Source organism: Sminthopsis crassicaudata, chromosome 6, assembly GCF_048593235.1.
Source record: "Sminthopsis crassicaudata isolate SCR6 chromosome 6, ASM4859323v1, whole genome shotgun sequence".
NCBI classification, from domain to species: domain Eukaryota; kingdom Metazoa; phylum Chordata; class Mammalia; order Dasyuromorphia; family Dasyuridae; genus Sminthopsis; species Sminthopsis crassicaudata.
In genome coordinates this window covers 237013778-237085866 of record NC_133622.1, presented here as the reverse complement: position 1 = coordinate 237085866, position 72089 = coordinate 237013778, and the positions used below count along the sequence as shown (strand labels likewise).

General features: G+C 35.7%; 6 protein-coding genes across 6 annotated transcripts; all 6 read left to right on the top strand.

Annotated features, from left to right (window-relative positions):
* Positions 1–12262: 12262 nt before the first annotated feature.
* Positions 12263–13236, top strand: LOC141547366 (vomeronasal type-1 receptor 4-like). The gene is given in 2 exon segments (XM_074275810.1): positions 12263–13133; positions 13136–13236. Coding segments are annotated over 2 exon segments (972 nt in total).
* A 10638-nt stretch (positions 13237–23874) lies between these two features.
* LOC141547365 (vomeronasal type-1 receptor 4-like) lies at positions 23875–24851 on the top strand. The gene is given in 2 exon segments (XM_074275809.1): positions 23875–24748; positions 24751–24851. Coding segments are annotated over 2 exon segments (975 nt in total).
* Positions 24852–35512: 10661 nt separating this feature from the next.
* On the top strand, positions 35513–36487 carry LOC141547364 (vomeronasal type-1 receptor 1-like). The gene has a single exon (XM_074275808.1). The coding sequence runs from the start codon at positions 35513–35515 to the stop codon at positions 36485–36487; it is 975 nt and encodes a 324-aa protein (XP_074131909.1).
* A 10528-nt stretch (positions 36488–47015) lies between these two features.
* Positions 47016–47992, top strand: LOC141547363 (vomeronasal type-1 receptor 1-like). Its single transcript, XM_074275807.1, is given in 2 exon segments — positions 47016–47889; positions 47892–47992. Coding segments are annotated over 2 exon segments (975 nt in total).
* Positions 47993–58793: 10801 nt separating this feature from the next.
* On the top strand, positions 58794–59764 carry LOC141547362 (vomeronasal type-1 receptor 3-like). Its single transcript, XM_074275806.1, is given in 2 exon segments — positions 58794–59667; positions 59670–59764. Coding segments are annotated over 2 exon segments (969 nt in total).
* Positions 59765–69142: 9378 nt separating this feature from the next.
* LOC141547360 (vomeronasal type-1 receptor 3-like) lies at positions 69143–70151 on the top strand. The gene is given in 2 exon segments (XM_074275805.1): positions 69143–70057; positions 70060–70151. Coding segments are annotated over 2 exon segments (966 nt in total). The 5' UTR covers positions 69143–69183.
* Positions 70152–72089: the final 1938 nt, after the last annotated feature.

Sequence of the window (72089 nt, the reverse complement as noted above, 5' to 3'; positions counted from 1 at the left end):
GTATACCTATTTTGTGACAATATACCTAGATTGACAAAAATTTCTCAGACTAAAAGTGGTCACAACTGGAAAAAATTTAAGAAACTCTGTCGTACAGAATTGATCAACCATTTGCCAAAGTTATATTCTTAGAACTACACACAAACCATCACTTGTTCACTGTTGCATGCTGGGTAAAAGAAAAATTCTTCTAAATTTGAAATCTATATTACTTCTGAAGCTGATTTTAACCTCACTTCCTAGTCAAATTCTACAATATTTGTCTTCAAATACTCTATGGCATATCCTTTCCAAACTGACTTGAATGCTTCTTACCTTGTAAGAAATTCATTTTCCTCCTCCTGGTAATATACCTCATGACTAAAAAGTATATTTCCCTCAACTATTGATTAGAACCTTCATAGCTTCCAAAAAAGCAATACTCAAGTATAAAAAAAAAGTTTTTTCTTTGGGCACAAGTTTTAACTTGGTCTTTCATAAAATTTATATTTTCACACATATATGCATGTATACATAGATAATCATTTTACATTGTCTCTATACATAATTTGTATATATTAATTTTTATAAATTTTGTTTTTCTCTACGGTATAATGTAGAATCTTTGAGAACAAGTTGAAGGTCTTTTTTTGTCTTTGTACGGCTCGTGACTAGAATAGGATCTGGCATAAAGACAGTACTCAAAAATTAATTTTGAGAGCATTTTCAGGGCTACTGCCAAGAGGGTGGAATTAAGCAATGAATTTTCCAACATTGCCCTCCAAACAATTTTAAAATAATATCTCTAATCAAATTGTAAAAAATTAAAGTTAAGTTATTTATATTTTATATGGAAAGATAATATATGTAACTCCTAAGAACTCCAACATTATTAGAGCATTTAGAAAGAATCTACAAAGAAAGAGTGTACAGGAGTAAGTTGATTACATTGGACTATTGTAAAAAATTTAATGGACAAGAAAGAGGGCTACCCTGAAAGGAGTAAGGAAGACATAGAATGGGGGAAATTATCTTCTACAAAAGAAGCATGTAAAGAAAATATTTTATAGTGATATATTTGAGGAGCAGACAGCACTTGAACTCCAATCTCATCTAAATTGGTTCAAAAAGAGAAAATTATATGAACACACTAAATTGAATATAGAAATCAGTTGAGAAAAAGGTATTCCTTTTTCTATTTCCATTCAGTTTTCTCCAGGCTTTTATCATGTCCAGCATTTCTAGAATTCTATTTATGGCCTGACTTAATTCTTAAAATTGATCATGTATTAGGGCATCACCACACAAACAAATGCAAAAAAGCAGAAATATTAAATGTATATTTTTCAAATCACAATGCAATAGCAATTAAATTAAATAAGAGTCAATCAAAATATATGTTAAAAATTAATTGGGAACTAAATAATCCTAAAGAATGAATATGTAAAAGAATGAGTCATAGAAACAATGAATAATTTTATTAAAGAGAATGACATCAATGAGGAAAGCATACCAAAATTTGTGGGATTTTAGGTGAAATTTTATATTTCTAAATGCAAACATCATAAAAAAGAGAAAGCTCAGATCAATCCATTGTGCATGCAATTTAAGAAAACTAAAAAAGAACAAATTAAAAATTATAATTAACCATTAAAGTCAAAAACTTAAAGATCAAAGAAGAGATTAATATAAATTGAAAGAAAAATCAAATTAATAATTAAAATTAAAAACTGATTTGTGAAAAATAATAAAATAGTTCTATTGATTAATTTGATTTTTTTTAAAACGAAGAAGAAAACCAAATTACCAAGTATCCAAAATGAGCAGGGTCAATGCATAACCAATGAAACTGAACTTAATTATTAGGAGTTACTTTACCAAATTATATGCCCATAAAACTAAGAAAAATGGTTAATATTTATAAAAATACAAGCGCCCAGAATAATAGAAGAGGAACTAGAATATTAAATAGCATTATCTTAGGAAAAGATATTGAACAAGCTACCAATGATCTCCCTAAGAAAATAATTTCTAATTTTATATTACTACAAAAATGTTGTTTTATATAATATATGTATTTTACTACTAACATATATTTTATTGTTTTTTTCACATTGACATTAATTAAGGAACTGATCTATAATTTCTTTTTCTCCTTAGTTTATATATTAGCAATATATTTGTGTTATAAAACTCTGGTAAAGTCATTCTTTATCTAGTTTTTAAAAATAGTTTATATAGTACTATGATTCCTTGTATCTTAAATATTTAATAGAATTCACTTTTAAATCCATCTGGTCTCTGAAGTGTGTCTGTATGTGTATATGTTGTGTGTGTGTGTGTGCACATGTGAGCATGTGTGAGGAAAAGGGGGAGGGAGAAAGGGAGAGAAGAACAGAGGAAAAAAGGGAAGGAAAAAAGAGGGAAAGAGAGAGAGAGAAAGGGAAGGAGAGAGGGAGAAAGAGCAACGTCAGCAGAACTAAGAAACTAATTGAGATATTGTCCACAATAATCTGAAAGAAAACAACTTTGAAATTTTTCAGACTTGCCTCAACATAGTACCCAACTGCTGATTCATGAAACATAAAAATTATAATCTTAAAATCTATGTATTATATTGTATTTCAATGTATCCTTATCTTTTCAAGTGGCTACATGATATTTATCTTCTCCACATGGGCAAAAAATGTTTGTGGTAGTTCTTTTTGTAGTGGCAAGAAACTGGAAACTGGATGGATGCCCATCAGTTGGAGAATAGCTGAACAAGTTATGGTATATGAATGTTATGGAACATTATTGTTCTCTAAAGAAATGATCAGCAGGATGATTTCAGAAAGGCTTGGAGAGACTTACATGAACTGATGCTAAGTGAAATGGACACAACCAGGAGATCATTATACATGGCGACAACAAGATTTTGCAATGACCAATTCTGATGGACCTGGCTCTCATTAGCAATGAGATGATTCAAACCAATTTCAATTGTTCATTGATGAAGAAAAAGCCATCTACCCAAAGACAGGACCATGTATTCTCACTCTCTGTTGTTTGCTTGCATTTTGTTTTCTTTTCCAGTTTTTTTTCCTTCTTGATCCAATTTTCTTGTGGAGCAAGATAACTGTATAAATATATATGCATATATTGGATTTAACATATATTTTAACATATTTAAGATATATTGGACTACCTGCTATCTAGAGGAGGGTATGGGAGAAAGGAGGAGATAATTTGGAAAAGAAGGTTTTGCAAATTACCCATGCATATGTTTTGTAAATAAAAAGTTTTAATTAAAAAAAAAAAAGAAAGAAAAGATGTTTATCTTCTCCATACAGAATCAACACATCTAGCATATTCACAGCACAAGGCTTTCCTCAGGAGCATCGCCTGAGATGAGAGTCACCAAAACCAACCTCTTGATGGCGATTACCTTAGTCCTATTAGGCACCTTTCAAAATCATGTATTTATGCGAGTGTAAGGTGGTTGCTGGAGACCCTTAATTAAACAAGAAATAGCATAAATTATTTTAATTATGTAAAATGTAAAAGTTTTCCTGAAAATAAAATCAAAAAAGAAAAGAGGAACCAATGGGTAGGAAGCAAATTATATGTATGAAATACCAATATTACAAGTGTGATATTCAAAGTATAAGCAAATGATCCAAATATATAAAACCAAGAGCCCTTTACTAATAAATAAGTAAAAGATTTAATGGTTTTCAGAAATAAAAGTGAAAAATCACCCTTAAAAACATGCTCTGGTACTCTAATGTAAGAGAAAAGTAAATTAAAATGGCTCTGATGTTTTAACAAATCTTGGGCAAGTTCTTAATGTTTATGAAAATAACAACTATTCATATTGTATGGTCTATAGGATTGAAGTCACATGAAAGAAACTATTGGTGGAATGGTATATTTGGCTAATCATTCTAGATATCAATTTAGAATTACCTCCAGAGGAAGGAGTTTGTGTCCAAGGGAGAACTAGAGACATTATTGATCACAAAATAGAAAATTTTGATTACACCAAATTAAAAAGTTTCTGCACAAACAAAACTAATGCAAACAAGATTAGAAGAGAAGTAACAAATTGGGAAAACATTTTTACAGTTAAAGGTTCTGATAAAGGCCTCATCTCCAAAATATACAGAGAATTGACTTTAATCTATAAGAAATCAAGCCATTCTCCAATTGATAAATGGTCAAAGGATATGAACAATTTTCAGATGATGAAATTAAAACTATTTCCACTCATATGAAAGAGTGTTCCAATCACTATTGATCAGAGAAATGCAAATTAAGACAACTCTGAGATATCATTATACATCTGTCAGATTGGCTAAGATGACAGGAACAAATAATGATGAATGTTGAAGGGGATGTGGGAAAACTGGGACACTGATGCATTGTTGGTGGAGTTGTGAAAGAATCCAACCATTCTGGAGAGCAATCTGGAATTAAGCCCAAAAAGTTATCAAAATGTGCATACCCTTTGACCCAGCAGTGCTACTCCTGGGCTTATATACCAAGGAAATACTAAAGAAGGGAAAGGGACCTGTATGTGCCAAAATGTTTGTGGCAGCCCTTTTCATAGTGTCTAGAAAATGGAAAATGAAAGGATGCCCATCAATTGGAGAATGGTTGGGTAAATTATGGTATAGGAATGTTATGGAATATTATTGTTCCATAAGAAATGACCAACAGGAGGAATACAGAGAGGCTTGGAGAGACTTACATCAACTGATGCTGAGTGAAATGAGCAGAACCAGGAGATCATTATACACTTCAACAATGATACTGTATGAGGATGTATTCTGATGGAAGTGGATATCTTCAACATAGAGAAGAGCTAATCCAATTCCAATTGATCAATGATGTACAGAATCAGCTACATCTAGAAAAGGAACACTGGGAAATGAGTGTAAACTGTGAGCAGTGTTTTCTTTTGTTTTGTTTTTCTTCCCAGATTATTTTTACCTTCTGAATACAATCCTTCCTTTGCAACAACAATAACAACAAAATTCAGTTCTGCACATATATATATTGTACCTAGGATATACTATAAGATATTTAATATGTATGGGAATGCCTGCCATCTAAGGGAGGGGGTGGAGGGAAGGAGGGGAAAAATTTGAAACAGAAGGGAGTACAAGGGATAATGTTGTAAAAAATTACCTATGCATATGTACTGTCAAAGAAAATGTTATAATTATAAAAATTAATTAAAAATAGAAAAAATACTTCTCAGGAATATTTTAGATCTGAATCAAAAACTACTCATTGAACATTTCAAACTCTGTGTCCTAGAGATATCTCTAACTCAATTTATCTATATCTAAAACTAAAATCATTATCTTTCTCTACAAATCCTTTTCAAATTTTCCTCTTTATAACAAAGCATGGGTTTATAAACAAAATGGGACACACAAAATGGGAACCAAAAGAACCTAATTGGCCTTTGCATGAACAATATTCAGTGATTCTTTAAGTACCCTTTATTCATCATATCACAACACCCAGTCTCACTCTTTCCTAGAAAGATTTATTGGACCTAGCTCAAACCTGCTCAGCACAACTGAATTGTAATCTTTCATGGTTACATTCAGCCCACAGAAATTGGCAAATTCTACAAAACATTCTCCTTTCATTATCCATTTTCTTACTCTCATATTTCCAAACAGTAGTCAAATATTAACATTTGACCTCCATAACATCTCTTACATCTAACTCAGTTAGAAACTGACTGGTACTCATCACTGGTACCTCATAACTGGACCTTTGCAATAGCCTCCTAAATTATCCTTCATTTCTCAGCTCTCCAGTCGTTACTATATAGAGTTGCTAAAGTAATTTTCCTAAAGTGACCTTGTGAATCTCCTACAGCATTGAAGCCAGTTACTTCCCATTGCCTCTAGAAAACAATATGAAGTCCTCTGTTTAGCCTTTAAAGTCCTGCACAACCTGGTCTCAATCAAACTTCTCACCCTAATTAGATATTATGCTCCCTCAGATCTCTACTATTTTCTTCCTTCTGTAAGGCGTTGGGGGAGCTGAGGCTCTCAGCTACACCTATCTAGTCTCCATCCTCCTTTCTTCAATTTGTTTATTTTTATAATATAAATTATTAAATAGCTCTCAGATCCATGTGGTCCCTTACACTCTTATTTTATGCATTTACATCTGATCAAATGTTATTAATATAATCATAACAATGTAGTGCAACTATTTAAGAAATTCCTAGTTTTCAAAAAACCATTTGGCTATCTGCCCTAATTTATATATTCTGTATTTCCATTTAACCCTTGACTTTTTTACATTACAGGAAAAAAAACAGAATACAGAAAAAAGTTAAAAAGCAAATAGAGTAGAGTTTAGTGGCTGCTACAAGGTGTCTTCAAGGCAGGGAAGTTGGAAAAGGAATCAACATTTTGATATATCCAAGAATCCATGAAAAGATTCAGTTGAATTCCTATTCCTTATATCCCTGAAATGTCCACCTTGCCTTCTCTCTTCTCTATAACTCAACTCAATCAGTACCAAGTCTTTCTCAACTATTCCCCCATTTTGCAATCTATATATTTCTGTTTCTAAATAGTAAAGAGTGATTCAATTTTACATTCTGGTTCAAATATTATGGTAGCACAAATCACTCATATGTAAGAGATGAGAAGTAATGGTAGGCCTCATGAATGCAAATCCTACGGTAACAGTTTTACAACATATTATAAAATGTATAACTGTCATTTTAGAATGATAAATGCAAAAAAAATCACTGGGATCAGAGTACAATCATTCCTGTTCTGTCAATGAACTGAAACAGGAGAGATGTTCCTCCAACAAAAAATCCATAAGAACTAGAAAGAGATAAAGACAGTTTTGATTGTAAATGGGTAAATCATGGCATCTCAAAGAACCATACCCTGGTTGACCCCAATACAAGGCCCAGGGAATGCCGTCTGGGCATACATGATAGGAGGAAATATTGGCCTCCATTACACCATGTATGGAAGTTACAAAACTCATATTCAGGTCATGACCAATCTCTATCATAGATACAGCCCCAACAAAGCATCAATGAGAGAATTTTAAGTTATCGTCCCCAATCACACAAAATGGGACACATAAAATGGCACATCAAAGGAATCTAATTGACCTTTGCATGAACAATATTCAGTGATTCTTATGGAAGAGCTCACCAGGAGCTCTTTAAGTACCCTTTATTCATCATATCACAAGCAACCAGTCTCACTCTTTCCTAGAAAGATTTATTGGACCTAGCTCAAACCTGCTCAGCACAACTGAATTTTAATCTTCCATGGTTATATATTCAGCCCACAGAAATTGGCAAATTCTACAAAATAAGGTTTGATTTTTTTTATTTTGTTGTTTTGTCTACACTTTGATGAAACATATTCTTTAGTAGATAGAGCTCTGGGTCAGGAAGTCAGAAAGACAAATATGGCCTATGACAGTGATTGTGTGAGTCACTTAACCTCTGCTTGCTTTAATTCACTAGAGAAAGAAATGACAATCCTCCATCTCTTTGCCAAGAAAATCATATGGACAGTATGATTCACAAGATCACAAAGAATTGGGTATGATAGAATGACAACAAGAAGACATAGGAAAGTGATGGAGAAAATGGTAAGAATTCAGATTACATGTAAAAGTGGGCCACGAGTACATTTTCCCCAGGTAACCTCTTGTTAGCATTTATCAGCACCTCCTTGCAATGACCTTACAAATTAGAACTTTTAATATTCCTCTCCACAGGCAGGGGACATATGTTTTTTTTTGGGGGGGGGTACTCGCTAATCTACCTCTGCAGAGTCTCATTACTCAACAGAACATGTTGACAAGAATTTTCATCTGAGGAAAAAATTTGTTCCCAATTCAGAAATACCTCAAATTCCCTGTTCTGTCAAGTGTTCTTCTTGCAGCACATGATATAATAATAATAGCTCTTGGGGGAAATTAGCTCAGACTCTGCTTTTCCTTATAACTCCAGTCCCAGAAATGCTCCATATACACACTCATGTGTGTACACACTTCAGCTGTTCTATCCTGGGCCCTTGCAGCAGAGAACAATCTGGTGAGTGGGAGGTCTTAGCCTCAGCCACAGGGAAGGGCAAAAATCCCCTCCAAGAGCCAGAGACCAGACTTCCGAGTCTCTCAGTTCTAGAATGAAGAAGAAAAGATGATTAGGAAGAGAGGCTCGGGGGACACAGGAAAGACACTTTGATTATTCTACGCTATTCTGGCTTGGGTTTTGGAAACAGGACTGCCAGCTTTTATTCTCATTCCTTTAGTTAATCTTCAGCCCACTTTTCATCACTATCTTTACACAATAGGATACAGAATATACTTTATATTTTGGGAAGGGAGAGAAAAGAGATAGAAAGTTAATGTCTGGCAGTGAGGTACCCTATTTCTTTCACAGCATCCTCTCAGTATCAGTGTAACAGTCATATCTCAAGAGTTTGCTGAGGATTGCCTAGAAATTTTATTGATATTTCCTCCATATGTTTGCTTTTTCTCTCTGCCCTTCTATTTCTCTCCCTGGCTTCCAGATGTTTGATAGTATTCAGAAAACAAACATCTTTCTTCTTATATTCTACAAGTTTCTCTTGATAAAGAGAAAAAATCATGGTCTCTCTCTGCCTCCTTGTCTGTCCAGGCAGTGGCAGTAAAAGCTTGCTGATCTGATGGGAAGGCACTCCATTTGACCATTTGAGGTAGGAGTACCTACAATCAAAAGTTTTTCATTCACTTTCATATTCTGAACCTTAATTTCCTCATTGTAAAAAAAACCTGATTTTAGATGCCCAGGACAGATCTGTCCCCTGATGGAGTAAAGGCTAGGGTTTGGGGGTTGTGCTATGTTTTATTTCACTTCTTCTTCCATTTCCTTGGGCACCACAAAGATTGATCCTATACAACTCAGCACACCTCCAAAATTCCACCTGTTCACAGGAGGGAGCTTCTAGGAGCAGAAAACTATGTATCAAAATAATCTTTATATTTCCCTAAGGTCTGATCAGTCCCTCATAGAGAGAGGTTATAAGCATATGCACTGAATAAGAGGAAGGAAGGAAGGAAGGAAGGAAGGAAGGAAGGAAGGAAGGAAGGAAGGAAGGAAGGAAGGAAGGAAGGAAGGAAGGAAGGAAGGAAGGAAGGAAGGAAGGAAGGAAGGAAGGAAGGAAGGAAGGAAGGAAGGAAGGAAGGAAGGAAAGAGAGGGGAGGGAATAGAAGGAAGGAAAGGGGAAAGAATGGGAAGGAAGGGAGAGGGGACATAGGGAATGCCAACTATATGCTAAGCACCATGGGAAAGACTTTATTACTATGTTTTCACTATCATCTCATTTGATATTCAGCATATTTTGTGTCATATTCCCATTTGACGGATGAGAAAACTGAAAAAAGATCTTTTTTAAGTTATTTTTGCAGGGTTAAAAAGGTATTCTTTGTCTGAGAATAGATTTGAATTTGTCTTCCTGGCTCCAGAACCTCCCCTAACCACTGTACCCCTTAATTGCCCCAATATGCAGTGGCACCTAATCTTCCCTTAATAATGGGAGTTCATTTTTCTTTTGTGTCATTGCCTTTTTCAGCAATCTCAGTATGCCAAGAGCTAAAGTTGAGAGCAAGAAACAAGGTCAGATGTCCTAGGATACATAAATAATCAGAGATATGATCATAAACAACATTTATAGAGCACTTTAAGGTTTACAAAGCATATGCTATGTCACTTAATCCTCACAGCAACCCTAGAGGTAGATAATGCAGGACAGGATATATTTTTCCAATTCTCAACCCACTTGAGTAACACAACTTTTCAAGGAAGAAAGCAAAGAAAAAAGTATTTATTCAATGTCAAGTTTGTGCCAGACACTGTGCTAAGTACTTTATAGATGTTTTCATTTGGTCTTCAAAGCATAGTGCTATTATTGTATTCATTTTATAAATGGTGAAAGCAAGAAAGGCAGAAGTTAGCTGATGTTCTGCGGGTCACACCACTAAGTCTCAGGAGCTACACATGAACTCAGAGCTTCCTGAAACCAAGTCCAACATTCTAACCATTGCATTTCCTCTAGGGAAGTCATCTGGAAAAAAATGGAACATATAGAAGTATATCCCCCAAAAAAATTCATACTTTGATAACAGGAGTGTAACAAAGGCAAGGCAGCTGGAGTAATTCCTACATGCTGAAATTCAGAGCATAGAGACCACACTTCTAGTCATTGGACTGACAGAAATAAGGCATGTTTAATTCCTAGTTTTATTCATCTAAGCCTATGATTTCATGGGATCAGGAAGCTCTAAGAGTAGAAAGACTCTCTCCTGATTCAAATCAGTCATTCACCAACATCTTAGGATTTCCTAGAAAAAAACAACTGTTGTATCCAGAGTCTCATAGCCGGGGCTTGGACTTAGAGTGATCTGATACCCAGAGCATCCTCTGTCTAACAGATGGCATCCCCTTTCCAAACCTAGAAAGCAAAAACATCTACTTACACATATTTGTAACATATATATATATATATATATATATATACATATATACTGATTGTGGGTCCATATAAAATGTTTATGCAGGTAAGAATATATATAGAATGCATATCATATATATTTAATATGACATATTTTAAAAGATTTTTCATTGTCACAATTGAGCCTGTTTTTCCATGCTTATTTCCTTCTATTATGTTGATTTTTTACCAATGATTTCTCTAAAAATATGCTTTTTAAAGTTTATTTAAGGCATCATTGATTTTACCTCCACACGAATCTTTATGCAACAAAAGTAATTTTTTCAAGTAACTTTTTGTGGAAATCAGCTTTGCAGTATGGTCTACTGTGCTCTACCATTCGGAGGGTGGTATGTTCCATCTATTTTCCTACTAATAATTGTAAATTTTGTATTTCCCTTCATTCTGCTGTGTTGTACCTATTAGTTTGCTTTTTTTTTTTTGCTCTTACTTTCCTTTTCACTTAGACGAACAACAACGAATTATGAATGATAGAATTTTTTTCTGCTTCACTGCCCTATCAATACTGATCACATTGTTTCATTCTTTCTTTTTTTTTCTTTCAATCTATCTGTAAGAGTCCCCTGCTTCCTAAAACAAACTATTTCATTTACAAAACTCTCTCAAACATCTGCCCTCCTGTTTGTGCCTCCATCTCCTTTCCCCAAAAACTACCGATTTTGTAGCTTTAAACTGTTGATTTTAAAGTATTCCTAACAATGCTCTGTATGTATGTGTGTGTGAAAAAGTTTATATGAAAATGTTAAATTCTTTAATCCCAGTTCAGAAAAAAATGAGGATTATCAAATGTCTCAGTGATAACTCCTTTCATTATCTCTACATATTTTAAATATCTTGCATTACTCATAGATAATGTATACATTAAGTATAGAAAATAGGTATTTTCACATGACTTGTGGAAAGTATTGTGGAATCCCCATGTTTAGAGGGAAGATAACGATAAACATTTAAGTAATCTTGCCCAACTCTCTCTCCAAGGGAAACTTTAATTCCTACCTGAGGGCATCCATCTAGAAAACACACACACACACACACACACACACACACACACACACACACACACACCTTTAAGGGCCTGAATTTGAACAATTCACCAGCATTTCTGGTCACTAACCCTTTAAGAGTGAGAGCTGACACCTGCAGAGTTTACTCATTCTCATCAAATTCTAGTTACACAAAACACCATCAAAATAGCTTTACCATATATATTCCAGGAAGTGTGCTAAGTAATAATAATAAGGATAAAAGTATCCAAGAAAGTCTCTGCCCTCTTGGAGCTTGCATTCTAATGAAAGAATAAAAAAAAAAGATTTCACAAAGTGGAAGCACATGAAGCAAAGGAAAAGAAGTAGCTTGGAAACATGGACCCTGAAAATATAAGAGAAATTCTTAGCTGTGACAGCTAAAGATCCCGGGTCTGTCCAAAATCCTGGTTGTACAAAGGTGATAATCATGTACTAAGAAGAGAAGTATGGTTTGCAAACAAATGGGAAGTGTTTTATTTCTAAGATATATAATTATGGATTAATAAATATTTGTGAATTGATACATTAAATACGTGTCTCATGAACACTAGAATGGCACTATTATCTGGGAAGGTTTACCACTCTTCAAAGAGAAGCTGAGTAGGTTGTATATTTGGGAATTCCTCACATTGGAAAAGTCACATGCATCTATGTTTCTCCCCAGGTCACTTTGGAGCTGACAGCAAAGTGCTCCAAGGAATCCCTCAAGGAATGAGCTCTCAAAAAGATAGTCTGGCCATTGTCTACTTGACCATGCTTTTCTTTGGAGTTCTGGGCAACATGTCTCTTCTTTATCTACACATTCACAAGTTCATCACTGCTCACAGGAAAAGACTCATCAGCCTGATCATCATAAATATGGCCTTTGCCCATGTCTTAATGATTCTTTGTAGGGGCTTCTCTACAATAATAACCAATTGGAAATGGTTATCTTTCCTAGATGAAACAATGGGTAAAATCTTAATTTATCTCATAAGAGTGACCCGAGGCCTTTCTCTTTGCAGCACCTGCCTCCTGAGTGTCATCCAGGCCATCACTATCAGCCCCAGCAGCCTTAAGTGGGCACAACTTAAAACTAGAACCCAAAAGTGTATTCCTTCCTGCTGTATGCTCAGCTGGATTTTCAATCTTTTTGATATTGCTGCACCTATGAATTATAGTAGTCCAAGAAACAGAAGTAATGAAAGGTGGAGGATTGGGCATATTTCTTTTGACTTACAAGCCATGAATATTATAAAAACCTTAATTTGTCAGTCAGTTGTTGATACTCTGTTTGTGGGTCTCATGGTTGGTTCAAGTGGCTATATGGTATTTATCTTGCACACACACAACCAGAGAGTCCAACACATTCACAGCATCAACTCCTCCCTCAGAGCATCCCCTGAGACTAGAGCCACCAAAGCTATCTTGATGCTGGTGGTCACATTTCTTTGCTTTAATTCAGTCAGTTCTCCTTTTGTTATTTACATAGCTTCTGCAGCAGAAACCAGCCACTGGGTATTACGTTTCACAGTTGCACTTTCCATGTTTTATCCAATAATCAGCCCTATTGTGCTGATCACCACTGACACTCAGAAGCCCAGGTCTTTTGCTTCTCTCTTATGTTTAAAGAATTCTTCTCAAGAAGGACTCTCCAGTTAAAAAATGTTAGGGAAAAGGAGAAAAATCAGCATAAATTAGGGTAAGATTAATAACTCAAACCATATCATAAAATTTACTCAAAATGGATAAGTAACCTGAATGTAAAGACCCAAATCATCATAATACAGCAGGATAAGAGGAGAATTGATGATTCACAACAAAAAATCAAATTTGTCATGAAATATATAAAAATAATAATAATATAATAATAATCCCATAACTCTTATTCTCCTTGCATAAAGTGAAAGATTATAAAGAAAGGGACAAATGAAAAATAATACTTCCCCTTCCCATATAAAATTGGATTCCCTACTCTTAGGCATATACCCCAATGAGACCAATGTTCAAAAAAGCCTGACATACTTCAGATTATTTATAACAATATTTCTGATTGAAGCAAAGAATGGAAACAAAGTCAGTTCCCAGCTACTTGAAAAGATCTTTTAAAAAGTGTGGCATGTAAATGTAATGAAATAAATACGGAATACATATTAAAACAATAAATGGATATTTAAATATTATGCAGATTACTATAATGGAAAAAAGTCAAGAATATAATAAATGCACAGAAAAATGGAAATACATAGGTGGAATTATGGAAAGTGAAGTAAGTAGAATCAGGAGTCAAAGTGACCATAAATATGTAAATAAAAAATAGTATCTAAACACTTGAAAAAAGTTATATGAAATGATAATCACCAAGGCTATTCATAAGGCAGAAACTCAAGGTATTTCCCTCTGCTCCTTTTTTTAATATTTATTTAAAGGTAAATATAAAATAATAAAAAATATAGACATCCAGAAAAAGAAAAAAAAAACACATTTTCATGTGCCTACCAGACTATCAGAGGATTGAAAATATGTAAAAATAAATTTTCATTTCAAGAAATCATATATAATAGAAGACATTATATTTATGACACACCACCAATTCTTTGCTTCTTTGTAGGATGTTTTCATTTTGTTATGCAATTTTTTTCTTTATCTTTACTCATCTTTCACCCTCTCCCACTCCCACACCAAGCGGGCTACTGTTAAGCATAGATATAATGATATTATACATATATATATATATACATATATATATATATAAATATATATATACGTATATGTATATATGTTCACCCCCACACCCAGGTACATATATCTATACACACATGTCATATCTATATGCATATACATATATACATGCACATTTATGTACATGTAAACATGCATCTAAAACAATATTACCATGGTTGACATATAATGTTGATTTCTGACTTGATTGAATTTTTAAGTCTGACTTTGATAGAGGTCAATGATTACAAGTGCTCCTTTGTTCCTTTAACAAATTCAACTTCTAATTTTTGTTATCGTATATCTCTTATTTCGTATCCCTGCTAACCTTTATACTTTACTTCTACTCCTTAACTCGACTTGCTTTTAACTTCCCCTTATCCATAGAGCTTTCATCTTCTCCACTACTTTTTCTACCCTCTTCACTCTACTCCCTCTAATCAAAATACTCTTCTGAATCTCACCTTGACCTAGCCTACCCTTTCCTTCCCTCTTAATCCCTTTCTCCTCAATCTACACACCTTGTCTCACTGCCATAAGTCTACACACCCTCCTATTTCTATTCCCCGCCCCCATATTTTTTATAGATTTTGAGAATAGTATATACTTAATTGTGGGGGGAGATATACATATATAGATACACATACATATATTGAAATATATATATATATATATATATATATATATATATACAGGTATAGATGGATGTAAGTATATACTGCTCCCTTTTGAATCCATTTGTGATATGAGTAGGTTTTCACAACCACCAGCCATCTTCCCCCATCTAATGTTTTCATATCATTTCTTCTTCTGGCCCTCATGTGGATAGCACAATTAGTATTTGTAACCTTTTCCTAAACACTTTTGTTTTTTTTGAGAAAAATCCTACTCAGCTCTCAAGCTTTCTTTTGAACTACCCAATTTCTGAAGACAATTTTAGACATATGTCTTACATTTTTACATGTTGCCTCCCTTGATACCGTGTTTCCCCGATAATAAGACCTATCCTGAAAATAAGACACCCACATACTCTTTAATATTCCGCTAAAATAAGCCCTCCCCCGAAAATAAGCCCTATCGAACTTACTATGAAAACGGTCATCATGGTGATCCCCTGCGCTATATGCTGCGTAGCGGTACCTTCAGTAAGCAGCGCCGCCCTCCCCTCCCGGGTGAAACGCACGTCGCGCTCCGAGCTGCATCCAATCAGAGCTGCAGCAGTGAGCGCGTCATCCTCTTCTTCCCTGGTGATTTGCTTGCTGGCGCTACTGAGAGCAGCGCCACGGAGTAGAGCTGAGACAGGACCATCTAAAAACTCGGTAAGTTCAGTAAGCGATGGAGAATAAAATAAGCACTCAGGGGGCATGATGGAGGCTAAAAGGGGCATGATGGAGGCTAAAATGGGCATGATGGAGGATAAAAGGGGCATGATGGAGGATAAAATAAGCCCTCCCCTGAAAATAAGCCCTCTGGTGTTTTTTAGTCCCAAAAAAATAATAAGACAGTGTCTTATTATCGGGGAAACACGGTATTAGTTTTTGATACTGACTCTTCTGTGTCAAATTTTGTATTGAGCTCAGGTTTAGTTGAGACAAAATCTTTATAACCTAAAAAATTCACTGAATGTCCATTTTTCTGTTCAATATTATGGTTCATTTTTTTAGATATGGTATTTTTGGTCACGGGCCTAGTTCTTTTGATTAACAACATGCGATATTCTAGGACTTTCATTCTTTTATTATAGTTACTGATAAATCCTAAATAATTTTAATTGTAACTAAAGCATATTGGAATTTGGATTTTTAAAATTATTTCTTATACAACTTTCTTTTTGTTCTGCTGGTTTTGAAATTTAGGAATAATATTCCTATGTCATTGCTTGTAAAATTTCTTTGAGGTAATAATCAGTGGGTTTTTTTCTATTTGCATTGTCCCCTATTGTTGTATCACTACAGGAAAAGTTCCTTTATTTCTTCCATTATTGTGTCAAGGGTACTTTGAAAGAGTTTTGGCATTGATATCACATTTCAGGTAGTCCAATTATGCTTATGGTTTGTCTTTTTGATCTGTTTTCCTGATTTGTTTTTCTTAATACATATTTGACATTCTCTTCTATATTTTCATTCTCTATATTTTGTTTTGCTATTTGTTGGTCTCCTATTGCTTCACTGGCTTTCTGTTGCTCCATTCAAACATTCAAAGATAAATTTTCTTCTTTGAGTTTCTGCATCTCCTCTTCTAGACTTGGTTAACATTTTTTCAAATTTTTCTTGTTTTTCCTAGATGGTAAGAGTAAGACTGGGGTGCTTGTGATATGATGAATGCAGAGCCTTTACTTGTATTCCTGGGCCCCTGGTGAGCTCTTTTGTAGAAATCACTGAATGTTGTTCATACAAGCACCAATTGAGTTCCTTTGGAGTCCCATTTTGTGTATCTAAGTTGAATTCCCTTCTAATGATCCCTCTGCCTCATGTCTGAGACCTCCAGTCCTTTCTATGTGGAGCTGCTCAAGTAATTTTCCTAACGTGTTGATATGACCATGTGACTCCTACTGATTCAAGGCTAATTGCTTCCTCGTGCCTTCAGAATTTAATATCAAGTCTTCTGTTTAGTCCCTAAAGTCATAAAGCTGGTACCAATCGATCTTCTCAGATCAGTTAGCTGTTATGACCCCCCCCAACCATCTCTGATACTTTCTCCTTTGCACAAAGTAACTCTACTATTTTATAGCATTTATATCACATCATGTATTATTAATATAACCATAAAATCTTAGAGCCCCCAGTTAAGAAATTCCTAATAATCAGGCTCTCTGCCCTAATTTATATGCTGTATATCTCACTTCTGTTAGAGGAAAAATCAGAATACAGAAAAATTCTTACAAGACATACAGGGAAGGAAAGTTGGGAAAGGAATTGACATTTTGATTTATCTGAGAATCCATGAAAAGGCAATTACAACCCATCGATTCAGTTGAATTCCTTATTCATTAGCCCCTAAAGGGTTCATTTGGAACTCTTTATTCTATGCTATAGGTCAGCACATTCAGTCCCAACTTTTTCTAAACTGTTCCCCCAATTTGCAACCTACATATCTGTTTTTATAAATACCAAAAAGTGATTTAGTTTTGCATTCTGGTTCAAATACGGTAGTAGAATAAATCAGTCTCAGGAATGAGAAGTAATGCAATTCCTTAATACAAAACCCAGTCACACACAGTCAGATTTCAAAGACAAATTATTAAGTGCTTTACTGTAATTTAAGAAGGAAGTTAAAAACAAAAAATCTTGATCATTCATGGGCTCATGGTACATCCATCATCCATGATGGGTAAATGAACTGAGATAGGAGAATACTTCAAACTGATGGGATTCTGATTGTTTCCCCAACCAATCGAAGCCCATACCTGTCCCCAATCCTAAAGCCTACAAAAATTATTAAGTGTGGGTCTCACAACAATAATGAGCAAACCAGCATATTCTGTACCCACATTACTTGGTGTTCCCCTTCTTTATTGTCTCTGGGTGAGCCTACACTACTAATAATATCACTGCCATATATTAATATCACCCAAGTAAGTTTTTCTGCATGCATTCTGGATAATCACAGGTACAGTTCCAGCAAGGCTTAAGGACCTCCCCAAGTTGGCAAACTCCTGCTAAAACCTCAAAATGTGCATATCTTGTGATCTAATAACCATCATTTACTCTCTAAAAACCTTGGCCTTGAGTTTCAGGACTGATTCCCTCAGGGAGCTTGGACCTCCCACTGAGTGTCTATAGCACAATACAGTGCCTTTCCTTGGGTTGGCAACTAGCTGAACCTGAATTCTTTCAGAGATGACATCAGGATATGCATCTGATATCTCAACAAAACAAAATGGCCAGAGGAGGCAGAAGGAGATAAAGATAGCTTGATCCATGTTGTGAATGGAGGAATCATGTTATCTCAAAGAGTCATTACATGGTTGATGCCTCACAGTATATGGCATTCAAGGTCTGGGGAGTCGTCCCTGGGCATACATGATAGGAAGGAAACCTGCCATGATATGGAAGTTACACACTCATATTCAGGTCATAATCCATCCCCATCATTGTTTCAATCCAACACACTATCAAAGAGAGAATTTTAAGTTATCATTCCCAATCTTTTAGCCACAAGAAGGGAATTCATCTTAGATACACAAAATGGGACTCCAAAGGAACTCAATGGGCCCTTTCAGTGATTTCTACAAAAGAGCTCACCAGGGGCCCAGGAATACAAGTAAAGGCCTCTGCATTCATCATATCACAAGCACCCCAGTCTCCCTCTTTCTTAGGAGAAGTTTGTTGCAGCTAGCTCAAACTTGCTCAGAACAGCTAATTCTTAACCTTTCAAGGCCATTGTTCACATCTCAGAAATTGGCAAATTCTGGAAAACAAAGTTTGAGTTTTCACTTTGTTGTTTTGTCTACTTTTAGACAAGACATGTGTTTCAGTGCATAGAATTCTGGGCCAGGAAGCCAAAAAGATAAATCTGGGGTATGACACTTATTGTGTGAGTCCCATAACCTGTGTTTGCCTTAATTCCTAGAGAAGAAAAAGGCGATCCTCCCTCTCTTTTGCCAAGAAAATCACATGAACAATATGATCCACAGGGTCACAAAGAGTTGGGTATGATGGAAGGACAAGAAGACTTAGGAAAATGATAAAGGATGAAGATGTAGATCAAATGTAAAAGTGAGCCCAGAGTACATTTTTCTGAGCTCACTGTTTGATAGACATTTAGCAGCAAATCTTTGCAATGACCATGAGAAAAAATGAAACTTTTACTTCTCCTCTCAACAGACAGAGGAAATCTCTTTTTGGTTACTCACAAATATTCCTTTAGAGAGTCTCATTAATTGTTATTGTTAACAATAATTTTCACATGAAAAAAAAATTCTGTTCCTAATTCAGACACCCCTCAAGTTCCCTCTTCTGTCAAGTGTTTCTCTTGCAGCACATGGCATCATAATTATAGATCTTAGGGGAAATGAGCTCAGACTCTGCTCTCCCTATAACTCCAGCCCCAGATAGGCCCCACACATACATATACACAGACACACACACACATGCACAGACTTCTGCAATACTAGCCCAGGCCCTGGCAGCAGAGAACAGTCTGGTGAGTGATTTTGAAGGCCTTAGCTTCAGAAACAGGGATAAGTAAGAATCCCTTCCAGGAGCCAGGGAACAGGCTCTCAGTTCTGCAATAAGGAAGAAAAGATGACTAGGAATAATGATTTTTGGGGGGAAGTGGGGGTGTACAGGAAGGACATTTTGACTATTCTAGGCTATTCTGGCTTGGGTTTTGGAAACAAGACTGCCAGCTTTTGTTCTCCATTCCTTTAGTTAATCTTCAGCTCATTCTTCATCACTATCTTCACACAATAGGATACAGCACATACTTTATATTTTGAGAGGGGAGAGAAAAGAGATGGAGAGCTCATGTCTGGCAATGGGGTACCCTGTTTCTTTCACAGCATCCTCTCAGTGTCAATGTAACAGGCATATCTCAAGAGTTTCCAGTGGAATGCCTAGAAACTTTATTGATATCTCCTCCATATATTTTCTTTTTCTCTCTGCCCTTCCATTTCTCTCCCTGGCTTCCAGATATTTGATAGTATTCAGAAAACAAGCATCTTTCTTCTTATATTCTACAAGTTTCTCTTGATAAAGAGAAAAAATCATGGTCTCTATCTGCCTCCTTGTCTGTCCAGGCAGTGGCAGTAAAAGCTTGCTGATTTAATGGGAAGGGCATTCCATTTGGAGTAGCAGTATCTTGGATCAAGAGTTTTTCATTCACTTTTATATCCTGAGCCTTAATTTCCTCATTGTTAAAAAAAAAAAACTGACTTAGGTGCCAAGTACAAATCTGTCCCCTGATAGAGCAAAGGTTAGGGTTTGGGGGTTGTGCTATGTTTTATTTCACTTCTTCTTCCATTTCCTTGGGCACCACAAAGATTGATCCTATGCAACTCAGCACATCTCCAAAACTCTCCCTGTTCAGAGGAGGGAGCTTCTAGGGGCAGAAAACTATGGATCAAAATGATCTTTTTATTTCCCTAAGGTCTGATCAATTTTTCATAGACACAAGCTATAAAAGTATACACGGAAGTAGACTAAGTTGGCTAAGTTCATATAAAAATTTAAAAAGCTTCTAGATAAAAAAATTGTGGAAAAATAATGGAAGAACCACATATTTCTTGAAGAACAAAACAAAGATTTGGTCTCTTTTGTTTCAATGTGTTTGAAGATTAAGTAGTTACATAGGGCACCGTTATTTTCCTAATATTAAAGACATTTGAATAATACAATCTTTCAAAGGAGAAAGGAAAGAAAGGAGTGGAAGAGGGAAGGAGGGAAGGAAAGAAAGGAAAGAAATAAGGAGGAAAGGAAGAAAGAAAAGAAGGAAGGAGGGAAGGAAAGAAGGAAGGAAGGAAAGAAAGAAGGAAGGAAGGAAGGAAGGAAGGAAGGAAGGAAGGAAGGAAGGAAGGAAGGAAGGAAGGAAGGAAGGAAGGAAGGAAGGAAGGAAGGAAGGAAGGAAGGAAGGAAGGAAGAAGAAAAACGAAGGCAGGGAGGACTAAGGGAATATCAACTATATACCAAGCACCATGGGAAAGACTTTATTACTATGTGTTCACTCTCATCTCATTTGATATTCAGCATATTTTGGGTCATATTCCCATTTTACGGATGAGAAAACTGAAAAAGATCTTATTTAAGTTACTTTCGCAGGGCTTCTCTGTCCTGTCAACACTGATCACATTATTTCATTCTTTCTTTTTTTCTTTCAATTCATCTGTAAGGTTTAAGGTTTAAGTTACTTTTTGCAGGTTTGTGTGAGGATAGATTTGACTTTGTCTTCCTCCCTCCAGAACTAGTCGTTTAACCAGTGTACCACTTAATTGCCCCAATATGCAGGGACATCTAATCTTCCCTTAATGATGGGAGTACATTTTTCTTATTGCCTTTTTCAGCAATCTCAGTATGCAAAGAGCTAAAGTTGAGAGCAAGAAACAAGGTCAGATGGCCTAGGATACATCAATAATCAGAGGAATGATCATAAACAACATTTACAGAGCACTTTAAGGGTTACAAAGCATAGGATATCTCACTTGATCCAAACAGCATCCCTAGAGGTAGATAATGCAGGACAGGATATTTTTTCCAATTCTTAACCCACTTGAGTAGCACAAGTTTTCAAGGAAGAAAGTAATGAAGGAAGTATTTAATCAATGTCAAGTTTGTGCCAGACACTGTGCTAATTACTTTATAGATGTCTTCATTTGGTCTTCAAAGCATAGTGCTATTATTGTATTCATTTTATAAATGGTGAAAGCTGGAAAGACAGAGGTTAGCTGATGTTCTGAGGGTCACAACTAAGTGTCAGGAGCTACACATGAATTCGGGGCTTCCTGAAACCAAGTCCAACATTCTAACCATTGCATTTCCTCTAGGGAAGTCATCTGGAAAAATGGAACATATAGAAGTCTGCCCAAAAAAATTCATACTTTGATAACAGGAGTGTAACAAAGGCAAGGCAGCTGGAGTAATTCCCACATGCTGAAATTCAGAGCATAGAGACCACACTTCTAGTCATTGGATTGACAGAAATAAGGCATGTTTAATTCCAATTTTGTTTATCTAATCCTGTGATTTCATGGGATCAGGAAGCTCTGAGTATAGAAAGACCCTCTCCTGATTCAAATCAGTCACTGACCAACACTATGGGGTTTCGCAGAAAAAAACAACTGCCGTACCCAGAGTCTCATAGCTGGGGCTTGGACTTAGAGTGACCTAATACCCAGAGCATCCTCTGTCTAACAGATGGCATCCCCTTTCCAAACTTAGAAAGCAAAAACATCTACTTATACATATTTGTAATATATTACATATATATAATGCATTTCATGTATTTTTAATATGACATATTTTAAAAGATTTTTCATTGTAACCCATTGAGCATTTTTCCCATGCTTATCTCCTTCTATCATGTTTATTTGTTGCCATTGCTTTCTCTAAAAGCATGCTTTTTAAAGTTTATTTGAAGTATGATGGATTTTAATTCCACATGATTCTTTATATAACAAAAGGCATTTTTTCAAGTAACTTATTGTGGAAATCAACTTTGCAGTATGTTCTACTGTGCTCTACCATTCAGTGCGTGGCATGTTTCATCTATTTTCCTATGAATGATTGTAAATTTTGTATTTCCCTTCATCCTGCTGTGTTGTACTTCTTAGGGGTTTTTTTTGCTCTTATTTTCCTCTTTCTTAGATGAACAAAAACAAATTATGAATAATACAATTTTTTCTGCTTCACTGCCTTATCAACACTGATCACATTATTTCATTCTTCCTTTTTTTCTTTCAATCCATCTCTGAGTCCCCTGCTTCCTAAAATAAACTATTTCATTTACAAAACTCGCTCATACATCTGCCCTCCTGTTTGTGCCTCCCTCTCCTTTCCCCCAAAACTACTGATTTTGTAGGTTTACACTGTTAAAGTATTCCTAGCCGTGCTTTGTGTGTATGTGTGTATGAAAAAAGTTGTATGAAAATGTTATATTCTTTTATCCAGTTCAGATAAAAATAAGGCTTATCCAATGCCTCAGTGCTAATTCCTTTCAATATTTCTACATATTTTTAATATATTGCATTACTTATATATATTGTATCCATTAACTATAGAAAATGGGTATTTTCAAATAACTTCTGGTAAGCATTGTAGAATCCCCATGTTTAGGGGGGAGATACAGATAAACATTTAAGTGATCTTGCCCAACTCTCTCTCCAAAGGAATCTTTAAGTTCAACCTGAGGACATCCATCTAGAACACACACATAGACACACACACACACACACACAAACACACAAACACACACACACACACACACACACACACACACACACACACACACACCCTTTAAGGGCCTGAATTTGCACAATTCACCAGCATTTCTGGTCACTAACCCTTTAAGAGTCAGAGCTGACACCTGCAGAGTTTACTCATTCTCATCAAATTCTAGTTACACAACACACCATTAAAATAACTTTAACACATATGTTCCAGGAAGTGTGCTAAGTAATAGTAATAAGGGTAAAAGTATCCAAGAAAGTCTCTGCCCTCTTGGAGCTTACATTCTAATGAAAGAATAAAAAAAAAAGATTTCACAAAGGGGAAGCACATGAAGCAAAGGAAAAGAAGTAGCTTGGAAACATGGACCCTGAAAATATAAGAGAAATTCTTAGCTGTGACAGCTAAAGATCCCGGGTCTGTCCAAAATCCTGGTTGTACAAAGGTGATAATCATGTACTAAGAAGAGAAGTATGGTTTGCAAACAAATGGGAAGTGTTTTATTTCTAAGATATATAATTATAATTATGGATTAATAAATATTTGTGAATTGATACATTAAATACGTGTCTCATGAACACTAGAATGGCACTATTATCTGGGAAGGTTTACCACTCTTTAAAGAGAAGCTGAATAGGTTGTAGAATTGGGAATTCCTCACATTGGAAAAGTCACATGCTCCTGCATTTCTCCCCAGGTCACTTTGGAGCTGACAGCAAAGTTCTCCAAGGAATCTCTCAAGGAATGAGCTCTCAAAAAGATAGTCTGGCCATTGTCTACTTGACCATGCTTTTCTTTGGAGTTCTGGGCAACATGTCCCTTCTTTATCTACACATTCACAAGTTCATCACTGCTCACAGGAAAAGACTCATCAGCCTGATCATCATAAATATGGCCTTTGCCCATGTCTTAATGATTCTTTGCAGGGCCTTCTCTACAATTATAACCAATTGGAAATGGTTATCTTTCCTAGATGAAACAATGGGTAAAATCTTAATTTATCTCATAAGAGTGACCCGAGGCCTTTCTCTTTGCAGCACCTGCCTCCTGAGTATCTTCCAGGCCATCACTATCAGCCCCAGCAGCCTTAAGTGGGCACAACTTAAAACTAGAACCCAAAAGTGTATTCCTTCCTGCTGTATGCTCAGCTGGATTTTCAATCTCCTTCTTGATATTGCTGCACCTATGAATTATAGTAGTCCAAGAAACAGAAGTAATGAAAGGTGGAGGATTGGACATATTTCTTTTGACTTACAAGCCATGAATATTATAAAAACCTTAATTTGTCAGTCAGTTGTTGATACTCTGTTTGTGGGTCTCATGGTTGGCTCAAGTGGCTATATGGTATTTATCTTGCACAGACACATCAAGAGGGTCCAACACATTCACAGCATCAACTCCTCCCTCAGAGCATCCCCTGAGACTAGAGCCACCAAAGCGGTCCTGATGCTGGTGGCCACATTTGTTTGCTTTAATTCAGTCAGTTCTCCTTTTGTTATTTACATAGCTTCTGCAGCAGAAATCAAACACTGGGCATTACGTTTCACAGTTGCACTTTCCATGTTTTATCCAATAATCAGCCCTATTGTGCTGATCACCACTGACACTCAGAAGCCCAGGTCTTTTGCTTCTCTCTTATGTTTAAAGAACTCTTCTCAAGAAGGACTCTCCAGTTAAAAAATGTTAGGGAAAAGGAGAAAAATCAGCATAAATTAGGGTAAGATTAATAACTCAAACCATATCACAAAATTTGCTCAAAATGGATAAGTAACCTGAATGTAAAGACTCAAATCATCATAATACAGCAGGATAAGAGGAGAATTGATGATTCACAACAATGGAAAGAGGTAAATTTCTTACCAAAACAAAAAATCAAGTTTGTCATGAAATATATAAAAATAACAATAATATAATAATAATCCCATAACTCCGATTCTCCTTGCATAAAGTGAAACATTATAAAGAAAGGGACAAATGAAAAATAATACTTCCCCTTCCCATATAAAATTGGATTCCCTACTCTTAGGCATATACCCCAATGAGACCAATGTTCAAAAAAGCCTGACATACTTCAGATTATTTATAACAATATTTCTGATTGAAGCAAAGAATGGAAACAAAGTCAGTTCCCGGCTACTTGAAAAGATCTTTTAAAAAGTGTGGCATGTAAATGTAATGAAATAAATACGGAATACATATTAAAACAATAAATGGATATTTAAATATTATGCAGATTACTATAATGGAAAAAAGTCAAGAATATAATAAATGCACAGAAAAATGGAAAGACATAGGTGGAATTATGGAAAGTGAAGTAAGTAGAATCAGGAGTCAAAGTGACCATAAATATGTAAATAAAAAATAGTATCTAAACACTTGAAAAAAGTTATATGAAATGATAATCACCAAGGCTATTCATAAGGCAGAAACTCAAGGTATTTCCCTCTGCTCCTTTTTTTAATATTTATTTAAAGGTAAATATAAAATAATAAAAAATATAGACATCCAGAAAAAGAAAAAAAAACACATTTTCATGTGCCTACCAGACTATCAGAGGATTGAAAATATGTAAAAATAAATTTTCATTTCAAGAAATCATATATAATAGAAGACATTATATTTATGACACACCACCAATTCTTTGCTTCTTTGTAGGATGTTTTCTTTTTTGTTATGCAATTTTTTTCTTTATTCTTTACTCATCTTTCACCCTCTCCCACTCCCACACCAAGCGGGCTACTGTTAAGCATACATATAATGATATTATACATACATATATATATGTTCACCCCCACACCCAGGTACATATATCTATACACACATGTCATATCTATATGCATATACATATATACATGCACATTTATGTACATGTAAACATGCATCTAAAACAATATTACCATGGTTGACATATAATGTTGATTTCTCACTTGATTGAATTTTTAAGTCTGACTTTGATAGAGGTCAATGATTACAAGTGCTTCTTTGTTCCCTTAACAAATTCAACTTCTAATTTTTGTTATCGTATATCTCTTATTTTGTATCCCTGTTAACCTTTATACTTTACTTCTACTCCTTAACTCGACTTGCTTTTAACTTCCCCTTATCCATAGAGCTTTCATCTTCTCCACTACTTTTTCTACCCTTTTCACTCTACTCCCTCTAATCAAAATACTCTTCTGAATCTCACCTTGACCTAGCCTACCCTTTCCTTCCCTCTTAATCCCTTTCTCCTCAATCTACACACCTTGTCTCACTGCCATAAGTCTACACACCCTCCTATTTCTATTCCCCGCCCCCATATTTTTTATAGATTTTGAGAATAGTATATACTTAATTGTGGGGGGAGATATACATATATAGATACACATACATATATTGAAATATATATACAGGTATAGATGGATGTAAGTATATACTGCTCCCTTTTGAATCCATTTGTGATATGAGTAGGTTTTCACAACCACCAGCCATCCTCCCCCATCTAATGTTTTCATATCATTTCTTCTTCCGGCCCTCATGTAGATAGCACAATTAGTATTTGTAACCTTTTCCTAAACACTTTTGTTTTTTTTGAGAAAAATCCTACTCAGCTCTCAAGCTTTCTTTTGAACTACCCAATTTCTGAAGACAATTTTAGACATATGTCTTACATTTTTACATGTTGCCTCCCTTGATATTAGTTTTTGATACTGACTCTTCTGTGTCAAATTTTGTATTGAGCTCAGGTTTAGTTGAGACAAAATCTTTATAACCTAAAAAATTCACTGAATGTCCATTTTTCTGTTCAATATTATGGTTCATTTTTTTAGATATGGTAGTTTTGGTCACGGGCCTAGTTCTTTTGATTAACAACATGCGATATTCTAGGACTTTCATTCTTTTATTATAGTTACTGATAAATCCTAAACAATTTTAATTGTAACTAAAGCATATTGGAATTTGGATTTTTAAAATTATTTCTTATACAACTTTCTTTTTGTTCTGCTGGTTTTGAAATTTAGGAATAATATTCCTATGTCATTGCTTGTAAAATTTCTTTGAGGTAATAATCAGTGGGTTTTTTTCTATTTGCATTGTCCCCTATTGTTGTATCACTACAGGAAAAGTTCCTTTATTTCTTCCATTATTGTGTCAAGGGTACTTTGAAAGAGTTTTGGCATTGATATCACATTTCAGGTAGTCCAATTATGCTTATGGTTTGTCTTTTTGATCTGTTTTCCTGATTTGTTTTTCTTAATACATATTTGACATTCTCTTCTATATTTTCATTCTCTATATTTTGTTTTGCTATTTGTTGGTCTCCTATTGCTTCACTGGCTTTCTGTTGCTCCATTCAAACATTCAAAGATAAATTTTCTTCTTTGAGTTTCTGCATCTCCTCTTCTAGACTTGGTTGATATTTTTTCAAATTTTTCTTGTTTTTCCTAGATGATTTTTTGTTTTATTTTTTGTAAGTTTTTCCTCAATTACTCTCTTTTGATTTTTAAAGTCATTTTTTAATTCTTTTATAAAGTCTTTCTGGATGGGAAGTCATTTAATGTTACACTTTAGAATACAAGAGGCCTTTTTTACTTCACAATAGTTCTCTGACAATGAATCCCAGTCTCGCATTTCTAGAGTAAGATTCTGTGGTTGGGTGAAATTGATAAAAAAAAAAATTAGGAAAGAAAAGTAAATAGAACCTATAATTATTAAATGATTTGGCACTAAATAAACAAAAAATACTTGTTAGGAGTAGTTTAGACCTGAATCAAAAACTATCCATTGTACATTTCAAACTGTGTGTCCTGGAGACATCTGAAACTCATTTTTTCTAAAACTTAAATCATCAGCTTTCCTTACAAACCCTTTTCAGCTTTTCCTCTTTATAACCAAAGCATGGTTCAGCACCCTCCTTTCAGTTTTCAGGATTTATAACCTCAGCCACATCCTGAGTTTCCTTCCCCTCATTTCTAATCAGTTGTCATTTGATAGGAATGAAAAGTACCATTTCACCTCCATAACACTTCTTACATCAAACTCTTTGGCTCAAAACTAACTGGTACTCATAACTACATTAATTTAGGCACTTATCACTTATTTCCTAGACCTTTACAATAGCTTCCTAATGATCCCTCTGCCTCATGTCTGAGACCTCCAGTCCTTCCTATATAGAGCTGCTCAAGTAATTTTCCTAAAGTGTTGATATGACCATGTGACTCCTACTGATTCAAGGCCAATTGCTTCCACTTGCCTTCAGAATTTAATATCAAGTCCTCTATTTAGTCTCTAAAATCATAAAGCAGGTATTAATGGATCTTCTCATATCAATTACATATTATGACCCCCCCAACCATCTCTGATACTTTCTCCTTTGCACAAAGTAACTCTACTATTTTATAGCATTTATATCACATCATGTATTATTAATATAACTATAAAATCTTAGAGCCCCCGGTTAAGAAATTCCTAATAATCAGGCTCTCTGCCCTAATTTATATGCTATATATCTCACTTATGTTAGAGGAAAAATCAGAATACAGAAAAATTCTTACAAGACATACAGGGAAGGAAAGTTGGGAAAGGAATTGACATTTTGATTTATCTGAGAATCCATGAAAAGGCAATTACAACCCATCAATTCAGTTGAATATCTTATTCATTAGCTCCTAAAGGGTTCATTTGGAACTCTTTATTCTGTAGGTCAGCACATTCAGTCCCAACTTTTTCTAAACTGTTCCCCCAATTTGCAACCTACAAATCTGTTTTTATAAATACCAAAAAGTGATTTAGTTTTACATTCTGGTTCAAAAACGGTAGTAGAATAAATCAGTCTCAGGAATGAGAAGTAATGCAATTCCTTAATACAAAACCCAGAAACACAGTCAGATTTCAAAGACAAATTATAAAGTGGATTACTACAATTTAAGAAGGAAGTTAAACACAAAAAATCTTGATCATTCATGGGCTCATGGTACATCCATCATCCATGTTGTGTAAATGAACTGAGATAGGAGAATACTTCAAACTGATGGGATTCTGATTGTTTCCCCAACCAATCGAAGCCCATACCTGTCCCCAATCCTAAAGCCTACAAAAATTATTAAGTGTGGGTCTCACGACAATAATGAGCAAACCAGCATATTCTGTACCCACATTACTTGGTGTTCCCCTTCTTTATTGTCTCTGGGTGAGCCTACACTACTTATAATATCACTGCCATATATTAATATCCCCCAAGTAAGTTTTTCTGCATGCATTCTGGATAATCACAGGTACAGTTCCAGCAAGGCTTAAGGACCTCCCCAAGTTGGCAAACTCCTGCTAAAACCTCAAAATATGCATATCTTGTGATCTAATAACCATCATTTACTCTCTAAAAACCCTGACCTTGAGTTTCAGGAGTGATTCCCTCAGGGAGCTTGGACCTCCCACTGAGTGTCTATAGCACAATACAGTGCCTTTCCTTGGGTTGGCAACTGGCTGAACCTGAATTCTTTCAGAGATGACATCAGGATATGCATCTGATATCTCAACAAAACAAATGGGCCAGAGGAGGCAGAAGGAGATAAAGATAGCTTTTTCCATGTTGTGAATGGAGGAATCATGTCATCTCAAAGAGTCATTACATGGTTGATGCCTCACAGTATATGGCATTCAAGGCTGGGGAGTCGTCCCTGGGCATACATGATAGGAAGGAAACCTGCCATGATATGGAAGTTACACACTCATGTTCAGGTCATAATCCATCCCCATCATTATTTCAATCCAACACACTATCAAAGAGACAATTTTAAGTTATCATCCCCAATCTTTTAGCCATAAGAAGGGAATTCATCTTAGATACACAAAATGGGACTCCAAAGGAACTCAATTGGTGCTTGTATGAACAACATTCAGTGATTTCTACAAAAGAGCTCACCAGGGGCCCAGGAATACAAGTAAAGGCCTCTGCATTCATCATATCACAAGCACCCCAGTCTTACTCTTTCTTACGCGAAGCTTGTTGCAGCTGGCTCAAACTTGCTCAGAACAACTAATTCTTAACCTTTCAATGCCATTGTTCACATCTCAGAAATTGGCAAATTCTGCAAACCAAGGTTTGAGTTTTCATTTTGTTGTTTTCTCTACATTTAGACAAGACATATGTTTCAGTTGATAGAGTTCTGGTCCAGGAAATCAAAAAGATAAATCTGGGGTATGACACTTATTGTGTGAGTCCCATAACCTGAGTTTGCCTTAATTCACTAGAGAAGAAAAAGGCGATCCTCCCTCTCTTTTGCCAAGAAAATCACATGAACAATATGATCCACAGGGTCACAAGGAGTTGGGCATGATGGAAGGACAAGAAGACTTAGGAAAATGATAAAGTGTGAAGATGTAGATCAAATGTAAAAGTGAGCCCAGAGTACATTTTTCTGTGATCACTGTTTGATAGACATTTAGCAGCAAATCCTTGCAATGACCATGAGAAAAAGTTAAACTTTTACTTCTCTCAACAGGCAGAGGAAATCTCTTTTTGGTTACTCACAAATATTCCTTTGGAGAGTCTCATTAATCAATAAAAATTGTTGACAATAATTTTCACATGAGGAAAAATTCTGTTCCTAATTCAGACATCCCTCAAGTTCCCTCTTCTGTCAAGTGTTTCTCTTGCAGCACATGGCATCATAATTATAGCTCTTAGGGGAAATGAGCTCAGACTCTGCTCTCACTATAACTCCAGCCCCAGATAGGCCCCACACATACATATACACAGACACACACACATGCACAGACTTCTGCAATACTAGCCCAGGCCCCAGCAGCAGAGAACAGTCTGGTGAGTGATTTGGAAGGCCATAGCCAAAGACACAGGGATAGGCAAGAATCCCTTCCAGGAGCCAGGGAACAGGCTCTCTCAGTTCTGCAATGAGGAAAAAAAGATGACTAGGAATAATGATTATTTTTTTGGAAGTGGGGGTATACAGGAAGGACATTTGGACTATTCTAGGCTATTCTGGCTTGGGTTTTGGAAACAAGACTGCCAGCTTTTGTTCTCCATTCCTTTAGTTAATCTTCAGCTCACTCTTCATCACTATCTTCACACAATAGGATACAGCACATACTTTATATTTTGGGAGGGGAGACAAAAGAGATGGAGAACTCATGTCTGGCAATGGGGTACCCTGTTTCTTTCACAACATCCTCTCAGTGTCAGCGTAACAGGCATATCTCAAGAGTTTGCTGTGGATTGTTTAGAAATTTTATTAATACCTCCTCCATATGTTTGCTTTTTCTCTCTGCCCTTCCATTTCTCTCCCTGGCTTCCAGATATTTGATAGTATTCAGAAAAAAAAAACATGTTTCTTCTTATATTCTACAAGTTTCTCTTGATAAAGAGGAAAAATCATGGTCTCTATCTGCCTCCTTGTCTGTCCAAGCAGTGGCAGTAAAAGCTTGCTGATTTAATGGGAAGAGCGTTCCATTTGGAGTAGCAGTATCTTGGATCAAGAGTTTTTCATTCACTTTTATATCCTGAGCCTTAATTTCCTCATTGTTAAAAAAAACTAACTTAGGTGCCAAATACAGATCTGTCCCTGATGGAGCAAAGGTTAGGGTTTGGGGGTTGTGCTATGTTTTATTTCACTTCTTCCTCCATTTCCATGGCCACAAAAAGATTGATCCTATGCAACTCAGCACACCTCCAAAATTCTCCCTGTTCAGAGGAGGGAGCTTCTAGGGGCAGAAAACTATGTATCAAAATGATCTTTTTATTTCCCTAAGGTCTGATCAATTGTTCATAGAAAAAAGCTATAAAAGTATGCACTGAATTAGACTAAGTTGGCTAAGTTCATATAAAAATTTAAAAAGCTTCTAGATAAAAAAAAATTGTGGAAAAATTAATGGAATAACCACATCTTTGTTGAAGAACAAAACAAAGATTTTTTCTCTTTTGTTTCAATGTGTTTGAAGATTAAGTAGTTACATAGCGCACCGTTATTTTTCTAATATTAAAGACATTTGAATAATACAATCTTTCAAAGGAGAAAGGAAAGAAAGGAGAAAAAGAGAGAAGGAAGGAAGGAAAGAAAGGAAAGAAGGAAGGAGGGAAGGAAAGGAGGAAGGAGGGAAGGAAAGGAGAAAGGAGGGAAGGAAGGAAGGAAGGAAGGAAGGAAGGAAGGAAGGAAGGAAGGAAGGAAGGAAGGAAGGAAGGAAGGAAGGAAGGAAGGAAGGAAGGAAGGAAGGAAAGAAAATGGGAGGGAATGGGAAGGGAGGAAGGAAGGAGAAAAACAAAGGCAGGTAGGACTAAGGCAATGTCAACTATATGCCAAGTACTATGGGAAAGACTTTATTACTATGTGTTCACTCTCATCTCATTTTATATTCAGCATATTCCCATTTTACGGATGAGAAAACTGAAAAAGATCTTATTTAAGTTAATTTTGCAGCGCTTCTCTGTCCTGTCAACACTGATCACATTATTTCATTCTTTCTTTTTATCTTTCAATCCATCTGTAAGATTTAAGGTTTAAGTTACTTTTTGCAGGTTTGTGTGAGGATAGATTTGAATTTGTCTTCCTGCCTCCAGAACTAATCCCCTAACCACTGTACCCCTTAGTTTCCCCAATATACACTGGCACATAATCTTCCCTTAATAATGGGAGTTCATTTTTCTTTTGTGTCATTGCCTTTTTCAGCAATCTCAGTATGCAAAGAGCTAAAGTTGAGAGCAAGAAACAATGTCGAATGTCCTAGGATACATAAATAATCAGAGATATGATCATAAATAACATTTATAGAGCACTTTAAGGTTTACAAAGCATAGGCTATGTTACTTAATCCTCACAGCAACCCTAGAGGTAGATAATGCAGGACAGGATATTTTTTCCAATTCTTAACCCACTTGAGTAGCACAACTTTTCAAGGAAGAAAGTAATGAAGGAAGTATTTATTCAATGTCAACTTTGTGCCACGCACTGTGATAAGTACTTTATAGATGTCTTCATTTGGTCTTCAAAACATAATGCTATTATTTTATTCATTTTATAAATCATGAAAGCTGGAAAGGCAGAAGTTAGCTGATGTTCTGCGGGTCCCACAACTTAAGTTTCAGGGGCTACAGGTGAGCTCAGAGCTTCCTGAAACCAAGTCCAACATTCTAACCATTGCATTTCCTCTAGGGAAGTCATCTGGAAAAATGGAACATATAGAAGTATTTCCCCAAAAAAATCATATTTTGATAATAGGAGTGTAACAAACACACGGCAGCTGGAGTAATTCTCACATGCTGAAATTCAGAGCATAGAGACCACACTTCTAGTCATTTGGTTGACAGAAATAAGGCATGTTTAATTCCTAGTTTTGTTCATCTAAACCTGTGATTTCATGGGATCAGAAAGCTCTGAGTATAGAAAGACCCTCTCCTGATTCCAATCATTCACCAACACCATGGGGTTTCCTAGGAAAAAAAACAACTGCCGTACCCAGAGACTCATAGCTGGGGCTTGGACTTAGAGTGACCCAATACCCAGAGCATCCTCTGTCTAAGAGATGATATCCCCTTTCCAAACCTAGAAAAAACATCTACTTATACATATTTGTAATATATTACATGTATATATATATACTGATTGTGGGGTTCAGGTAAGAATATATAATGCATATCCTATATATTTAATATGACATGTTTTTAAGAGATTTTTCATTGTCACCATTGAATATGTTTTCCCATGCTTATCTTCTTCTATCATGTTTATTTTTTGCCATTGCTTTCTCTAAAAGCATGCTTTTTAAAGTTTATTTGAAGTATGATGGATTTTAATTCCACATGAATCTTTATGAAACAAAAGGCATTTTTTCAAGTAACTTATTGTGGAAATCAACTTTGCAGTATGTTCTACTGCGCTCTACCATTCGGTGCGTGGCATGTTTCATCTATTTTCCTATGAATGATTGTAAATTTTGTATTTTCCTTCATCCCGCTGTGTTTTACCGCCTAGGGTTTTTTTTTTGCTCTTATTTTCCTCTTTACTTAGATGAACAACAACAAATCATGAATAATACAATTTTTTCTGCTTCACTGCCTTATCAACACTGATCACATTATTTCATTCTTCCTTTTTTTCTTTCAATCCATCTGTAAGAGTCCCCTGCTTCCTAAAATAAACTATTTCATTTACAAAACTCGCTCATACATCTGCCCTCCTGTTTGTGCCTCCCTCTCCTTTCCCCAAAACTACCGATTTTGTAGGTTTACACTGTTAAAGTATTCCTAGCCGTGCTTTGTGTGTATGTGTGTATGAAAAAAGTTGTATGAAAATGTTATATTCTTTTATCCAGTTCAGATAAAAATAAGGCTTATCCAATGCCTCAGTGCTAACTCCTTTCAATATTTCTATATATTTTTAATATCTTGCATTACTTATATATAATATATCCATTAACTATAGAAAATGGGTATTTTCACATAACTTCTGGTAAGCATTGTAGAATCCCCATGTTTAGAGGGAAGATAACGATAAACATTTAAGTAATCTTGCCCAACTCTCTCTCCAAGGGAACCTTTAATTCCTACCTGAGGGCATCCATCTAGAACACACACATAGACACACATGCACACACACACAAACACACGCACACACACGCACACACATAAACATACACACACACACACACACAGACAAACATACACTATTTAAGGGCCTGTATTTTAACACTTCACCAGCATTTCTGGTCACTAACCCTTTAAGAGTGAGAGCTGACACCTGCAGAGTTTACTCATTCTCATCAAATTCTAGTTACACAACACACCATTAAAATAACTTTAACACATATGGAAAGTGTGCTAAGTAATAGTAATAAGGGGAAAAGTATCCAAGAAAGTCTCTGCCCTCTTGGATCTTACATTCTAATGAAAGAATAAAAAAAAGATTTCACAAAGAGGAAGCACATGAAGCAAAGGAAAAGCAGTAGCTTGGAAACATGGACCCTGGAAACATCAGAGAACTGCTTAGCTGTGACAGCTGAAGATCCCAGGTCTGTCCAAAATCCTGGTTATAAAAATAATAAAATATATAACATAATATATATAATATATAATACAATATGAAATATATAATATAATAGAATATGATAATCATGTCCTAAGAGGAAAAATATGGTTTGCAAACTGATGGGAAGTGTTTTATTGTAAGATGTATAGTTAATGAACAGTAAATATATGTGAATTGATACATTGAATATATGTCTCCTGAACACTAGAATGGCACTGCTACCTGGGAAGGTTTACCACTCTTCAAAGAGAAGCTGAGTACATCGTAGAATTGGGAATTCCTCATATTGGAAAAGTCATATGCTCCTGCATTTCTCCCCAGGTCACTTTGGAGCTGACAGCAAAGTGCTCCAAGGAATCTCTCAAGGAATGAGCTTTCAAAAAGATATTTTGGCCATTGTCTATTTGACCATGCTTTTCTTTGGAGTTCTGGGCAACATGTCCCTTCTTTATCTACACATTCACAAGTTCATCACTGCTCACAGGAAAAGACTCATCAGCCTGATCATCATAAATATGGCCTTTGCCCATGTCTTAATGATTCTTTTCAGGGCCTTCTCTACCATAATAACCAACTGGGGATGGATATCTTTCCTAGATGAAACAATGGGTAAAATCTTAACTTATCTCATAAGAGTGACCCGGAGCCTTTCTCTTTGCAGCACCTGCCTCCTGAGTGTCGTCCAGGCCATCACTATCAGCCCCAGCAGCCTTAAGTGGGCACAACTTAAAACTAGAACCCAAAAGTGTATTCCTTCCTGCTGTATGCTCAGCTGGATTTTCAATCTCCTTCTTGATATTGCTGCACCTATGAATTATAGTAGTCCAAAAAACAGAAGTAATGAAAGGTGGAGGATTGGACATATTTCTCTTGACTTACAAGCCATGAATATTATAAAAATTTTAATTTGTGAATCAGTTGTTGACACTCTGTTTGTGGGTCTCATGGTTGGTTCGAGTGGCTATATGGTATTTATCTTGCACACACACAACCAGAGAGTCCAACACATTCACAGCATCAACTCCTCCCTCAGAGCATCCCCTGAGACTAGAGCCACCAAAGCGGTCCTGATGCTGGTGGCCACATTTCTTTGCTTTAATTCAGTCAGTTCTCCTTTTGTTATTTACATAGCTTCTGCAGCAGAAACCAGCCACTGGGCATTATGTTTCACAGTTGCACTTTCCATGTTTTATCCAATAATCAGCCCTTTTGTGCTGATCACCACTGACACTCAGAAGCCCAGGTCTTTTGCTTCTCTCATGTTTAAAGAACTCTTCTCAAGAAGGACTCTCCAGTTGAGAAATGTTAGGGAAAAGGAAAAAATTCATCATAAATTAGGGTAAGATTAACAACTCAAACCATATCACAAAATTTGCTCAAAATGGATAAGTAGCCTGAATGTAAAGACTCAAATCATCATAATACAGCAGGATAAGAGGAGAATTGATGATTCACAACAATGGAAAGAGGTAAAATTCTTACCAAAACAAAAAATTGAGTTTGTCATAAAACGTATAAATATAATAACCATAATCCCATAACTCCAATTCTCCTTGCATAAAGTGAAAGATTATAAAGAAAAGGACAAATGAAAAATAATACTGCCCCTTCCCATATAAAATTGGATAATCTACTCTTAGGCATATACCCCAATGAGACCAATGTTCAAAAATGCCTGACATACTTCAGATTATTTATAACAATATTTCTGATTGAAGCAAAGAATGGAAACAAAGTCAGTTCCCATCTACTTGAAAAGGTTTTTTTAAAAAAATCATGGCATGTAAGTGTAATGAAGTAAATATGGAATACATAGTAAACAAAATAAATGGAATATTTAAATATTATGCAGATTATGATAATGGAAAAAGTCATGAATATAATAAATGCACAGAAAAATGGAAAGACATAGGTGGAAATATGGAAAGTAAGTAGAACCAGGAGTCAAAGTGACCATAAATATGTAAATAAAAAACTAGTATCTAAACACGGGAAAAAAGTTATATGAAATGATAATCACCTAGGCTATTCATATGGCAGAAACCCAAGTTATTTTCCCCTGCTCCTTTTTAAATATTTATTTAAAGTTAAATATAAAATAATAAAAAATATAGACATCCAGAAAAAGAAAAAAACACATTTGCATGTGCCTAGTAGAATATCAGAGGAGTCAAAATATGTAACGATAAATTTTCATTTCAAGAAATCATATATAATGGAAGACATTACATTTATGACTCTCCATCAATTCTTTACTTCTTTGTAGGATGTTGTTTTCTACTTTGTATGCAATGTTTTTCTTTATTCTTTACTCATCTTTCATCCTGCCCCACCCCACATCAACCAGGCTATCTTTAAGCATAGATATAATTATATTATATATATATATTTATATATATATATATATTTTCACACCCACATCCAGATACATATATCTATATACACATGTCCTATCTATATGCATCCACATATATATAAATGCACATTTATATACATGTAAACATGCATCTAAAACAATATTATCATGGTTGACCTATAATGTTGATTTCTCACTTGATGGAATCTTTAAGTTTGACTTTGTTTGAGGTCAATGATTAAAAGCACTCCTTTTTTCCCCTAACAAATTCAACTCCTGAGTTTTGTTATTGTGTTTCTGTATATCTCTAATTTCCTGTCCCTGCTAACCTTTCTACTTTAGTTCTCCTCCTTAACTTGCAGTGTTTTTATTTAACTCCCCTTCGTCCATAGATCTCTCCCTTACCTTCTCCACTACTTTTTCTACCCTCTTCACTCCACTCCCACTAATCGAAATACTCTTCTGAATCTCATCTTAACCTAGGCTACACTTTCCTTGCCTCTTAATCCCTTTCCCCTCAATCTACACACCTTATTTCACTGCCATAAATCTATATACCCTCCTATACCTATTCTCTGCCCCCTATATATTTTATAGATTTTGATAATAGTATATACTTCATTGTGGGGGGTATATACACATGTAGATACACATACATATATTGAAAATATATGTATTAGATAGATAAATAGATAAATAGATATGTACAGATATTATTGGATGTAAATATATACTGCTCCCTTTTGAATCCATTTGTGATATGAGTAAGTTTTCACAACCACCAGGCTTCCTCCCAGATTTAATGATTTCATAACATTTCTACTTCTGCCCCTCATTTAGACAGCACATTTACTATTTTTAACCTTATCATAAACAGTTTTGTTTTTTGTTTTTTGTTTTTTTGAGTCAAATTATAGGCGGCTCTCAAGCTTTCTTTTGAACTACCCAAATCCTGAAGACAACTTTAGGTGTATGTCTTACATTTTTACATGTTGCCTCCCTTGATATTATTTTTGATACTGAATTTTCCGTGTCAAATTTTGTATTGAGTTTAGGTTTAGTTGAGATAAAATTTTATAACCTAAAAAAGGCAATGAATGTCCATTTTTCTGTTCAACATTATGGGTCATTTTTCCAGATAGGATATTTTTGGTCACGGGCCTAATTCTTTTGATTAACAACATCCAATATTCCAGGACTTTCATACTTTTATTATACTTGCTGATAAATCCTAAACAATTCTATAATTGTAACTAATGCATATTGGAATTGGGATTTTTTTTTCACTTATTTCTTATAAAACTTACTTTTTGTTCTGGTGGATTCAAAATTTAGGAATAATATTCCTATGTTATTGCTTGTAAAATTTCCTTAAGGTAGTAATCAGTGAATTTTTTCTATTTACATTGTCCCCTATTGTCGTATCACTTCAGGAAAAGTTTCTTTATTTCTTCCATTATTGTGTCAAGGATAGTTTGTAAGAGTTTAGGAATTGATATCACATTTTGGGTAGTACAATTATTCTTATGGTTTATTTTATTGATCTGTTTTACTGCTTTGTTGTTTTTCTTAATAGATGTTTGACATTCTGTTCTAGTTTTTCATTCTCTATATTTTGTTTTGCTATTTCTTAGTCTCCTATTGCTTCACTGACTTTCTGTTGCTCCATTCAAACATTCAAAGATTTATTTTCTTTTTTGAGTTTCTCCATCTCCTCTTCTACTTGGTTGACTTTTTGTCAAAATTTTCTTATTGTTCTGAGATGTTTTTCTTGTTTTTATTTTTTGTAGGTTTTTCCCTCAATTGTTCTCATTTGATTTTTAAAGTCATTTTTGAATTCTTTTATAAAATCTTTCTGAATGGGGAGCCATTTAATGTTACACTTTAGAATACAAGAGACCTTTTTTATTTCACAATTGTTCTCTTACAATGAATCTCAGTATCCCATTTCTAGAGTAAGATTCGATGGTTGGAGCTTTTCTTCTTGAGATTGATTAAAAAAAGTATTAGGAAAGAAAAGAATTCAATCACATTATAAACCTGTAATTATCAAATGACTTTGTACTAAATAAACAAAAATATTTCTCAGGAGTAGTTTAGACCTGAATCAAAAACTATCTATTGTACATTTCAAACTATGCATCTCAAAGACATCTGAAACTCTTTTTTCTAAAATTTCAAACATTAGCTTTCCTTACAAACCCTTTTCAGCTTTTCCTCTTTATAACCAAAGCATGGTTCAGCACCCTCCTTTCAGTTTTCAGGATTTATAACCTCAGCCACATCCTGAGTTTCCTTCCCCTCATTTCCAATCAGATGTCATTTGACAGGAATGAGAAGTACCATTTCACCTGCATAACACTTCTTACATCAAACTCTTTGGCTCACAAAAATTAACTGGTACTCAAAACCACATTAATTCAGGCATTTATCACTTATTGCCTAGAACTTTAAAATAGTCTCCTAATGATGCCTATGCCTCATCTCTGATATCTCCAGTCCTTCCTATACAAAGCTGCTTACGTGATTTTCCAAAGGTTCTGATATGGCAATGTGACTTCTACTGATTCAAGGCCAATTGCTTCCTCTTGCCATCAGAATTTAATATCAAGTCCTCTGTTTAGTCTCTAAAGTGCAAAAGCAGGAATCCATGAAAAGGCAATTACAACCCATCAATTCAGATGAATTCCTTATCCATCAGCCCCTAAAGGGTTCATTTGGACCTCTGTCTTCTCTGATGTAGGTCAGCACATTCAGTCCCAATTTTTTCTCAACTTTTATCCCAATTTGAAACCTACCTAACAGTTTTTATAAATACCAAAAAGTGATTCAAATTTGCATTCTGGTTCAAATATTGTAATAGTATAAATCAGTCTCAAGAATGAGAAGTAATGCAATTCCTTAATACAAAACCCAGAAACACAGTCAGATTTCAAAGACAAATTATTAAATGCTTTACTGTAATTTAAGAAGGAAGTTAAACACAAAAAATCTTGATCATTCATGGGCTCATGGTACATCCATCATCCAAGATGGGTAAATGAACTGAGATAGGAGAACACTTCAAACTGATGGGATTCTGATTGTTTCCCCAACCAATCGAAGCCCATACCTGTCCCCAATCCTAAAGCCTACAAAAATTATTAAGTGTGGGTCTCACAACAATAATGAGCAAACCAGCATATTCTGTACCCACATTACTTGGTGTTCCCCTTCTTTATTGTCTCTGGGTGAGCCTACACTACTAATAATATCACTGCCATATATTAATATCCCCCAAGTAAGTTTTTCTGCATGCATTCTGGATAATCACAGGTACAGTTCCAGCAAGGCTTAAGGACCTCCCCAAGTTGGCAAACTCCTGCTAAAACCTCAAAATGTGCATATCTTGTGATCTAATAACCATCATTTACTCTCTAAAACCCTTGGTCTTGAGTTTCAGGACTGATTCCCTCAGGGAGCTTGGACCTCCCACTGAGTGTCTATAACTCAATACAGTGCCTTTCCTTGGGTTGGCAACTGGCTGAACCTGAATTCTTTCAGAGATGACATCAGGATATGCATCTGATATCTCAACAAAACAAAAAGGCCAGAGGAGGCAGAAGGAGATAAAGATAGCTTTTTCCATGTTATGAATGGAGGAATCATGTCATCTCAAAGAGTCATTACATGGTTGATGCCTCACAGTATATGGCATTCAAGGCTGGGGAGTCGTCCCTGGGCATACATGATAGGAAGGAAACCTGCCATGATATGGAAGTTACATACTCATATTCAGGCCATAATCCATCCCCATCATTATTTCAATCCAACACACTATCAAAGAGACAATTTTAAGTTATCATCCCCAATCTTTTAGCCATAAGAAGGGAATTCATCTTAGATACACAAAATGGGACTCCAAAGGAACTCAATTGGTGCTTGTATGAACAACATTCAGTGATTTCTACAAAAGAGCTCACCAGGGGCCCAGGAATACAAGTAAAGGCTCTGCATTCATCATATCACAAGCACCCCAGTCTTACGCTTTCTTACGAGAAGCTTGTTGCAGCTGGCTCAAACTTGCTCAGAACAACTAATTCTTAACCTTTCAATGCCATTGTTCACATCTCAGAAATTGGCAAATTCTGCAAACCAAGGTTTGAGTTTTCATTTTGTTGTTTTCTCTACATTTAGACAAGACATATGTTTCAGTGGATAGAGTTCTGGTCCAGGAAATCAAAAAGAAAAATCTGGGGTATGACACTTATTGTGTGAGTCCCATAACCTGAGTTTGCCTTAATTCACTAGAGAAGAAAAAGGCGATCCTCCCTCTCTTTTGCCAAGAAAATCACATGAACAATATGATCCACAGGGTCACAAAGAGTTGGGCATGATGGAAGGACAAGAAGACTTAGGAAAATGATAAAGGATGAAGATGTAGATCAAATGTAAAAGTGAGCCCAGAGTACATTTTTCTGTGATCACTGTTTGATAGACATTTAGCAGCAAATCCTTGCAATGACCATGAGGAAAAATTAAAATTTTAATTCTCTTAACAGGCAGAGGAAAATCTCTTTTTGGTTACTCACAAATATTCCTTTGGAGAGTCTCATTAATCAATAAAAATTGTTGACAATAATTTTCACATGAGGAAAAATTCTGTTCCTAATTCAGACACCCCTCAAGTTCCCTCTTCTGTCAAGTCTTTCTCTTGCAGCACATGGCATCATAATTATAGACCTTAGGGGAAATGAGCTCAGACTCTGCTCTCCCTATAACTCCAGCCCCAGATAGGCCCCACACATACATATACACAGACACACACACACATGCACAGACTTCTGAAATACTAGCCCAGGCCCTGGCAGCAGAGAACAGTCTGGTGAGTGATTTGGAAGGCCATAGCCTCAGACACAGGGATAGGCAAGAATCCCTTCCAGGAGCCAGGGAACAGCTCTCTCAGTTCTGCAATGAGGAAGAAAAGATGACTAGGAATAATGATTTTTGGGGGGCGTGGGGGTATACAGGAAGGATATTTTGACTATTCTAGGCTATTCTGGCTTGGGTTTTGGAAAAAAGACTGCCAGCTTTAGTTCTCCATTCCTTTAGTTAATCTTCAGCTCACTCTTCATCACTATCTTCACACAATAGGATACAGCACATACTTTATATTTTGGGAGGGGAGACAAAAGAGATGGAGAGCTCATGTCTGGCAATGGGGTACCCTGTTTCTTTCACAGCATCCTCTCAGTGTCAGTGTAACAGGCATATCTCAAGAGTTTGCTGTGGATTGTTTAGAAATTTTATTAATACCTCCTCCATATGTTTGCTTTTTCTCTCTGCCCTTCCATTTCTCTCCCTGGCTTCCAGATATTTGATAGTATTCAGAAAAAAAAACATGTTTCTTCTTATATTCTACAAGTTTCTCTTGATAAAGAGGAAAAATCATGGTCTCTATCTGCCTCCTTGTCTGTCCAGGCAGTGGCAGTAAAAGCTTGCTGATTTAATGGGAAGGGCATTCCATTTGGAGTAGCAGTATCTTGGATCAAGAGTTTTTCATTCACTTTTATATCCTGAGCCTTAATTTCCTCATTGTTAAAAAAAACTAACTTAGGTGTCAAATACAGATCTGTCCCTGATGGAGCAAAGGTTAGGGTTTGGGGGTTGTGCTATGTTTTATTTCCCTTCTTCCTCCATTTCCATGGCCACAAAAAGATTGATCCTATGCAACTCAGCACACCTCCAAAATTCTCCCTGTTCAGAGGAGGGAGCTTCTAGGGGCAGAAAACTATGTATCAAAATGATCTTTTTATTTCCCTAAGGTCTGATCAATTGTTCATAGAAAAAAGCTATAAAAGTATGCACTGAATTAGACTAAGTTGGCTAAGTTCATATAAAAATTTAAAAAGCTTCTAGATAAAAAAAAATTGTGGAAAAATTAATGGAATAACCACATCTTTGTTGAGGAACAAAACAAAGATTTTTTCTCTTTTGTTTCAATGTGTTTGAAGATTAAGTAGTTACATAGCGCACCGTTATTTTTCTAATATTAAAGACATTTGAATAATACAATCTTTCAAAGGAGAAAGGAAAGAAAGGAGAAAAAGAGAGAAGGAAGGAAGGAAAGAAAGGAAAGAAGGAAGGAGGGAAGGAAAGGAGGAAGGAGGGAAGGAAAAGAGGAAGGAGGGAAGGAAGGAGGGAAGGAAGGAGGGAAGGAAGGAAGGAAGGAAGGAAGGAAGGAAGGAAGGAAGGAAGGAAGGAAGGAAGGAAGGAAGGAAGGAAGGAAGGAAGGAAGGAAGGAAGGAAGGAAGGAAGGAAAGAAAATGGGAGGGAATGGGAAGGGAGGAAGGAAGGAGAAAAACAAAGGCAGGTAGGACTAAGGGAATGTCAACTATATGCCAAGTACTATGGGAAAGACTTTATTACTATGTGTTCACTCTCATCTCATTTTATATTCAGCATATTCCCATTTTACGGATGAGAAAACTGAAAAACATCTTATTTAAGTTAATTTTGCAGCGCTTCTCTGTCCTGTCAACACTGATCACATTATTTCATTCTTTCTTTTTATCTTTCAATCCATCTGTAAGATTTAAGGTTTAAGTTACTTTTTGCAGGTTTGTGTGAGGATAGATTTGAATTTGTCTTCCTGCCTCCAGAACTACTCCCTTAACCAGTGTGCCACATAGTTGCCCCAATATACACTGGCACATAATCTTCCCTCAATAATGGGAGTTCATTTTTCTTTTGTGTCATTGCCTTTTTCAGCAATCTCAGTATGCAAAGAGCTAAAGTTGAGAGCAAGAAACAATGTCGAATGTCCTAGGATACATAAATAATCAGAGATATGATCATAAATAACATTTATAGAGCACTTTAAGGTTTACAAAGCATATGCTATGTTACTTAATCCTCACAGCAACCCTAGAGGTAGATAATGCAGGACAGGATATTTTTTCCAATTCTTAACCCACTTGAGTAGCACAACTTTTCAAGGAAGAAAGTAATGAAGGAAGTATTTATTCAATGTCAACTTTGTGCCACGCACTGTGATAAGTACTTTATAGATGTCTTCATTTGGTCTTCAAAACATAGTGCTATTATTTTATTCATTTTATAAATCATGAAAGCTGGACAGGCAGAAGTTAGCTGATGTTCTGCGGGTCACACAACTAATTCTCAGGAGCTACACGTGAACTCAGAGCTTCCTGAAATCAAGTCCAACATTCCCACCATTGCATTTCCTCTAGGGAAGTCATCTGGAAAAATGGAACATATAGAAGTATTTCCCCAAAAAAATCATACTTTGATAATAGGAATGTAACAAACACACGGCAGCTGGAGTAATTCCCACATGCTGAAATTCAGAGCATAGAGACCACACTTCTATTCATTTGGTTGACAGAAATAAGGCATGTTTAATTCCTAGTTTTGTTCATCTAAACCTGTGATTTCATGGGATCAGAAAGCTCTGAGTATAGAAAGACCCTCTCCTGATTCCAATCATTCACCAACACCATGGGATTTCCTAGAAAAAAAACAACTGCTGTACCCAGAGACTCATAGCTGGGGCTTGGACTTAGAGTGACCCAATACCCAGAGCATCCTCTGTCTAAGAGATGGCATCCCCTTTCCAAACCTAGAAAAAACATCTACTTATACATATTTGTAATATATTACATGTATATATATATATATATATATATATATATATATATATATATATATATATATACACACTGATTGTGGAGTGCAGGTAAGAATATATAATGCATATCATATATATTTAATATGACATGTTTTTAAGAGATTTTTCATTGTCACCATTGAACATGTTTTCCCATGCTTATCTCCTTCTATCATGTTTATTTTTTGCCATTGCTTTCTCTAAAAGCATGCTTTTTAAAGTTTATTTGAAGTATGATGGATTTAACCTCCACATGAATCTTTATGAAACAAAAGGCATTTTTTCAAGTAACTTATTGTGGAAATCAACTTTGCAGTATGTTCTACTGTGCTCTACCATTCGGTGCGTGGCATGTTTCATCTATTTTCCTAAGAATGATTGTAAATTTTGTATTTTCCTTCATCCTGCTGTGTTTTACCGCCTAGGTTTTTTTTTTTGCTCTTATTTTCCTCTTTACTTAGATGAACAACAACAAATTATGAATAATACAATTTTTTCTGCTTCACTGCCTTATCAACACTGATCACATTATTTCATTCTTCCTTCTTTTCTTTCAATCCATCTGTAAGAGTCCCCTGCTTCCTAAAATAAACTATTTCATTTACAAAACTCGCTCATACATCTGCCCTCCTGTTTGTGCCTCCCTCTCCTTTCCCCAAAACTACCGATTTTGTAGGTTTACACTGTTAAAGTATTCCTAGCCGTGCTTTGTGTGTATGTGTGTATGAAAAAAGTTGTATGAAAATGTTATATTCTTTTATCCAGTTCAGATAAAAATAAGGCTTATCCAATGCCTCAGTGCTAACTCCTTTCAATATTTCTATATATTTTTAATATCTTGCATTACTTATATATAATATATCCATTAACTATAGAAAATGGGTATTTTCACATAACTTCTGGTAAGCATTGTAGAATCCCCATGTTTAGAGGGAAGATAACGATAAACATTTAAGTAATCTTGCCCAACTCTCTCTCCAAGGGAACCTTTAATTCCTACCTGAGGGCATCCATCTAGAACACACACATAGACACACATGCACACACACACAAACACACGCACACACACGCACACACATAAACACACACACACACACACACACACACAAACATACACTATTTAAGGGCCTGTATTTTAACACTTCACCAGCATTTCTGGTCACTAACCCTTTAAGAGTGAGAGCTGACACCTGCAGAGTTTACTCATTCTCATCAAATTCTAGTTACACAACACACCATTAAAATAACTTTAACACATATGGAAAGTGTGCTAAGTAATAGTAATAAGGGTAAAAGTATCCAAGAAAGTCTCTGCCCTCTTGGATCTTACATTCTAATGAAAGAATAAAAAAAAGATTTCACAAAGGGGAAGCACATGAAGCAAAGGAAAAGCAGTAGCTTGGAAACATGGACGCTGGAAACATCAGAGAACTGCTTAGCTGTGACAGCTGAAGATCCCAGGTCTGTCCAAAATCCTGGTTATAAAAATGATAAAATATATAATATAATATATATAATATATAATACAATATGAAATATATAATATAATAGAATATGATAATCATGTCCTAAGAGGAGAAATATGGTTTGCAAACAGACGGGAAGTATTTTATTGTAAGATGTATAGTTAATGAACAGTAAATATATGTGAATTGATACATTGAATATATGTCTCCTGAACACTACAATGGCACTATTATCTGGGAAGGTTTATCACTGCTCAAAGAGAAGCTGAGTACATCGTAGAATTGGGAATTCCTCACATTGGAAAAGTCACATGCATCTATGTTTCTCCCCAGGTCACTTTGGAGCTGACAGCAAAGTGCTCCTAGGAATCCCTCAAGGAATGAGCTCTCAAAGACATAGTTTGGCCATTGTCTACTTGACCATGCTTTTCTTTGGAGTTCTGGGCAACATGTCCCTTCTTTATCTACACGTTCACAAGTTCATCACTGCTCACAGGAAAAGACTCATCAGCCTGATCATCATAAATATGGCCTTTGCCCATGTCTTAATGATTCTTTTCAGGGCCTTCTCTACAATAATAACCAACTGGGGATGGATATCTTTCCTAGATGAAACAATGGGTAAAATCTTAACTTATCTCATAAGAGTGACCCGGAGCCTTTCTCTTTGCAGCACCTGCCTCCTGAGTGTCGTCCAGGCCATCACTATCAGCCCCAGCAGCCTTAAGTGGGCACAACTTAAAACTAGAACCCAAAAGTGTATTCCTTCCTGCTGTATGCTCAGCTGGATTTTCAATCTTCTTCTTGATATTGCTGCACCTATGAATTATAGTAGTCCAAGAAACAGAAGTAATGAAAGGTGGAGGATTGGACATATTTCTCTTGACTTGCAAGCCATGAGTATTATAAAAATTTTAATTTGTCAGTCAGTTATTCATGCTCTGTTTGTGGGTCTCATGGTTGGTTCGAGTGGCTATATGGTATTTATCTTGCACACACACAACCAGAGAGTCCAACACATTCACAGCATCAACTCCTCCCTCAGAGCATCCCCTGAGACTAGAGCCACCAAAGCCATCCTGATGCTGGTGGCCACATTTCTTTGCTTTAATTCAGTCAGTTCTCCTTTTGTTATTTACATAGCTTCTGCAGCAGAAACCAGCCACTGGGCATTACGTTTCACAGTTGCACTTTCCATGTTTTATCCAATAATCAGCCCTATTGTGCTGATCACCACTGACACTCAGAAGTCCAGGTCTTTTGCTTCTCTCTTATGTTTAAAGAACTCTTCTCAAGAAGGACTCTCCAGTTGAGAAATGTTAGGGAAAAGGAAAAAATTCAGCATAAATTAGGGTAAGATTAACAACTCAAACCATATCACAAAATTTGCTCAAAATGGATAAGTAGCCTGAATGGAAAGACCCACATCATCATAATACAGCAGGATAAGAGGAGAATTGATGATTCACAACAATGGAAAGAGGTAAAATTCTTACCAAAACAAAAAATCGAGTTTGTCATAAAACATATAAATATAATAACCATAATCCCATAACTCCAATTCTCCTTGCATAAAGTGAAAGATTATAAAGAAAGGGACAAATGAAAAATAATACTGCCCCTTCCCATATAAAATTGGATACTCTACTCTTAGGCATATACCCCAATGAGACCAATGTTCAAAAAAGCCTGACATACTTCAGATTATTTATAACAATATTTCTGATTGAAGCAAAGAATGGAAACAAAGTCAGTTCCCAGCTACTTGAAAAGGTGTTTTTTTAAAAACCATAGCATGTAAATGTAATGAAGTAAATATGGAATACATATTAAACAAAATAAATGGAATATTTAAATATTATGCAGATTATGATAATGGAAAAGTCATGAATATAATTAATGCAGTGAAAAATGGGAAGACATAGGTGAAGTTATGGAAAGTAAAGTAAGAAGAACCAGGAGTCAAAGTGACCATAAATATGTAAATAAAAAATAGTATCCAAACACTTGAAAAAAGTTATATGAAATGATAATCACCAAGGCTATTCATATGGCAGAAACCCAAGTTATTTTCCCCTGCTCCTTTTTTAAATATTTATTTAAAGTTAAATATAAAATAATAAAAAATATAGACATCCAGAAAAAGAAAAAAACACATTTGCATGTGCCTAGTAGAATATCAGAGGATTCAAAATATGTAACGATAAATTTTCATTTCAAGAAACCATATATAATGGAAAACATTATATTTATGACTCTCCATCAATTCTTTACTTCTTTGTAGGATGTTGTTTTCTGCTTTGTTATGCAATATTTTTCTTTATTCTTTACTCATCTTTCATCCTGCCCCAACCCACACCAACCAGGCTATCGTTAAGCATAGATATAATTATATTATATATATTTTTTTTTCACACCCACATCCAGATACATATATCTATATACACATGTCCTATCTATATGCATACACATATATATATGCACATTTATATACATGTAAACATGTATATAAAACAATATTATCGTGGTTGACCTATAATGTTGATTTCTCACTAGATGGAATCTTTAAGTTTGACTTTGTTTGAGGTCAATGATTAAAAGCACTCCTTTTTTCCCCTAACAAATTCAACTCCTGAGTTTTGTTATTGTGTTTCTGTATATCTCTAATTTCCTGTCCCTGCTAACCTTTCTACTTTAGTTCTCCTCCTTAACTTGCCCTGTTTTTATTTAACTTCCCTTCATCCATAGATCTCTCCCTTACCTTCTCCCCTACTTTTTCTACCCTCTTCACCCCACTCCCACTAATCGAAATATTCTTCTGAATCTCATCTTAACCTAGACTACACTTTCCTTGCCTCTTAATCCCTTTCCCCTCAATCTATACACCTTATTTCACTGCCATAAATCTATATACCCTCCTATACCTATTCCCTTCCCCCCTATATATTTTATAGATTTTGATAATAGTATATACTTCATTGTGGGGGGTATATACACATGTAGATACACATACATATATTGAAAATATATGTATTAGATAGATAGATAGATAGATAGATATGTACAGATATAGATGGATGTAAATATATACTGCTCCCTTTGAATCCATTTGTGATGTGATTAAGTTTTCACAACCACCAGCCTTCCTCCCAGATTTAATGATTTCATAACATTTCTACTTCTGCCCCTCATTTAGATAGCACATTTACTATTTTTAACCTTATCATAAACAGTTTTGTTTTTTGTTTTTTGTTTTTTTTTTTTTTTTGAGTCAAATTATAGGCGGGTCTCAAGCTTTCTTTTGAACTACCCAAATCCTGAAGACAACTTTAGGTGTATGTCTTACATTTTTACATGTTGCCTCCCTTGATATTATTTTTGATACTGACTTTTCCGTGTCAAATTTTGTATTGAGTTCAGGTTTAGTTGAGACAAAATTTTATAACCTAAAAAAGACAATGAATGTCCATTTTTCTGTTCAACATTATGGGTCATTTTTCTAGATAGGATATTTTTGGTCACAGGCCTAGTTCTTTTGATTAACAACATGCGATATTCCAGGACTTTCATACTTTTATTATACTTGCTGATAAATCCTAAACAATTCTAATTGTAACTAATGCATATTGGAATTGGGATTTTTTTTCACTTATTTCTTATAAAACTTACTTTTTGTTCTGGTGGATTCAAAATTTAGGAATAATATTCCTATGTTATTGCTTGTAAAATTTCTTTAAGGTAGTAATCAGTGAGTTTTTTCTATTTACATTGTCCCCTATTGTCGTACCACTTCAGGAAAAGTTGCTTTATTTCTTCCATTATTGTGTCAAGGATAGTTTGTAAGAGTTTAGGAATTGATATCACATTTTGGGTAGTACAATTATTCTTATGGTTTGTTTTATTGATCTGTTTTACTGCTTTGTTGTTTTTCTTAATAGATGTTTGACATTCTCTTCTAGTTTTTCATTCTCTATATTTTGTTTCGCTATTTCTTAGTCTCCTATTGCTTCACTGACTTTCTGTTGCTCCATTCAAACATTCAAAGCTTTATTTTCTTTTTTAAGTTTCTCCATCTCCTCTTCTACTTGGTTGACTTTTTGTCAAAATTTTCTTATTGTTCTGAGATGGTTTTCTTGTTTTTATTTTTTGTAGCTTTTCCCTTAATTGCTTTCATTTGATTTTTGAAGTCATTTTTGAATTCTTTTATAAAATCTTTCTGAATGGGGAGCCATTTAATGTTACACTTTAGAATACAAGAGACCTTTTTTATTTCACAATTGTTCTCTTACAATGAATCTCAGTATCCCATTTCTAGAGTAAGATTCAATGGTTGGAGCTTTTCTTCTTGAGATTGATTTAAAAAAGTATTAAGAAAGAAAAGAATTCAATCAGATTATAAACCTGTAATTATCAAATGACTTTGTACTAAATAAACAAAAAAAAATACTTCTCAGGAGTAGTTTAGACCTGAATCAAAAACTATCCATTGTACATTTCACACTGTGCATCCCGAAGACATCTGAAACTCATTTTTTCTAAAATTTCAAACATTAGCTTTCCTTACAAACCCTTTTCAGCTTTTCCTCTTTATAACCAAAGCATGGTTCAGCACCCTCCTTTCAGTTTTCAGGATTTATAACCTCAGCCACATCCTGAGTTTCCTTCCCCTCATTTCCAATCAAATGTCATTTGACAGGAATGAGAAGTACCATTTCACCTCCATGACACTTCTTACATCAAACTCTTTGGCTGACAAAAACTAACTGGTACTCAAAACCACATTAATTCAGGCATTTATCACTTATTGCCTAGACCTTTAAAATAGTCTCCTAATGATGCCTATGCCTCATCTCTGATATCTCCAGTCCTTCCTATGCAAAGCTGCTTACGTGATTTTCCAGAGGTTCTGATATGGCAATGTGACTTCTACTGATTCAAGGCCAATTGCTTCCTCTTGCCTTCAGAATTTAATATCAAGTCCTCTGTTTAGTCTCTAAAGTGAAAAAGCAGGTATCAATTGATTTTCTCAGATCAATTAGATATTATGACCCCCCCCAACCATCTCTGATACATTTTCCTTTGCACAAAGTAACTCTACTATTTTATAGCATTTATGTCACATCTTGTATTATTAATATAACCATAAAATCTTAGAGCCCCCAGTTAAGAAATTCCTAATAATAAGGCTCTCTGCCCTAATTTATATGCTCTATATCTCACTTATGTTAGAGGAAAAATCAGAATACAGAAAAATTCTTACAAGATATACAGGAAAGGAAAGTTGGGAAAGCAATTGACATTTTGATTTATCTGAGAATCCATGAAAAGGCAATTACAACCCATCAATTCAGATGAATTCCTTATCCATTAGCCCCTAAAGGGTTCATTTGGACCTCTGTCTTCTCTGATGTAGGTCAGAACATTCAGTCCCAATTTTTTCTCAACTTTATCCCAATTTGCAACCTACCTATCAGTTTTTATAAATACCAAAAAGTGATTCAAATTTGCATTCTGGTTCAAATATTGTAATAGTATAAATCAGTCTCAGGAATGAGAAGTAATGCAATTCCTTAATACAAAACCCAGAAACACAGTCAGATTTCAAAGACAAATTATTAAGTGCTTTACTGTAATTTAAGAAGGAAGTTAAACACAAAAAATCTTGATCATTCATGGGCTCATGGTACATCCATCATCCATGATGGGTAAATGAACTGAGATAGGAGAATACTTCAAACTGATGGGATTCTGATTGTTTCCCCAACCAATCGAAGCCCATACCTGTCCCCAATCCTAAAGCCTACAAAAATTATTAAGTGTGGGTCTCACGACAATAATGAGCAAACCAGCATATTCTGTACCCACATTACTTGGTGTTCCCCTTCTTTATTGTCTCTGGGTGAGCCTACACTACTAATAATATCACTGCCATATATTAATATCCCCCAAGTAAGTTTTTCTGCATGCATTCTGGATAATCACAGGTACAGTTCCAGCAAGGCCTAAGGACCTCCCCAAGTTGGCAAACTCCTGCTAAAACCTCAAAATGTGCATATCTTGTGATCTAATAACCATCATTTACTCTCTAAAAACCTTGGCCTTGAGTTTCAGGACTGATTCCCTCAGGGAGCTTGGACCTCCCACTGAGTGTCTATAGCACAATACAGTGCCTTTCCTTGGGTTGGCAACTGGCTGAACCTGAATTCTTTCAGAGATGACATCAGGATATGCATCTGATATCTCAACAAAACAAATGGGCCAGAGGAGGCAGAAGGAGATAAAGATAGCTTTTTCCATGTTGTGAATGGAGGAATCATGTCATCTCAAAGAGTCATTACATGGTTGATGCCTCACAGTATATGGCATTCAAGGCTGGGGAGTCGTCGCTGGGCATACATGATAGGAAGGAAACCTGCCATGATATGGAAGTTACACACTCATATTCAGGTCATAATCCATCCCCATCATTATTTCAATCCAACACACTATCAAAGAGACAATTTTAAGTTATCTTCCCCAATCTTTTAGCCATAAGAAGGGAATTCATCTTAGATACACAAAATGGGACTCCAAAGGAACTCAATTGGTGCTTGTATGAACAACATTCAGTGATTTCTACAAAAGAGCTCACCAGGGGCCCAGGAATACAAGTAAAGGCTCTGCATTCATCATATCACAAGCACCCCAGTCTTACGCTTTCTTACGAGAAGCTTGTTGCAGCTGGCTCAAACTTCTCAGAACAGCTAATTCTTAACCTTTCAAGGCCATTGTTCACATCTCATAAATTGGCAAATTCTGCAAACCAAGGTTTGAATTTTCATTTTGTTGTTTTCTCTACATTTAGACATGACATATGTTTCAGTTGATAGAGTTCTGGTCCAGGAAATCAAAAAGATAAATCTGGGGTATGACACTTATTGTGTGAGTCCCATAACCTGAGTTTGCCTTAATTCACTAGAGAAGAAAAAGGCGATCCTCCCTCTCTTTTGCCAAGAAAATCACATGAACAATATGATCCACAGGGTCACAAAGACTTGGGTATGATGGAAGGACAAGAAGACTTAGGAAAATGATAAAGGATGAAGATGTAGATCAAATGTAAAAGTGAGCCCAGAGTACATTTTTCTGTGATCACTGTTTGATAGACATTTAGCAGCAAATCCTTGCAATGACCATGAGAAAAAGTTAAACTTTTACTTCTCTTAACAGGCAGAGGAAAATCTCTTTTTGGTTACTCACAAATATTCCTTTGGAGAGTCTCATTAATCAATAAAAATTGTTGACAATAATTTTCACATGAGGAAAAATTCTGTTCCTAATTCAGACACCCCTCAAGTTCCCTCTTCTGTCAAGTGTTTCTCTTGCAGCACATGGCATCATAATTATAGCTCTTAGGGGAAATGAGCTCAGACTCTGCTCTCCCTATAACTCCAGCCCCAGATAGGCCCCACACATACATATACACAGACACACACACATGCACAGACTTCTGCAATACTAGCCCAGGCCCTGGCAGCAGAGAACAGTCTGGTGAGTGATTTGGAAGGCCATAGCCTCAGACACAGGGATAGGCAAGAATCCCTTCCAGGAGCCAGGGAACAGGCTCTCTCAGTTCTGCAATGAGGAAAAAAAGATGACTAGGAATAATGATTATTTTTTGGAAGTGGGGGTATACAGGAAGGACATTTGGACTATTCTAGGCTATTCTGGCTTGGGTTTTGGAAACAAGACTGCCAGCTTTTGTTCTCCATTCCTTTAGTTAATCTTCAGCTCACTCTTCATCACTATCTTCACACAATAGGATACAGGCACATACTTTATATTTTGGGAGGGGAGACAAAAGAGATGGAGAACTCATGTCTGGCAATGGGGTACCCTGTTTCTTTCACAACATCCTCTCAGTGTCAGTGTAACAGGCATATCTCAAGAGTTTGCTGTGGATTGTTTAGAAATTTTATTAATACCTCCTCCATATGTTTGCTTTTTCTCTCTGCCTTTCCATTTCTCTCCCTGGCTTCCAGATATTTGATAGTATTCAGAAAAAAAAACATGTTTCTTCTTATATTCTACAAGTTTCTCTTGATAAAGAGGAAAAATCATGGTCTCTATCTGCCTCCTTGTCTGTCCAAGCAGTGGCAGTAAAAGCTTGCTGATTTAATGGGAAGGGCGTTCCATTTGGAGTAGCAGTATCTTGGATCAAGAGTTTTTCATTCACTTTTATATCCTGAGCCTTAATTTCCTCATTGTTAAAAAAAACTAACTTAGGTGCCAAATACAGATCTGTCCCTGATGGAGCAAAGGTTAGGGTTTGGGGGTTGTGCTATGTTTTATTTCCCTTCTTCCTCCATTTCCATGGCCACAAAAAGATTGATCCTATGCAACTCAGCACACCTCCAAAATTCTCCCTGTTCAGAGGAGGGAGCTTCTAGGGGCAGAAAACTATGTATCAAAATGATCTTTTTATTTCCCTAAGGTCTGATCAATTGTTCATAGAAAAAAGCTATAAAAGTATGCACTGAATTAGACTAAGTTGGCTATGTTCATATAAAAATTTAAAAAGCTTCTAGATAAAAAAAAAATTGTGGAAAAATTAATGGAATAACCACATCTTTGTTGAAAAACAAAACAAAGATTTTTTCTCTTTTGTTTCAATGTGTTTGAAGATTAAGTAGTTACATAGCGCACCGTTATTTTTCTAATATTAAAGACATTTGAATAATACAATCTTTCAAAGGAGAAAGGAAAGAAAGGAGAAAAAGAGAGAAGGAAGGAAGGAAAGAAAGGAAAGAAGGAAGGAGGGAAGGAAAGGAGGAAGGAGGGAAGGAAAGGAGAAAGGAGGGAAGGAAGGAAGGAAGGAAGGAAGGAAGGAAGGAAGGAAGGAAGGAAGGAAGGAAGGAAGGAAGGAAGGAAGGAAGGAAGGAAGGAAGGAAGGAAGGAAGGAAGGAAGGAAGGAAGGAAGGAAGGAAGGAAGGAAGGAAGGAAGGAAGGAAGGAAGGAAGGAAGGAAGGAAAGAAAATGGGAGGGAATGGGAAGGGAGGAAGGAAGAAGAAAAACAAAGGCAGGTAGGACTAAGGGAATGTCAACTATATGCCAAGTACTATGGGAAAGACTTTATTACTATGTGTTCACTCTCATCTCATTTGATATTCAGCATATTCCCATTTTACGGTTGAGAAAACTGAAAAACATCTTATTTAAGTTAATTTTGCAGGGCTTCTCTGTCCTGTCAACACTGATCACATTATTTCATTCTTTCTTTTTATCTTTCAATCCATCTGTAAGATTTAAGGTTTAAGTTACTTTTTGCAGGTTTGTGTGAGGATAGATTTGAATTTGTCTTCCTGCCTCCAGAACTACTCCCTTAACCAGTGTGCCACATAGTTGCCCCAATATACACTGGCACATAATCTTCCCTCAATAATGGGAGTTCATTTTTCTTTTGTGTCATTGCCTTTTTCAGCAATCTCAGTATGCAAAGAGCTAAAGTTGAGAGCAAGAAACAAGGTCGAATGTCCTAGGATACATAAATAATCAGAGATATGATTATAAACAACATTTATAGAGCACTTTAATGTTTACAAAGCAAATGCTATGTTACTTAATCCTCACAGCAACCCTAGAGTTCGATAATGCAGGACAGGATATTTTTTCCAATTCTTAACCCACTTGAGTAGCACAACTTTTCAAAGAAGAAAGTAATGAAGGAAGTATTTATTCAATGTCAACTTTGTGCCACGCACTGTGCTATGTACTTTATAGATGTCTTCATTTGGTCTTCAAAGCATAGTGCTATTATTTTGTTCATTTTATAAATCATGAAAGCTGGAAAGGCAGAAGTTAGCTGATGTTCTGCGGGTCACACAACTAATTCTCAGGAGCTACACGTGAACTCAGAGCTTCCTGAAATCAAGTCCAACATTCCCACCATTGCATTTCCTCTAGGGAAGTCATCTGGAAAAATGGAACATATAGAAGTATTTCCCCAAAAAAATCATACTTTGATAATAGGAATGTAACAAACACACGGCAGCTGGAGTAATTCCCACATGCTGAAATTCAGAGCATAGAGACCACACTTCTAGTCATTTGGTTGACAGAAATAAGGCATGTTTAATTCCTAGTTTTGTTCATCTAAACCTGTGATTTCATGGGATCAGAAAGCTCTGAGTACAGATAGACCCTCTCCTGATTCCAATCATTCACCAACACCATGGGATTTCCTAGAAAAAAAACAACTGCTGTACCCAGAGACTCATAGCTGGGGCTTGGACTTAGAGTGACCCAATACCCAGAGCATCCTCTGTCTAAGAGATGGCATCCCCTTTCCAAACCTAGAAAAAACATCTACTTATACATATTTGTAATATATTACATGTATATATATATATATACTGATTGTGGAGTGCAGGTAAGAATATATAATGCATATCATATATATTTAATATGACATGTTTTTAAGAGATTTTTCATTGTCACCATTGAACATGTTTTCCCATGCTTATCTCCTTCTATCATGTTTATTTTTTGCCATTACTTTCTCTAAAAGCATGCTTTTTAAAGTTTATTTGAAGTATGATGGATTTAACCTCCACATGAATCTTTATGAAACAAAAGGCATTTTTTCAAGTAACTTATTGTGGAAATCAACTTTGCAGTGTGTTCTACTGCGCTCTACCATTCGGTGCGTGGCATGTTTCATCTATTTTCCTAAGAATGATTGTAAATTTTGTATTTTCCTTCATCCCGCTGTTTTACCGCCTAGGGTTTTTTTTTGCTCTTATTTTCCTCTTTACTTAGATGTACAACAACAAATCATGAATAATACAATTTTTTCTGCTTCACTGCCTTATCAACACTGATCACATTATTTCATTCTTCCTTTTTTTCTTTCAATCTATCTGTAAGAATCCCCTGCTTCCTAAAATAAACTATTTCATTTACAAAACTCGCTCATACATCTGCCCTCCTGTTTGTGCCTCCCTCTCCTTTCCCCAAAACTACCGATTTTGTAGGTTTACACTGTTAAAGTATTCCTAGCCGTGCTTTGTGTGTATGTGTGTATGAAAAAAGTTGTATGAAAATGTTAAAGTCTTTTATCCAGTTCAGATAAAAATAAGGCTTATCCAATGCCTCAGTGCTAACTCCTTTCAATATTTCTATATATTTTTAATATCTTGCATTACTCATATATAATATATCCATTAACTATAGAAAATGGGTATTTTCAAATAACTTCTGGTAAGCATTGTGGAATCCCCATGTTTAGGGGGGAGATACAGATAGACTTTTAAGTAATCTTGCCCAACTCTCTCTCCAAAGGAATCTTTAAGTCCAACCTGAGGGCATCCATCTAGAACACACACACACACAAACATACACACACACACGCACACACACACACACACACACACAAACACACACACACACCCTTTAAGGGCCTGTATTTTAACAATTCACCAGCATTTCTGGTCACTAACCCTTTAAGAGTGAGAGGCTGGACACTTGCAGAGTTTACTCATTCTCATCAAATTCTAGTGACACAACACACCATTAAAATAACTTTAACACATATGGAAAGTGTGCTAAGTAATAGTAATAAGGGTAAAAGTATCCAAGAAAGTCTCTGCCCTCTTGGATCTTACATCCTAATGAAAGAATAAAAAAAAGATTTCACAAAGGGGAAGCACATGAAGCAAAGGAAAAGCAGTAGCTTGGAAACATGGACGCTGGAAACATCAGAGAACTGCTTAGCTGTGACAGCTGAAGATCCCAGGTCTGTCCAAAATCCTGGTTATAAAAATGATAAAATATATAATATAATATATATAATATATAATACAATATGAAATATATAATATAATAGAATATGATAATCATGTCCTAAGAGGAGAAATATGGTTTGCAAACAGACGGGAAGTATTTTATTGTAAGATGTATAGTTAATGAACAGTAAATATATGTGAATTGATACATTGAATACATGTCTCCTGAACACTACAATGGCACTATTATCTGGGAAGGTTTATCACTCTTCAAAGAGAAGCTGAGTACATCGTAGAATTGGGAATTCCTCACATTGGAAAAGTCACATGCTCCTATGTTTCTCCCCAGGTCACTTTGGAGCTGACAGCAAAGTGCTCCTAGGAATCCCTCAAGGAATGAGCTCTCAAAGACATAGTTTGGCCATTGTCTACTTGACCATGCTTTTCTTTGGAGTTCTGGGCAACATGTCCCTTCTTTATCTACACATTCACAAGTTCATCACTGCTCACAGGAAAAGACTCATCAGCCTGATCATCATAAATATGGCCTTTGCCCATGTCTTAATGATTCTTTTCAGGGCCTTCTCTACAATAATAACCAACTGGGGATGGATATCTTTCCTAGATGAAACAATGGGTAAAATCTTAACTTATCTCATAAGAGTGACCCGAGGCCTTTCTCTTTGCAGCACCTGCCTCCTGAGTGTCTTCCAGGCCATCACTATCAGCCCCAGCAGCCTTAAGTGGGCACAACTTAAAACTAGAACCCAAAAGTGTATTCCTTCCTGCTGTATGCTCAGCTGGATTTTCAATCTTCTTCTTGATATTGCTGCACCTATGAATTATAGTAGTCCAAGAAACAGAAGTAATGAAAGGTGGAGGATTGGACATATTTCTCTTGACTTGCAAGCCATGAATATTATAAAAATTTTAATTTGTGAGTCAATTGTTGATACTCTGTTTGTAGGTCTCATGGTTGGCTCAAGTGGCTATATGGTATTTATCTTGCACACACACAACCAGAGAGTCCAACATATTCACAGCATCAACTCCTCCCTCAGAGAATCCCCTGAGACTAGAGCCACCAAAGCCATCCTGATGCTGGTGGCCACATTTCTTTGCTTTAATTCAGTCAGTTCTCCTTTTGTTATTTACATAGCTTCTGCAGCAGAAACCAGCCACTGGGCATTACGTTTCACAGTTGCACTTTCCATGTTTTATCCAATAATCAGCCCTTTTGTGCTGATCACCACTGACACTCAGAAGCCCAGGTCTTTTGCTTCTCTCTTATGTTTAAAGAACTCTTCTCAAGAAGGACTCTCCAGTTAAAAATGTTAGGGAAAAGGAAAATATTCATCATAAATTAGGGTAAGATTAACAACTCAAACCATATCACAAAATTTGCTCAAAATGTATAAGTAGCCTGAATGGAAAGACCCACATCATCATAATACAGCAGGATAAGAGGAGAATTGATGATTCACAACAATGGAAAGAGGTAAAATTCTTACCAAAACAAAAAATCGAGTTTGTCATAAAACGTATAAATATAATAACCATAATCCCATTACTCCAATTCTCCTTGCATAAAGTGAAAGATTATAAAGAAAGGGACAAATGAAAAATAATACTGCCCCTTCCCATATAAAATTGGATACTCTACTCTTAGGCATATACCCCAATGAGACCAATGTTCAAAAAAGCCTGACATACTTCAGATTATTTATAACAATATTTCTGATTGAAGCAAAGAATGGAAACAAAGTCAGTTCCCATCTACTTGAAAAGGTTTTTTTTAAAAAAAGCATGGCATGTAAATGTAATGAAGTAAATATGGAATACATATTAAACAAAATAAATGGAATATTTAAATATTATGCAGATTATGATAATGGAAAAAGTCATGAATATAATAAATGCACAGAAAAATGGAAAGACATAGGTGGAATTATGGAAAGTAAGTAGAACCAGGAATCAAAGTGACCTTAAATATGTAAATAAAAAACTAGTATCCTAACACTGGAAAAAAGTTATATGAAATAATAATCACCAAGGCTATTCATATGACAGAAACCCAAGTTATTTCCCCCTGCTCCTTTTTAAGTATTTATTTAAAGTTAAATATAAAATAATAAAAAATATAGACATCCAGAAAAAGAAAAAAACACATTTTCATGTGCCTACCAGAATATCAGAAGATTCAAAATATGCAACAATAAATTTTCATTTCAAGAAATCATATATAATAGAAGACACTATATTTATGACACACCATCAATTCTTTACTTCTTTGTAGGATGTTGTTTTCTGCTTTGTTATGCAATATTTTTCTTTATTCTTTACTCATCTTTCATCCTGCCCCACCCCACACCAACCAGGCTATCGTTAAGCATAGATATAATTATATTATATATATATATATATATATATTTTCACACCCACATCCAGATACATATATCTATATACACATTTCCTATCTATATGCATACACATATATATAAATGCACATTTATATACATGTAAACATGCATCTAAAACAATATTATCGTGGTTGACCTATAATGTTGATTTCTCACTTGATGGAATCTTTAAGTTTGACTTTGTTTGAGGTCAATGATTAAAAGCACTCCTTTTTTCCCCCTAACAAATTCAACTCCTGAGTTTTGTTATTGTGTTTCTGTATATCTCTAATTTCCTGTCCCTGCTAACCGTTCTACTTTAGTTCTCCTCCTTAAATTGCGTTGTTTTTATTTAACTTCCCTTCATCCATAGATCTCTCCCTTACCTTCTCCACCACTTTTTCCACCCTCTTCACTCCACTCCCTCTAATTGAAATACTCTTCTGAATCCCACCTTAACCTAGGCTACACTTTCCTTCCCTCTTAATCCTTCTTCCCTCAATCTACACACCTTGTCTCACTGCCATAAGTCTATATACCCTCCAATTCCTATTCCCTGCCCCCTATATATTTGATAATAGTATATACTTAATTGTGGGGGGCATATATACATATAGATACACATACATATATTGAAAATATGTATATTATATGTGTGTTTGTGTGAGTGTGTGTGTGTATACAGGTATAGATGGATGTAAGTATATACTGCTCCCTTTTGAATACATTTGTGATATGAGTAAGTTTTCACAACCACCAGCATTCCTCCCCCATCTGATGTTTTCATATCATTTCTTCTTCTGCCCCTCATTTAGATAGCACAATTACTATTTATAACCTTTATCTAAACCATTTTGTGGTTTTTTTGAGTCATATCCTACTCGGCTCTCAAGCTTTCTTTTGAACCACCCAATTCTTGAAGGCAACTTTAGACATATGTCTTCCATTTTTACATGTTGACTCCCTTGATATTAGTTTTTGATACTGACTCTTCTGTGTCAAATTTTGTATTGAGTTCAGGTTTAATTGAGACAAAATCTTTATAATTTAAAAAATTCACTGAATGTCCATTTTTCTGTTCAACATTATGGTTCATTTTTCTAGATATGATATTTTTGGTCACGCGCCTAGTTCTTTTGATTAACAACATGCAATATTCTAGGACTTTAATTCTTTTATTATGTTGCTGATAAATCCTAAACAATTCTAATTGTAACTAAAGCATATTGGAATTGGGATTTTTTTCGCTTATTTCTTATAAACTTTCTTTTTGTTCTGGCGAGTTCAAAATTTAGGATATTCCTATGTTATTGCTAGTAAAATTTCTTTAAGATAGTAATCAGTGAGTTTTTTCTATTTACATTGTCCCCTATTGTTGTATCACTTCAGGAAAAAATTTCTTTATTTCTTTCATTATTGTGTCAAGGATAGTTTGTAAGAGTTTAGGCATTGATATCACATTTTGCCTAGTCCAATTGTGCTTATGGTTTGTCTTTTTGATCTGTTTTCCTAATATGTTGTTTTTCTTAATAGATGTTTGACATTCTCTTCTACTTTTTCATTCTCTATTTTGTTTTGCTATTTGTTGGTCTCCTATTGCTTCACTGGCTTTCTGTTGCCCCATTCAAACATTCAAAGATGTATTTTCTTCTTTGAGTTTCTGCATCTCCTCTTCTACTTGGTTGACTTTTTGTCAAAAGTTTCTTATTGTTCTGAGATGGTTTTCTTGTTTTTATTTTTTGTAGGTTTTCCCTCAATTACTCTCATTTGATTTTTAAAGTCATTTTTGAAATCTTTTATAAAGTCTTTCTGGATGGGGAGACTTTTAATGTTACATTTTGGAGTAGAAGAGGCCTTTTTTTATTTCACAATAGTTCTCTGACAATGAATCCCAGTCTCCCATTTCAAGAGTAAGATTCTGTGGTTGGGGTTTTTCTTCTTGATATTGATAAAAAGAATTAGGAAAGAAAAGTAAATAGAATTCAAATCATATTGTAAACCTAGAATTATCAAATGATTTGGCACTAAATAAACAAAAAAATACTTCTTAGGAGTAGTTAGACCTGAATCAAAAGCTATCCATTGTACATTTCAAACTGTGTGTCCTGGAGACATCTGAAACTCATTTTGTCTAAAGCTTAAATCATTAGCTTTCCTTACAAATTTTTTTTCAGCTTTCCCTCTTTATAACCAAAGCATGGTTCAGGACCCTCATTTCAGTTTTCAGGATTTATAACCTCAGCCACATCCTCAGTTTCCTTCCACTCATTTCCAATCTGTTGTCATTGACAGGAATGAGAAGTACCATTTAACCTCCATAACACTTCTTACATGAAACTCTTTGGCTCAAAAACTAACTGGTACTCATAACCACATTAATTTAGGCACTTATCACTTATTGCCTAGACTTTTACAATAGCCTCCTAATGATCCCTCTGCCTCATGTCTGAGACCTCCAGTCCTTTCTATGTGGAGCTGCTCAAGTAATTTTCCTAATGTGTTGATATGACCATGTGACTCCTACTGATTCAAGGCCAATTGCTTACTCTTGCCTTCAAAATTTAATATCAAGTCTTCTGTTTAGTACCTAAAGTCATAAAGCTGGTACTAATCGATCTTCTCAGATCAGTTAGCTGTTATGACCCCCCCCCAACCGTCTCTAATAATGTTTCCTTTGCGCAAGGTGACTCAACCATTTTATAGCATTTATATCACATCATGTATTATTAATACAAACATAAAAGCTTAGAGCCCCCAGTTAAGAAATTCCTAATAATCAGGCTCCCTACCCTAATTTATATGCCGTATATCTCATTTATGTTAGAGGAAAAATCAGAATACAGAAAAATTCTTACAAGACATACAGGGAAGGAAAGTTGGGAAAGGAATTGGCATTTTGGTTTATCCAAGAATCCATGAAAAGGAAATTACAACCCATCGATTCAGTTGAATTCCTTATTCATTAGCCCCTAAAGGGTTCATTTGGAACTCTTTATTCTGTAGGTCAGCACATTCAGTCCCAACTTTTTCTAAACTGTCCCCCCAATTTGCAACCTACATATCTGTTTTTATAAATACCAAAAAGTGATTTAGTTTTGCATTCTGGTTCAAATACGGTAGTAGAATAAATCAGTCTCAGGAATGAGAAGTAATGCAATTCCTTAATACAAAACCCAGAAACACAGTCAGATATCAAAGACAAATTATAAAGTGGATTACTACAATTTAAGAAGGAAATTAAACACAAAAAATCTTGATCATTCATGGGCTCATGGTACATCCATCATCCATGTTATGTAAATGAACTGAGATAGGAGAATACTTCAAACTGATGGGATTCTGATTGTTTCCCCAACCAATCAAAGCCCATACCTGTCCCCAATCCTAAAGCCTACAAAAATTATTAAGTGTGGGTCTCACGACAATAATGAGCAAATCAGCATATTCTGTACCCACATTACTTGGTGTTCCCTTTCTTTATTGTCTCTGGGTGAGCCTACACTACTTATAATATCACTGCCATATATTAATACACCGCAAATAAGTTTTTCTATATGCATTTTGGATAATGACAGGTACAGCTCCATGAAGGCTAAGGACCTCTCCAAGTTGGCAAACTCCTGCTAAAATCTCAAAATGTGCATATCTTGTGATCTAATCAGCATTATTTACTCTCTAAAAACCCTGACCTTGAGTTACTGGAGTGATAACCTCAGGAAGCTTGGACCACCCACTGAGTGTCTATAACTCAATACAGTGCCTTTCCTTGGGTTGGAGACTGGCTGAACCTGAATTCTTTCAGAGATGACATCAGGATATGCATCTGATATCTCAACAAAACAAATGGGCCAGAGGAGGCAGAAGGAGATAAAGATAGCTTGATCCATGTTGTGAATGGAGGAATCATGTCATCTCAAAGAGCTATTACATGGTTGATGCCTCATATTATATGGTATTCAAGGGCTGGGGAGTCGTCCCTGGGCATACATGATAGGAAGGAAACCTGCCATGATATGGAAGTTACACACTCATATTCAGGTCATAATCCATCCCCATCATTGTTTCAATCCAACACACTATCAAAGAGAGAATTTTAAGTTATCTTCCCCAATCTTTTAGCCACAAGAAGGGAATTCATCTTAGATACACAAAATGGGACTCCAAAGGAACTCAATGGGCCCTTTCAGTGATTTCTACAAAAGAGCTCACCAGGGGCCCAGGAATACAAGTAAAGGCCTCTGCATTCATCATATCACAAGCACCCCAGTCTCCCTCTTTCTTAGGAGAAGTTTGTTGCAGCTAGCTCAAACTTGCTCAGAATAGCAAATTCTTAACCTTTCAAGGTGATTGTTCACATCTCAGAAATTGGCAAATTCTGCAAAACAAAGTTTGAGTTTTCACTTTGTTTTTTTTTTCTCTACATTTAGACAAGACATGTGTTTCAGTGGATAGAGTTCTGGGCCAGGAAGTCAAAAAGATAAATCTGGGGTATGACACTTATTGTATGAGTCCCATAACCTGAGCTTGCCTTAATTCCTAGAGAAGGAAAAGGCGATCCTCCCTCTCTTTTGCCAAGAAAATCACATGAACAATATGATCCACAGGGTCACAGAGAGTTGGGTATGATGGAAGGACAAGAAGACTTAGGAAAATGATAAAGGGTGAAACTGTAGATCAAATGTAAAAGTGAGCCCAGAGTATATTTTTCTGAGATCACTGTTTGAAGGACATTTAGCAGCAAATTCTTGCAATGACCATGAGAAAAAAATGAAACTTTTAATTCTCCTCTCAACAGGCAGAGGAAAATGTCTTTTTGGTTACTCACAAATATTCCTTTGGAGAGTCTCATTAATCAATAAAAATTGTTGACAATAATTTTTCACATGAGGAAAAATTCTGTTCCTAATTCAGACACCCCTCAAGTTCCCTCTTCTGTCAAGTGTTCCTCTTGCAGCACATGACATCATAATTATAGATCTTAGGGGAAATGAGCTCAGACTCTGCTCTCCCTATAACTCCAGCCCCAGATATGCCCCACACATACATATACACAGACACACACACACATGCACAGACTTCTACAATTCTATCCCAGGCCCTGGCAGCAGAGAACAGTCTGGTGAGTGATATGGAAGGCCTTAGCCTCAGACACAGGGATAGGCAAGAATCTCTTCTAGGAGCCAGGGAACAGCTCTCTCAGATCTGCAATGAGGAAGAAAAGATGACTAGGAATAATGATTTTTTGGGGGGAAACACAGGAAGGACATTTGGACTATTCTAGGCTATTCTGGCTTGGGTTTTGGAAACAAGGCTGCCAGCTTTTGTTCTCCATTCCTTTAGTTAATCTTCAGCTCACTCTTCATCACTATCTTCACACAATAGGATACAGCATAGACTTTATATTTTGGGAGGGGAGAGAAAAGAGATAGAGAGTTCATGTCTGGCAATGGGGTACCCTGTTTCTTTCACAGCATCCTCTCAGTGTCAGTGTAACAGGCATATCTCAAGAGTTTGCTATGGATTGCCTAGAAACTATATTGATACCTCCTCCATATATTTTCTTTTTCTCTCTTCCCTTCCATTTCTCTCCCTGGCTTCCAGCTATTTGATAGTATTCAGAAAACAAACATCTTTCTTCTTATATTCTACAAATTTCTCTTGATAAAGAGGAAAAATCACAGTTTCTCTGCCTCCTTGTCTGTCCAGGCAATGGCAGTAAAAGCTTGCTGACTTAATGGGAGGGAAGGGAGGAAGAAAGGAAGAAAAACGAAGGCAGGGAGGGCTAAGGGAATGTCAACTATATGCCAGGCACTGTGGGAAAGACTTTATTACTATGTTTTCACTATCATCTAATTTGATATTCAGCATATTTTGGATCATATTCCCATTTTACAGATAAGAAAACTGAAAAAGATCTTATTTAAGTTACTTTAGCAGGGCTTCTCTGCCCTATCAACACTGATCACATTATTTCATTCTTTCTTTTTTTCTTTCAATCCATCTGTAAGGTTTAAATTACTTTTTGCATGTTTGTCTGAGGATAGATTTGAATTTGTCGTTTAACCACTGTACCACATAGTTGCCCCATTATGCAGTGACACCTAATCTTCCCTTAATAATGGGTGTTCATTTTTCTTTTGTGTCATTGCCTTTTTCAGCAATCTCAGTATGCAAAGAGCTAAAGTTGAGAGCAAGAAACAAGGTCAGATGGCCTAGGATACATAATCAGAGGAATGATCATAAACAACATTTATAGAGCACTTTAAGATTTACAGAGGATATATCACTTGATCCTCACAGCAACCCTAGAGGTAGATAATGCAGGACAGGATATTTTTTCCAATTCTTAACCCACTTGAGTAGCACAACTTTTCAAGGAAGAAAGCAGAAAAGGAAGCATTTATTCAATGTCAACTTTGTGCCAGCCACTGATTCAAATCAGTCATTCACCAACATCTTGGGGTTTCCTAGAAAATAAACAACTGTCGTACCCAGAGTCTCATAGCTGGGCTTGGACTTAGAGTGACCTAATACCCAGAGCATCCTCTGTCTAACAGATGGCATCCCCTTTCCAAACTTAGAAAGCAAAAACATCTACTTATACATATTTGTAAAAATAATACATATATATATATATATATTGTGTTTCCATATTAAATGTTTATACAGGTAAGAATATATATATCTTGCATATCTTATATAATGCATATATATATATATATATGCATATCTTATAAATTTAATTAATATGATATACATTTTTTAAAGATTTTTCATTGTCACCATTGATTATAATGTTTTTCCCTGCTTATCTCCTTCTATCATGTTTATTTTTTACCATTGATTTCTCTAAATATATGCTTTTTAAAGTTTACATAAAGCATCATTGATTTTACCTCCACACGAATCTTTATGCAGCAAAAGTAATTTTTTCAAGTAACTTTTCTTGGAAATCAGCTTTGCAGTATGTTCTACTGTGCTCTACCATTCGGAGGGTGGTATGTTCCATCTATTTTCCTACTAATAATTGTAAATTTTGTATTTCCCTTCATTCTGCTGTGTTGTACCTATTAGTTTGCTTTTTTTTTTTGCTCTTACTTTCCTTTTCACTTAGACGAACAACAACGAATTATGAGTGATAGAATTTTTTTCTGCTTCACTGCCCTATCAATACTGATCACATTGTTTCATTCTTTCTTTTTTTTTCTTTCAATCCATCTGTAAGAGTCCCCCGCTTCCTAAAATAAACTATTTCTTTTACAAAACTCTCTCAAACATCTGCCCTCCTGTTTGTGCCTCCCTCTCCTTTCCCCAAAAACTACCGATTTTGTAGCTTTAAACTGTTGAGTTTAAAGTATTCCTAAACATGTTTTGTGTGTATGTGTGTGTGAAAAAGATTGTATGAAAATGAAAAATTATTTTATCCAGTTCAGATAAAAACAAGGCTTATCAAATGCCTCAGTGCTAACTCCTTTCATTATTTCTACATATTTTAAATATCTTGCATTACTCAAATACAATGGATACATTAAATATAGAAAATGGATATTTTCACGACTTGTGGAAAGTATTGTGGAATCCCCATGTTTAGAGGGGAGATACAGATAGACTTTTAAGTGATCTTGCCCAACTCTCTCTCCAAGGGAATCTTTAAGTCCTACCTGAGGGCATCCATCTAGAACACACAAACACACACACACACACACACACACACACACACACACACACATCCCTTTAAGGGCCTGTATTTTAACAATTCACCAGCATTTCTGGTCACTAACCCTTTAAGAGTGAGAGCTGACACCTGCAGAGTTTACTCATTCTCATCAAATTCTAATTATATAAAACACCATCAAAATAGCTTTATCACATGTGCTGCAGAAAGTGTGCTAAGTAATAGTAATAAGGATAAAAATCTCTGCCCTCTTTGATCTTACATTCTAATGAAAGAACAAAAAAATGGCAGGTTTCACAAAGGGGAAGCAAAAGAAGCAAAGGAATAGAAATAGTTTGGAAACATGGACCCTGGAAAGATAAAACAAAACTTACTTGTGACAGCCAAAGATCCCAGGTTTGTCCAAAATCCTGGTTATAAAAAGGTGATAACCATATCCTAAGAAGAGAAATATGGTATGGAAACAGATTGGAAGTGTTTCATTTCTAAGATATATACTTAATAATAAATATTTGGAATTGATACATTAAATACGTGTCTCCTGAACACTAGAATGGCATTATTATCTGGGAAGGTTTACCACTCTTCAAAGAGAAGCTGAATAGGTTGTAGAATTGGGAATTCCTCATATTGGAAAAGTCACATGCTCCTATGTTTCTCCCCAGGTCACTTTGGAGCTGACAGCAAAATTCTCCAAGGAATCTCCCAAGGAATGAGCTTTCATAGAGATAGCTTGGTCATTATCTACTTGACCATGCTTTTCTTTGGAGTTCTGGGCAACATGTTCCTTCTTTATCTACACATTCACAAGTTCATCACTGCTCACAGGAAAAGACTCATCAGCCTGATCATCATAAATATGGCCTTTGCCCATGTCTTAATGATTCTTTGCAGGGGCTTCTCTACAATAATAACCAAATGGAAATGGATATCTTCTCTAGATGAAACAATGGGTAAAATCTTAATTTATGTCATGAGAGTGACCCGGGGCCTTTCTCTTTGCAGCACCTGCCTCCTGAGTGTTGTCCAGGCCATCACTATCAGCCCCAGCAGCCTTAAGTGGTCACAAGTTAAAACTAGAACCCAAAAGTGTATTCCTTCCTGCTGTATGCTCAGTTGGTTTTTCAATCTTCTTCTTGATATTGCTGCACCTATGAATTATAGTAGCCCAAGAAACAGAAGTAATGAAAGGTGGAGGATTGGACATATTTCTTTTGACTTACAAGCCATGAATATTATAAAAATTCTAATTTTTGAGTCAGTTGTTCATGCTCTGTTTGTAGGTCTCATGGTTGGCTCAAGTGGATATATGGTATTTATTTTGCACAGACACATCAAGAGAGTCCAACACATTCACAGCATCAACTCCTCCCGCAGAGCATCCCCTGAGACTAGAGTCACGAAAGCAGTCCTGATGCTGGTGGTCACATTTCTTTGCTTTAATTCAGTAAGTTCTCCTTTTGTTATTTATATAGCTTCTGCAACAGAAATCAGACACTGGGCATTAGATTTCACAGTTGCACTTACTATGTTTTATCCAATAATTAGTCCTTTTGTCCTGATCACCACTGACACTCAGAAGCCCAGGTCTTTTGCTTCTGTCTTATGTTTAAAGAACTCCTCTCAGAAAAGACCCTCCAGTTGAAAAATGTTAGGGAAAGGGAAAAAAATTGGGCATAAATTAGGGTAAGATTAACAACTCAAACTATATCACAAAATTAGCTCAAAATGGGTAAGTAATCTAAATGTAAAGACTCACATCATCAAAATACAGGAGGATAATAGGAGAACTGATGATCCCCAACAATGGAAAGAGGTAAAATACTTACCAAAACAAAAAAATCGAGTTTGTCATAAAACATATAAAAATATAAAAACAATAATCATGTAACAATAATCCCATAACTCCAATTCTCCTTGCATAAAGTGAAAGTTTATGAAGAAAGGCACAAATAAAAAAAAATGCTGCCCCTTCCCATATAAAATTGGACACCCTCCTCTTAAGCATATAAGATATATGAGATAATATGAGATAAAAGTTCAAAAAAGTGCGACATACATCAGAATATTTATAACAATATTTCTGATTGAAGCAAAGAATTAAAACAAAGTCAGTTCTCATCTACTTGAAAAGGTCTTTTAAAAAGCATGGCATGTAAATGTAATGAATTAAATGTGGAATATTTAAATATTATACAGATTACTAGAATGTAAAAAGTCATGAATATAATAAATGCACAGAAAAATGGGAAGACATAGGTAAGATTATGGAAAGTAAAGTAAGTAGAACCAGGAGTGCAAAATAACCATAAATTTGTAAATAAAAAGAATAGTATCTAAACACTTGCAAAAAGTTATATGAAATAATCATCAAGATTATTCACAAAGCAGAAACCCAAGAAGATATTTCCCCTTGCTCCTTTTTAAATATTTATTTAAAGTTAAATATAAAACAATAAAAAAGACATCCAGAAAGAAGAAAAAACACACAACAATTTCATATGCCTAGCAGAATATCAAAGGGGATTCAAAATATGTAACAATAAATTTTCATTTCAAGAAATCATATACCATAATAGAACACAATATATGTTAAGTCCAGAATAGCTCCCTGGAGGCCTTAGGAACAGCCAGAGTCAGGATAAGTAAAAGTTCTTGGAGGTGATTACGCCTTACTGACTTCTCAGAAAGGGTGGTGAAAGCTCTAAAAAGGAGGTGATCATGCCCCCCTGACTTCTCAAGAAGGGAGGTGAAAGTACGCTCTACCTGACATCTCAGTAAGAGAGATGAAAAACACAAAAAGGAAGTAGGGAGTCAAAACAGATATTGTTAGCGGATTTCTGGGCTGAAGGGTCTTATTAGAAACAAGCATGCACAAACCCATCAGCATGGGACGTATTACACAAGCACATAGCAATAATGCACAGGCTATTAGTGATGAGTCTCCCCACAGTCAGTGCAGACTCGATGTGGTGTAACAAACATGACTTGTACATGCAAGCAGTGCTATAGCAAATATTATGAATCAACATGGTGTAGTAAAAGATTTCCAGAAGTCCTAGAAGGAGGGTATGTAAACAACAAACACATATACACTTCCTTCAGCAGCCAAGAGATAGTACAAAACCAATCTATTATCCATTATTCATATGTCAGGGAATCCAATGATCCTTGAAAGTTTTTGAAATCCTGCAACAGTCTTTTTATGTCAGAGAATCCAATGATTCCTGAGGGTTTTGAAGTCCAAAAAATTTTGATGTCCATGTGTCAATTGCATAACTGTCATGCTCTTTCAGTGGTGGGCACAATAAGCGATGGTATCACCCAATGTTTTTTGGGTCTTCTCCTTCGTTTCAAGAGTCTGCTCCATCTCTCTCTGATGGACAAGGCAAATATAGCTTATTGGCCTCCATCTGATTCCTTCTCCATATGTAGAAATAAAAGCAAATCCTCTCCCCCAAGCAGTTAACCTATCTGGTCCCTTCCATTCACCACTTTCTGGATCTCTCCACATCACCTGGTTATTATCTAAAGATAGTGGACCTGCTCGCCCTGGACAATGCCCTTCTGCTGGATTATAAAACCTGTCTGCCAGAGCCAATACATCTTTGTCAAAGA

What these genes read in the sequence shown, in the direction of transcription:
- LOC141547364 (XM_074275808.1), top strand. Translation starts at nt 35,513, where the DNA reads ATGAGCTTTCAAAAAGATATTTTGGCCATTGTCTATTTGACCATGCTT.